The 72,089-nt window shown below is 42.9% G+C and overlaps 2 protein-coding genes across 2 annotated transcripts; both read left to right on the top strand.

The window, feature by feature from the left end:
- The first annotated feature begins 19,512 nt into the window (after window positions 1–19,512).
- On the top strand, window positions 19,513–33,437 carry LOC145393972 (embryonic protein UVS.2-like). The gene is made up of 6 exons (XM_080267949.1): window positions 19,513–19,529; window positions 21,275–21,414; window positions 21,916–22,034; window positions 25,870–25,985; window positions 32,982–33,045; window positions 33,321–33,437. Exons 1-6 carry the CDS (start codon window positions 19,513–19,515, stop codon window positions 33,435–33,437), a joined length of 573 nt encoding a protein of 190 aa, XP_080124075.1.
- A 2,681-nt stretch (window positions 33,438–36,118) lies between these two features.
- On the top strand, window positions 36,119–64,441 carry LOC145393971 (transmembrane protease serine 9-like). Its single transcript, XM_080267948.1, has 12 exons — window positions 36,119–36,179; window positions 38,577–38,748; window positions 44,717–44,985; window positions 46,936–47,075; window positions 48,429–48,549; window positions 49,074–49,268; window positions 50,468–50,636; window positions 51,931–52,024; window positions 58,013–58,193; window positions 58,720–58,862; window positions 60,523–60,646; window positions 64,371–64,441. Exons 1-12 carry the CDS (start codon window positions 36,119–36,121, stop codon window positions 64,439–64,441), a joined length of 1,740 nt encoding a protein of 579 aa, XP_080124074.1.
- Window positions 64,442–72,089: the final 7,648 nt, after the last annotated feature.

Raw genomic sequence — 72,089 nt, 5'->3', positions numbered from 1 at the left:
GGCAGGTGCGCAAGCGCAAATGTAGTTGTGCAAGCGCAACTAAGTTTATGCTTGCGCACCTGTCTTTTCATATGCACAAGCGCAAAATTGTGCATGGTCTCGTGCGGTGCGCAATGCGCAAACAATATCACTGGAGTGCAAGGGTGTGCAATTGCGCTTTGCACAAGTGTTTGCGCACCTGCCTAGCACTGGAACTAAGTATGAAGGAAGCTACATTAATTTAGAAGCAGCATAGTGAAAGAACATGTTAAAGATCTGTTGGAGTTAGAGACTACCAAATATGAAGGTAATTTAGAGGATAATATAACAATCGTGAATCTGTTTGAGTCAAAACTTGCTAATACCACTGCAGAAACTCAAGTTGTGGGACTGCGGAGTAAAGCAGCATTGCCACAAATTATGCTCCCAAAGTCTGATGGGAAGCAAAATGGGATAAATTTATATACTTAGTCCATGACAGAACAGACCTCTCCAATGTAAGTAAGCTCTCCTATATGTTAGGACAGATCAAGGGCATGCCTTACAAGTTGATAAGGGAACTGCCTGTTGAAGGAAATAATTATGAGGAGGCTTTGACTATTCTTAAACAGAATTATGAAGATAGGGAGCAGGTTATTACCCAGTTACTGAAGGTTCTAATTGAATTATCCATATCTAAACATGCTTTTGATTCCTTACAAAATTTTCGAATTGCAGTGAGTTGTACTTTAAAAGCTTTAGGTACACTCACGATCACTTATTTCTGCTCAGGGATCCCCCCTTCATACCCCTATGTACCCAGGGAAGACGGGAGGGGGGACGAAACGAGCTCCACCTGCCTCTACCCCAGCACCCAACCCTCCCCCATACCCCTACCCCAATCCAACCCCTGCACTCGTTATTCTTATGCCCCAATCATACTGCAGGTAGGACTTGTCGCAAACCTGAAAATCGCGAAACCAGTCCCCGACCACGGAGGTCTCTGAGCAGTTGTGCCACCAATCGGCTACTGGTGGTCGTCCGGTGTCCGTCCAGCGTCTGTCCAGTGGGCGGCCGATCGGCGACCATGGCCAGGTACACACAGGTCAAGATACTGACGGGTGGCTGGCCGGTCGTCAGCAGGCCACCGACAAACGCCGGCCAGTCCGCATCCTGTCGCAGTTTAGACCACGACCTCTAGGCCGCCACTAGGCCAACACCGGCTGCAGATTGGCTGGCGGCTGGTCTCGGTCCAGCCCATCACCTGTTGCTCGACCAATCGGCAGCCAGACTTCAACCACCACCCCGGACAGGAGGCTTGTGGACGGCGGCTGCTGCAGTCCATTCGTCGTCTTGACGGAGTGTGGACAGCCACCGCACAGAGCGGGTGGCGACCGGCCTCTGTCCGGATGGCAATCACCGCTTAAAAATCAGGTGTCGCAGTCCGTAAGCTGGCCAGATGCAGTCCAGTTGCCCACCAGGCAGCTTCCGTGCGACGACATCGGTGGTCGCTGGGAAGTTTTTCGTGCAGCACGAAAAACCTCGCGACGATTTTTTGGTCGCCATGGTGGCCTGTGGCTAGACCGAGACACATGAAGACCGGTCGTAAACCTCACCAAAACCACCCACGACTTGCAGGTCGCGGGTGGTTTGCGATAAGTCGTTCCTGCAGTGTGACTGGGGCCTTAACTGGCAGTTACATCTCAAGCTAACCTCATACCTTACACTCATAGTCACATTACTAATACACAAACATAAAACACTGGGATATGTAAACAATATATAATATACGCTGCAGCAAGAAATTGATGCTTTATAACGTAGACAGTAAAACAAAAACATTATCAACGGCCATCCCAGGCCTCATGCGTCTGTTGCTTGCGTGCGTGCTTGTCTGTGTCTGCGTGTTTGGGTGTGTCTATGTGTGTGTGTGTGTGTGTGTGTGTGTGTGTGTGTGTGTGTGTGTGTGTTTGCAAGGCAGTGCACCCAACACACGAGGCCTGAGGTGGCCATTGTTAACATTTTTGTTTTACTGTCAACGTCACGATACATTAATTTCTTACTGCAGCATGTTGATAGTTATATTATGAACTTTAAACATATCCTAGTGTTTTATGTTTGTATTAGTAGTGGGACCGAGACTGTTAAGCATGAACTTAGCTTGAGATGTAACTGCCAGTTAAGAATGACGGATGGGGGGGTTTGGGTAAAGGTATGGGGGAGGGTTGGGAGCTGGGGTGGAGGTGGATTAAGATTGTTTCGTCTCCCCCTCTCCTCTTCCCTGGGTATGCAGGGGTAGTAAGGGGGTACCCCTGAGCAGAAATTAGTGATCGTGAGTGTACTTATGAAGATGTACAAGCAGCAAATTGGGTGCTATCTAGAACTGTATCCTTAATGGTGCTACCTAGAACCAAGGATGCATCGTATGGTAGGTACCAAGAGGATCATTTCTCCTGTGAGACGATTGAGGAGGGTTGAGTGCAACTCTGCAAACATTTGCAAGGAACAGTAAAGTCTACTGAAAGTAAACACATGGCTGAAATAAGGAAAAGCCCCGCTAACCAACTGGCTGGGAAACCTAAGTCAGGGACGGTTAAGCCTGTAAGTAAGGAAGAGGTTGGCACTTTTATTGGCTCCTTAAAATCTGAGGAGAAAATACGAAAGACAAGGAATAGTCAAGCTGATGATAATAATGAGGTACAAACTTCCATGGTAAAGGACAGGAAACTTTGTGTGTTTTGTAGTGAACAACATTCCAATGTATCTTGTCAGAGTTATCCTGATTACACTTCTAGAATAGTGAGACTGAAGGAATTGGGGTGTTGTATGATTGCATGAATGCAGGACATACAGCCACGGACTGTAAGAGCAAATTAAATCTTTGTGTCAAGTGCGAAAGAGATAATCATCACAGTTCTTTGTGCCCAAGGATGATCAAGTATGAGGTTCCCAAAACCGCAAGTGTCAGTATGACGGTTGCGAAGGCAAATGCCCACGTAACAATGTCAGGTGCTGTTCCAATTGCAGATATGAAAGTAATGATAGAAAATAGAAGTATATCAGCATGTACTCTTTTTCATACGGGTGCTCAGAAAACCCTCATTTCTGCAGACACTGTGGAGAAATTAAAGTTACCTATTATCAGTAAGGTAAAGCTAGCCATTACAAGATTCTTAACTACTAAGGAGGCACAGTCATTTGATTTAGTTAGACCTGTAATACAACTTGACAGATATAAATGACGTATAACAGCAACTGTACTGGATAAGATGGAGACAAGACTAGTATATACATAAGAGGACTGAAGGAAACCTCTGATCATCTACAGAGCATAGGAATAAGGTTCTTTAGACAGCATGTGAAATCAGATACTGTGGATCCCATCAAAATTATAATTGGTTCAGATTACTGTGGAAGATTCCTACATCGGACTTTCAAGAAGAATAAAGTACAGATGTTCAAGAGTTCAGGAGGCTGCCTTATTATGGGTCAGTTGCCTTTTTCAAAGCAAGCCAAATTGCTAGACTCGGTCTTTGTTACCCCCACACAGTCATTGATGGTAGCTAGAATAGGTGCAGAATTAGAACCTACTCAGATAAATGACTTGCTGGAAAAAAAATTGAACCTGTACACAAAATGTGGGACCTAGAATCTGCAGGAATACACTCTGAAGAACCCAACTCCTGAAGATAAAATAACTTTGGATTTGTAAAACCAGTCTGTGGAATTTAGAGATGGACAATATTGGGTTGGATTACCATGGAAACTAAACCATTCGGAGTTTCCAATTAATTACAAGGCAGCTAAGGCTCAGTTATTTTCTCTTCTAAGAAAGTTGAGAGACAAACAAGAATATCTAACAATATATGATAATATTACAAAAGATCAGTTGAAGAATAAATTTATAGAAGAGGTAGAAATCCCTGTTAACCATAAAGATGGACATTGTTTACCACATCATCCTGTAGGCAAGGAGTCAGTAACAACTCCCATAAGGATAGTTTTTAATTGTAGTAGTAAAGCGTCCAAAGGATTAGCTAGCTTGAACGATTGCCTATACTGTGGACCTACACTAACGGAGAAGTTGGGGAATACGTTACTAAGATTTAGAGAGAAACCTTATACTTATACAATAGACATTAGTAAGGCTTTGCTCAGAATAGGATTGAGAGAGGAGGATAGGAAATTTACAAAATTCCTCCGGCCTCAAGACCCTTAAAATGAGGATAGTCCTTTGAAAACTTACTGTTTCCGATCGGTGCTCTTTGGCTCTTGTGCTACTCCTTTCCTCATGTGCAACACACTGAAGTTTCATTTTGAAAATGCAAAATGCCCAGAAAAAGGGCAGGCTTTCTACATGGAAAATTTACAAGCTGTTGCTGATACAGAGACGGAAGCATTGAAGACTTATGAAGTACAGTGGCCAATTCCGAACGTGGGAAGGCAAATTTGCTGTTACGGAGCTGGAATACAAATTCACCGCTCTTAAGGAACAGAATACAAGAGAACTATCCAAAGACTGATATATCCAAAACTCAAAATGAGTTAGATCTTAACTGGGATACAACAGCTGATGTAATAAGTTTGAAACCAATTAAGTTATCTGACGTCACTCTCACCAAGAGGTCCTTGTTAAATCAGGTCTCTATGTTATTTGACCAATTAGGTTTGGACAGCCCTATAGTTATTAGGGGCAAATGTTTAGTGCAAGAGGCTTGGCGAGAATAATTGGACTGGGACACTGAATTAGGTGAGGCATATGTTGAACAATGGGAGCAGATTAGAAAGGAATTTGAAAAATCATCAAGCATATATATTTCCAGGCAGATACACAGTAATGAGAAGTCACATTTGCATATACTTTGTGATGCTTCTCAAAAGGCATTTGGAGCAGGAGCTTATTGTGTAACAAGAGATTATAGTATGATTATTATGTCCAAAGCCAGAATTGCACCAGTTAAAGGAAGAATCCTACCTCAAATGGCATTGGTTCCCAGAGAAATAGGAACTGAATTGGTCAGGTTTTTAACGAGTACTCTTGATACTCAGTGAGGATATATGGACTGACAGTGAGATTTGTCTTTACTGGATAGGAAAGGAAGACAGTAAAATTCCTTTCGTTTGCAACAGAGTGAAGACTATAAAAGAACTGTCTTCCATATTTAAATTTATGCATGTATCCTCCATGCGAAACCCAGCTGATTTGCTCTCGAGAAGCTCAACAGTAAAGAGACTGATCAAAGATGACTTGTGGTTTAAAGATCCTAAATGGTTACTTCCTAAAGAATGGCCTCTGCAGAAACAGTGTAGTATTGCTGATGTTAGTGTTGCAAACCTGGATCCTGTAGTACCTGAGCCAGTTGTGATAGACATTAGTAGATTTTCATCAATAAGACAACTAGACAAAATTCAGAATAAAGCTGTTAGAATCATTAACAACCCTGCCATTACATATAAACTACCTCCCCTGCAAGTAAGAAGGAATGTTGCCTCCCTTGCATTATTTTACAGATATTTTTTTGGCAAATGCTCAGACGAAGTTGCGTCCATGGTGCCACCTCTCCATGCCTTCCCTCGTGCTACACGGGCATCTGGTAGCGCTCATGACTGGAATGTCACTCAACCATATTGCAGAACTTCTGCCTATCAGAATTCTTTCATTCCCCGAACTGCATCTCTCTGGAACTCGCTTCCCCAGAGTTGTTTTCCTCCAAATTTCAACCTACAACTGTTCAAGTCTAACTGTTACAGATATTTTATGAACAGAGGACACCAGTAATCTGGTGTATGGATTATTTTTTTTTTCCATTTGTTTTTCCTTCCTCCGTTCTGTTATTTAAAAAAAAAAAAAAAAAAAAAATCCTGAATGCTACTAATTTAGTTGTAATTTCTTTTTATAACAAAGTGGGGTTTGAAGAGTTTGATCCCATGGAATATTGGCTGAAAAGTCTTCAAAGAAAATATTACCTCTGCGAAAGAGATCGTCTCAAATTGAAAGTGATAAATCATTTAAATGAAACTATTAATTATGTTTATTTTTAGACCTTTTCTTGAATATATCAAAATCCTCAATACTGACAGATGTCCATGTATGCATTTCTTCAAACTGATTATCTAGGCAAGCAAAAACCACAATAAAAAAAAATAAATAAAAAAATTAAGACGTCAAATCAAGGTGGAGTCCCCCGGCTGCCGAACTAATATCTTGACCATAGACCTAGTGTACTCAAAATTGAATAGTACAGTATATTCTTTCACTAACCCTAAATCATTTCACCAAGTTTAATCCAACTTGAAATATATATATATATATATATATATATATATATATATATATATATATATATATATATAGATATATATATAGATAGATATATATATATATATATATAGATAGATAGATAGATAGATAGATAGATAGATAGATAGTTAAAAGCGTCGAATGTTACACTGTCCCTTGACCTTTGATTTTGACCGATTGTTCTCGAATCACTTCACCCTTTGCTCACTCTCTACCCTTCTACTAAGTTCGATCATAAGTGGAAAAGCTAATATATTCTGTATCTATTACCTTAGACCTTTTTCGAATTATATTCACAGTGCATCCTGGGGGTAGGGGGGGTTTTCAAGAATACTCCCCCAGTATCCCTGCTTGTCGTAAAAGGCGACTAAAAGGGTTGGCGGAGGGTCAGTGCCCCTCCCCGGAAAACAACTAAATAAAAAAACAAACAAGAAGCCTCGGACAAGGACTGACCAAACGATGACGACCAAGGACCGGACAAAGGACATGGTAATTGGAATTTGGAATGTAAGGGGAGCGAATGATGAGGTGAAAGAGAGAGAGATTGTCCAGGTGCTTGAGGGTGCGAAAGTGGATGTATGTGGAATAAGTGAAACAAAATGGAGAGGAGAAAGTGTGAGAGAATGGGAGTATGGATGGGGTATATGTGCAGGAGTAGGTGAGAATGAGAGGGCAAAGGAAGGAGTCCGTATAGTTGTGAGTAAAAGATGGAAGAAGAGCATAAGACAGTATGGATCAGTTGGGTCAAGGATTGTGTGGGTAAAGTTGAATGTTGGAATACAAATGTGGGCAATTGTTTGTGTGTATGCGCCAACGCAAGATCGTGCTAGCAGAGTGAGAGAAGAGTTCTGGACAAATGTGGAAGTGTGCATGGAAAAGTTTGGAAGGAATGAGAGAGTGTTTTTGATTGGTGATATGAATGGTAAAGTAGGGAATGAGAAGGTGGATGGAATAGTTGGTGAGTGGGGTGTGCCTGCTGAGATAGATGAGAATGGCAGTGCGTTAGTGGACATTTGTGCTGGGAGGGGGTTGGTGATAGCCAATACTCTCTTCAGGCAAAAAATGATTCACAGGTATACATGGCGAGTGATGAGAAGGGTAGGTGGTGAACTGAATGAAAGGAAGGAAGTGATTGATTATGTGTGTGTGGATGAAAGGATGCGAAGATGTCTAATGTATGCAAGAGCTCATAGAGGTTGGGGGAGTGGACTTTCTGACCACTACTTGGTGGTGGCCAGAATTAGGATCCATGTAAGATGAAGGAATAGAAGAAGGGAAAGATGAGAGGAAGGAGTAATTGGAAGGAGAGTGGAAAGGTTACAAGAGGATGAGAAAAAGGCAGAGTATAAGAGAGAAGTGGAGGAACGATTGGGCAAATATGAATTGGAGCAGATGGGAGACGGGGAAGGTGTGTGTAGCATATTTACAGAAGAAATATGTGCAGCATGTGATGTGGTGTGTGGGGTGAAGAGAAGACGGAGGGGGGTGCAAGGAACAGCGTGGTGGACTGAAGAGGTGAGACAGGCTGTGGCACAAAAGAAGAAAGCATACAATGAATGGATGAGAAATAGGGGCGTGGAAGAAGTTGAGAGGTGGAAGAGAGAGTTATATGTAGAAAGAAAGAGAGGTGAAAAGATTAGTAAGAGAGAGTAAGAAGAGAGTGGATGAGGAATTTGGAAGGAATTTGAGCGTAAAGTGGAGGGACTGTAAGAAAATGTTCTGGAGAGAGAGGTGAAAAGAGTAAGACAGGGTGGAAGTGAGGTTAGCAGGGGAGTAATAGATAAAAATGGTAGATTACTAGTGGAGAAGGGAGAAAAAGTGAGCAGATGGAGAGAACACTTTAAGGAATTGTTGAACATAGAGGATGGAAGTAATGCGGGTATAAGTGGCCGGGGAATGGCTGGGAGAAGGAGGGAGGTGGGAAGACAGGAAGAAATCAATAGGATAGAAGTTGTGGAAGCAATGAAGAAAGTTAAATTGGGGAAAGCCCCAGGAATTTATGGAGTGTGTGGTGAAATGCTGAAACATGGGGGAGAGATAAGAGTAGAATGGATGTGGAAGATGTGCAGTTTGGTCTGGGAGGAAGGTAGAGCCCCGGAGAATTGGAAGTCAGGTATAATTATTCCCTTGTACAAAGGAAAAAGGGAAAAAGAAGTGTGTGGTAATCATAGGGGCATTTGTCTTCTTAGTATAATAGGAAAAGTGTATGGTAGGATACTTATTGAGAGAGTTAGAGAAAGAACAGAGGAATTAGTTGGAGAAGAAGAGGGAGGCTTTAGGAAGGGAAGAGGTTGTGTAGATCAGATATTCATTCTTAGATCATTAGTGGAAAAGTTTCTAGAGAAGGGAGAGAAGTTGTATGCAGCTTTCATGGATTTGGAGAAAGCATATGACAGGGTGGATAGACAAGGATTGTGGAAAGTATTAAGAATATATGGAGTAGATGGGAAGTTGTTGAATGCTGTGAAGAGTATGTATGATGGTGCGAAGGCTGCAGTGCGTGTGGATGGTGAACTAAGTGAATTTTTCTCTTTGGATGTTGGATTGAAACAGGGATGTGTCATGTTTCCATGGTTGTTCAATCTGTACATGGATGGGGTAATAAAAGAGGTACAAGGTAAGGTAGTGGATGTTGGAGTGGCCCTGGTGAGAGAGGATAGTGTTTGGAAACTCCCTGTACTGTTGTTTGCAGATGATACTGTGCTGTTCAGTGAAGATGAAGGGGAGCTGCAAGGCTTGGTGGATGAGTTTGGGAGAGTGTGTATGAAACGGAATCTAAAGGTGAATGTAGGGAAGAGTAAAGTTATGGTCTTTGAGAGAGGTGAAGTCAGTGAATGTACAGCGAGGTTGGATAGTGAGAAATTGGAAAATGTGAGTATGTTTAAGTACTTGGGTAGTGTGATCAGTAAGGATGGAGGTTTGGAGGGTGAAGTGCTTGAAAGGGTACAACAGGGAAGAAAGGTTGTTGGTTCTTTGAAAGCAGTGATAAGAAACAGGGAAGTGAGCATGGAAGTGAAAAAGTTACTACATGGCAGTATTGTGATACCAACTCTAACGTATGGAAGTGAAGCTTGGACGTTGCTGGAAGGGCACAAGTCAAGGGTGAGAGCAGTGGAAATGAGTTATTTAAGAGGAGCCTGTGGAGTCACATGGAGAGACAGGCTGACGAATGAGGATATAAAGGAGCGTTGTGGTGTGGATGTGGATGTGATAGGAAGCGTTATGAGGAACATACTGAGGTGGTTTGGCCATGTGGAGAGGATGGAGGGTGAAAGACTGACGAAGAGAGTGTATGTGAGTGAAGTGGAGGGGGGAAGAGGGAGGGGGAGGCCGAAGATGAGATGGAGGGATGGGGTGGAGAGGTATATGAGAGAGGGGGGTGTGAGTTGGGAGCAGGGCAGTGAAATGGAGGGGGACAGGGCGACGTGGAGGTGATTTGTTTGTGGCCACCCCAAACGGGATTGAGGTGTCTGGCAATAGATAGCATCCGGCCCAGTGTAAAATGAAACCTCATTTAAAAAAAAAAAGTTATTGTTCTTTCAACTTTAGAGCCAGAGGGGTCTAGGGAAGAAGAAGAAGAAGAAGACGAAGACGATGATGACGACGAGGAAGAAGAAGAAGAAGAAGAGGAAGAAGAAGAAAAAAAGAAGAGGGAAAACTCAGAATTTTTGTTGATTGAGTTTTACCGTGTTAACGTTTTGTTTTAGCTACTTTATGAGATGTTTAGGTATAGAAAAACATGAGGATTAAGGCTATATGCTTAACCGTGGGTTGGTAATCATTTTTGAGATTTACCCAGTAGGTAGTGTGGGGTGTGGCAGCACCCCAGAGGGAAAAAATTCACCAAAAAACAGTTAATCAATATTTTCAAAATTCCTGTTATACATAACACACTGAAGGTTTACAATAACTTTAGAAGTCTTAATACAAACGAAAAGACTTCATACAATGCGCTACTGAAATAATGAAAAAAAAAAAAGAATATTTTTATTTGGAAGGCAATACTACCAGTACCCGTATACCTCTGCCTCTACCCCCCCCCCCCCCAAAAAAAAAAAAAAAAAAATCTTCTCCATGGACATCCCTGTTTTTCCAGTGGCAGTTCGATGACTAATGATGGCTTGAGTGGACTGGCACGCCTGATAATGACGACATCTCCAGACGAGACAAGTGCTCTTTACTTATCCCCTAATTCTACTCGCTATGAAAAATTCTTCGACTAACTTACTTCTATGATGGAACACTTCCTATCCGTTTCTCCTTTCTCTGAAATCTCCATTCTAGGAGATTTCAATGTTAACCACCACATTTAGCCCTCCACTCCTTTCTCTGATCCACTTGGTGAACAGCCCTACATCTTTTCTAACCTTAATGACCTAGAGCAGCTTGTACAGCACCCTAACCATATCCCTGACCGCCTTAGAGAGAGCTCCAACATACTTGACCTCTTCCTTACATCTAATCCTTCTGCTTACACTGTTAATCTTTCCTCTCCGTTGGGCTCCTCCGATCACAACCTTATTACCTTAACCTGTCCTATCTCTCCGGTACGGCACTGATTGGGAGGCTTTCAGGCAGTACTTCTTTGATTTTCCCTGGAATGATTATTGCTTCCATGGCTGGGAGCCATCAGAGCGAACCTCATGCATTACGGAGGTTATTCTCTCGGGCATGGATGCATACATTCCTTCCTCATATCCTTTGACTAATACAAGAAAGCCTTGGGTTAATCACACTTGTTGTAATGTTGTCCACAACAAGGAGAAGGCCTATAAAAGGTACCGGAGCCAACCCGCCCTGAATCACATCTTTCTTACGGTTCTGACTGGAATCGTGCAAGGTCTGTTCTTCGCTCTCCTAAAAATAATTTCATCCATACTAAATATTCTCAACTCTCCAGCTCGAATTCTTCCCGCTCTTTCTGGCACCTTGCCAAATACGTTTCTAACAACGTTACCTCATCATCCTTCCCTCCTCTTTTCTACTCTGATGGCTGTGTAGCTATTTCTTCTACTGATAAAGCAGATCTCTTTGCTCAGACTTTCTCCTCCAATTCCACCTTAGACGATTCCGGTGTTGTTCCTCCATCACTTCCCCCCTCTGACTTCCTCATGGCTGATATTAAAATTTCTTCAGCTGATGTATTTTCTGCCATCACTGGCCTCAGTACTGACAAGGCATAGGTCTGATGGAGTTCCTCCTGTTGTCCTCAAGAACTGTGCTTTTGTGCTTACACTCTGCCTAGGTAAACTCTTTCGCCTTTGTCTTTCAACTTGTACCTTTCCTTCTTACTGGAAGATTGCTCTCATTCAGCCAGTTCCAAAGAAGGGTGACCATTCCCAACCCTCAAACTATCGCCCAATTGCATTAACATCCTGTGTCTCAAAAGTTTTCGAGTCAATTTTTAGCAGTAAAATTTTAAAGCATCTTTCCTATCATAACCTTCTTTCTGATCGTCAGTATGAGTTCCGTCATTGACGCTGCACTGGCGATCTTCTCACCTACCATTTCATACTCTTGGTCATCCTCCTTTCAGGACTTGGCAAAAGCCTTGCCATTGCACTTGACATCTCAAAGGCTTTCGATCGAGTCTGGCATAAATCTTTAATTTCCAAACTGCCCTCTTATGGTTTCTATCCTTCTCTCTGTGCCTTCATCTATAGCTTCCTTTCTGGTCATTCTGCTGTTGTAGACGGCCACCATTCTTCTCCTAGAGCTATCAACAGTGGTGTTCCTCAGGGCTCTGTCTTATCACCAACTCTCTTCCTTTTATTCATCAGTGACCTTATTGTACATCTATCCCTATCCACTCATACGCTGATGACTCCACTTCTCACCTTTCCATTCAGTTCCACGACGTCCATCTCAGGAGTTACTTCAACAAACACGGGATGAGGCTATGACACACCTAAAGTTTGACTTGGCTCGTATCTCTGACTGGGGTAAAAGTAATCTTGTTGTTTTTAATGCATCAAAGACTCATTTCTTACACCTATCAACCCGACAAAATCTTCCACAGGAGTACCCGCTAATGTTTAATAATTTCCAGCTCAATCCTGCATCATCCTTGAACATGCTTGGGGTTTCATTTACTCGGGACTTATCTTGGAAAGATCATATCACAGCTCTTGTAAAATCTGCTTCCAAGAGATTATGTGTGCTAAGCCGATTGTGTACCTTCTTTACTCCTGCACAGTTCTTGACTTCATACACGTTTTATTCGCCCCTGTGTGGAGTACAACTCTCATGTGTGGGGGAGCTCTCCCCATACAGCTCTTCTCAACAGGGTGGAGTCAAAGCCTTTTCATCTCATTAACTCTCCTCCTCTTACTGGCTCCCTTCAACCTCTGTCTTTTCACTGCACTGTTGCATCTTTATCTTTTTTCTTTCCTTACTTCAATGGTCAGTGCTCCTCCGAAATGTCTGCTCTCATCCCTCCACCTATACGACGGGCGCGTAGCACCCGTCTAACAACAAACTCTCATCTCTTTTCTGTCCAACTCTCTAATGCAAGAGTTAACCGTTACTCACAGTCCTTCATTTATGCAACAGGCCAACTCTGGAACTGTCTTCCTCGGTATTTCCTATTTCCTATGATCTCCAGTCTTTCAAACGCAGTGTGTCCAGGCATCTCGAAATGAACGGATCTTGAATTTGGCTCTCTCTGTATTGTTTTTGTTTTCCTCTTGGAAGGAACGGTTTGTGGGCTCCTGGCCTTTGGTTCTTTCTTCCTTGCATAAAAAAAAAAAAAAGACTGACTAAAACCAGCCAGAGGCACCAAGAATGAACTCGTATAATACGTCACCGCACTGAAGGGTGAAGGACTGGAAAAACTGAATCGAACAAAAAGAAAAACAGAAAGTGCGAATTTGGTCACAGACCACGAGTACAAAAAATGTGTCGAGGAACAGATATGCTATTATCAAAAGAGCAGTTGTTTTTTTAATGGAAAGATATTAGAGTCGGTCTGTTTTTGCTAAACGGAACTAGGCCACTCCCACACCTTTAATACAGTTCGATGAACCCTAGTAATGCCGATAGATGGGTCAAATCGACCTTTCAGTCTAATTACATTGGGCCATCAACTGAAAGTGTTAAGAAATGTTCGTTATGTTATAACAAACGCACTATATTAGTATCATCAAAGAGTTTGCTCAGAACTGAGAAATGGTAAACACAGTCCTTCCCAGCAATGTATAAAATGAAGTAGAAAATGCCTCGAAAAGTATCTACGCTTAAGGCAAAAGGAGATGATGGCTTCACCACTGATGATGATGGTGATTCTGCATTAAACAAGATGCAAAAACCTCAGAGAAATATCGAAACCAAGGAAAAAGCCTTCATTATAGTGCAGTTCAGTCCTTCACAATAGGTTATGTTAAAGAATACGAAAATAACATCGTCGTCAATCATCATCACAATCCCAATTCATTGTTTTTTACCTCCACATTGGGTGAGGTATGGTAACGGACGCCAGGAAAAGGAAAGAACAGGATAGCGGGAAAAATAATCAACAAAAATGCCCGATAAAATGGGTTACACTCTGATTCGCTCACCATTCAACCCCCTGTCTCCACAAGGTAGGTACAACCGTCCACAAGTAGCTTCATATTTACAGCACCTACAAGGCTGAGACATTTCAACTTTTTCTAAGTTAAAGGAAGGAGTAGCAAATCCTTGACATACACTCGTCCGTCCAAAAATCATTAATTTAATTTGAACCCTTGTCATTTCCCTAGCCACGTCAGCTTCCATACCTCTCATTCTCACAAACTTCCTTTCTTCTTTACGTACTACGCCTTCTCCCACTTTCAAGCTCACCCACATATACCGATATCCTTTTCACCACCCTATTAATATCCATTCTCTTCATCTGACCAAACAGTTTAGGCACACACTCTTCAGCTCCCACGTCCACCGACTTCTTTCTTCCATATCTTCCACGAATCACATTGCAGTGATCTTAACTTACACGAAACTGATTTACTTTTTTTTTTAGTAAGGCTCTGTAAAAAAAAAAATAGTCATTTTTGTTTTAAATACACGAATTCTCAAAATAGCGCAAAAATTTCAAAGGTTTCCGACTGAATGTGGCGTTATATTTGACTAAAGACGGTCGTTTTTACGAGCAATTAACCAAAATGAACAAGAAACTGTGCCAAGGCACAGCAAACCCGTCCCCGGCAGTCATTTTAGTACTGATTTATAAACACAACAGGATATCTAGTCAAAGATGTTACATATCAAATTTGGAGTAAATCGGGTGAAAATTGACGATTATGCCCATTTGAAATTTTAGGCCCTACCCACCTAACATTGACTCCTCCTACCGCTAACTGAGGGGTGACTCCCCTGATGTAATGAGGCATGTTACTGGATGTAGATCTGAAAGATGTACCTTTAGGTTTTGGTTTCATGTCGATATGATGAAAAATTTGAAAGGAGTTATGGCGAAAAAAACGATTTTTTTTTTTTTTTACATTTTTTGCGCCTACAGCCCGGGCCTTGGCTCAGTTTGGACCAAAATTTAATCAGGTGATCAGGTCATGGCCCAACATCTCTGTAATTTTAGTCAAAATCGCACCAGTAGTTTTCGCATGAAGTTAACAGACAGACAGACCGACAGACAGACAGGAAGACAGGCAGAGAGGCAAACAAACAAACAGACAAATCGACTAAAAACAATGCCAGTCCCCTAGCTCCCTCCGGGGCGGGGATGGGTAATAACAGTGGGCGAGATTTTGCCTGGGACGAGGAATGTAAAAGAAGTTTGGCTTGCGGTTTGCTACTGTGATCAATAGGCTATTAAATAACCTTAATATCAGCTTTGCAACTGTGAATGAAATACTTTGTTAGGGCATGAGGAAATAATAATAAAGAGTATTGTTGAAATAAACTATGAATCTTGTGTTTAACTCGATTCTTTTTTTTTTTTTTTTAATCATAAAGCCGCCCTTCGAATAATCTGATGACTAGTCACGGACACCATCATGTATAAACAGACTTCACCATGGCCTGTTTATCACGCTGTGAACGTATTAGACTCATTACTCAGATGTTAGAAGCACTGCATCAGTTTGCCGAACCACAAGACACTATGTTAGAGCTTCTCTCACTGCAGAATCAATGCCGACCACCGTCTCCATGTCTCGTTAGGCAGCGCAGGACATCACGCCATTCGCAGGTGTGACGATCACTTAGCACTTCCAGTCGTTCTCACTCGCCATGACTAATATGTCAGCCAATAATGCCTTATTTCAAGATAATAAATACTCTAAACACTGTAAGGTACGAGATGACTATATGTACAAAGTGATAGATAAACATTATATAGAGTAAATAAGCCAGTTATTTATTGCTTTACACCCTAATTACCTTACTTACCTCTCATTGTTATGGGATAATTATGTATAAATTACACGAAAATCAAATTACACGACCGTATAAAGAACGCAACCCTCCAGTAAACTAAGAGATGGCTGTATTTCTTTTCCTATCCACGCTCAGCACTCGACACACGTTTCTCAAGAATCCAATCGCCACCACTCTAACTCCTGAATTTTTGTTTTCATGACACATGGGAGACTCGTACGCATACAGTAATGTCAGAGCAAATACACCTTCACGCAGTTCACTTGCACCTGCCACGCGATCTCTGTTTTATAAAAAAGTCTTTCATAGCATCATTCATTTTTCTTCTCTGTGCCACACTATTTTCCCCTTCCTTTCCCCGTTTACCCATTACTTAAACTGTCTCATCAATTGAAGTCTCTCCATGTAGGCTACCAAAAGATCGCACTGGGAGTCATCTTCACTCTGAACAACGGTTACTTTATTCTTATCTGTATTAACTTTAAAGGCACAGACATGGACAAAACCAGCCTTCAGTCTGCATTGTTCCTCTTCACAATTAGCCACGAACATAGCATCATTTTATGTACCACATTTGAAATACTTCCTTCTTCGCCATTCATTAATATTCACATCCCTGTCTTCATCACATTCCTTCATGTCAAAACCTCATCCATATTAATGAAATGTATTATCAATAAAGTCTTATGTATTTTGTGTGAAAAGGGTGTCCTGAGACCAATCAGATTATCAAATAAGTAAACGAGACATTTCCAGATATTATGAAACCCATATACGTGGTTTTTATTGAAAAACAGTCTTTTTGTTCGTATGAAATGCAGTTGTGGTGAGGACTTTTGAATACAACCAGCAGGAAAATATAAAGATACTAGAGGACTTTTCTTAGATGGCATGATTATCATAAAACTATATATGGAATGCCAGAAAGTACACATAAAGAGAGGTATGACACATAGAAACACTTTTTTCAAAAGTATTCACAGCATTCAAATGAGACATTTCTAAAAATTACTTTGGTATGGTAAAGGCATAATCATCGACGTTTAGTGACTGAACAGTCTTTGATATGCTGACATGTGTTTAGTATAACTGACTGATGAGGATAGCAATGTTAACGCAGAGGGAAGAGTGTCCTCATTGGCGTAGTTAGGCCTGGGCTATAGGTCCAAATGTTTTATGAATAGCCCCGGACCTCAAAAAAAAAAAAAATATATATATATATATATATATATATATATATATATATATATATATATATATATATATATATATACATAGAGAGAGAGAGAGAGAGAGAGAGAGAGAGAGAGGGAGAAATAAGAATAGCACCGGCCGGGGACAACACAAAATTTTAATTCTTGTTGTTAGTACTAGAACTGATAGATCTCGTACGAAAAACATTTGGTTTGATCCCGTCCGGTTCACGTTCGTTCCAATCACGTATTCACGGCCACTCGCCAGTCGGCCATCAGTCACGCAGTGGTGGCAGCCCACGCACTCATGAGAGAGCGAGAGAGAGAGAGAGAGAGAGAGAGAGAGAGAGCACAGGTCACAGGACTTGTTGAAATCTGGTGATAGCTAGCAAGACCTGAGGCTATGGATATTAGAAGCTTTTTCAAAAAGAAAGGGGACCAAGGCAATGAGGTACAGCCTGCAAGGGTAGGGGAGGCAGAGGAAGAGTTACTTCCTGCTGTTGCTGTAGCAGCAGTTGGACAGATTCGCCCAACTAAAATCAAGACACCACACCCTGATCCTTCCTCCCCAGTAAAAAAAAAAAAAAAAAAAAAAAAATGAACATGTTAAGTCTATGTATAAAATAAATTGATAACATATGTTTATGATCTAATCAGCACATCAAAAAATGAGTGATTTGGTTAGATGTTGCTTGACATATGCTGATGGCATCCTTTTTATGAGCACACAGCAGGAGAGAAGAGGAGAGAACTGGAGAAAGCAGAGGTGATGAGGAGTGCGACAGATAGATGAGACACCAAAAGAGCTTCTAGAGAGGTGAAAAAGAGAGTAACAAATGGACAAGACAGAGTTAACACAGCTTTGTCACAACTCAGATTGTTCTCATTTTATTTCATGTTGCGAAAGTTAGCCTAAGCACCTGACTGGAACCTTTTGCTAGAGCACAGCACTGTCTCACATCTTATATTCATTTTACTCTAAAATAACTTGAAAATTATCCGGTGAAAATCTAAAGATTTCTGGGATGGGCTAAGTCCCATATGTTTCAAGAGCCTAATTACGCCCTGTCCAGAGGTAGGCCGAGGACAACCTGGGATGAAGTGCTGGGTGGACACTTCTCGGCTTCGGTTCTGAGAATGTCGAGAAGTCAGATTGCGACACATGAACAGTTGCCATCAGGTGATGGGACCACTGAGCTCTATAATATGGAGAGGCTTTCTCAAGGGTAGCGCTGTGTAGTTTGTGTGCCAGCTACAAGGGCGGCACTGATGTAGTGCGAGTCTTGTTAGTGCACCTCGCCTGATGCCCGCGCCTTTTGAAATCAGCCGATGAATCCGGAAAATATAGTGCCATGGTCCACTGTACAGCTTATGGATGCAGAAATGAGCACTGGAATTCATCGAACAGAGATGGCATTACATTTCACAGGTAAGAAATGTATCTTGTTGCTAATTCTGCAAGATTACTGGTTATGTTAAATGGCCGAGAAAAGATTCTTCCTTCAGAAGAAACACTGGTATCAACATCTAAATGCTATAGGTATTTGAGCACTTTTATTAGCAAGAGAGACAGGGGGAAGCCTCCTCTATGGAAGTGAGAGTGTAGTTAAACTCTCTCATGAAACTGAGAAATGCTTACCAATTTTGTAAAAAGAAAATAAAAACTCTTAAAACAACAACTTATGCCACTAGTTATTTGCACAGTTGTGTTACACAACATCACGCACACTATTACTATTCAGAAAATATTTGATTGCCCAAACATGCATATGTTTGACACCTTCATTAAGGATAATCATATTCACAAACCAATAAAACTGGTATCACGTTTGTACAGTATTATTATGGTACATCACAAAACATTTATCACAGAGAAAGCTATTGGTACTAGAGCAAGAAAGCACCAGCCTAGGTTGACTGTATTTGAATATCAGTAAGAAATAATTATGGAAGTATGTTTATGTATATGAAGATGTGTAAGTTGTACTGTTAATAGTTAAAAGATAATGACAATGTTGTACGGTATATACTGTGCTAATTTACATTATGATAGGAAATTATATTATTTTCATATATGTGCTCTTTCCACTTCAGTTTTATCTTTACTATCATACTTAAACAGACTTTAGGGTAAGGCGGTCAAAAGGAGAAACAAAAAAAAAAAAAGTATGTTCTGCACTGCAGCGACCTGTTTTTTTTTTTTTTTTTTTCATGTTCATGGCTAAGTGTATCGAATAATTCATAGAGCTGGGCAGAAAAAATCATAATCTATATATTTTTTGTATTATGATAAATATGTATACACAGAGGCAACAGCTAAACAGAGACAGCAAGCTAAGAACTGTGTTCCAATTGCATTACAGGTGGAGGCGACGAGTGCGGGTGTTTCAGTACGGCAGCCAAAGTCACACGGTCGCTGCGAAGATAGCAACTCCATATTATAGAGCTCAGTGGATGGGACCCACACACGCCAACATGGTTAATTATTTATAAACGCAAACGTAAATGTAATGACTCGGCGGGAGAAACTACGTGAAATGATACTTGTGCTAAGAGAAGAATCTGAAGGAAAGCTTGAAAATGAATATGACGAAAAGGAAAGTCACGTATGACAACATGCCCAGGCCTGCAATAAAAAAAAAAAAAAAAAAAAAAAGAAAAAAAAAAAGAAAAAAACAGGATATGAAGATGTTGAGTGTGCCAAGGTGATATTTACTTAGAAAAGAAATTTAAACGCTCCCATTTCATGACAATGGAATAAAGCAAACAATAGGACTGGGGTAAAGTCTTTTGGTAACATAAAGTGACTGAGTTGTCTGTGTCGAAAATAGAGTTGTATATAATGTAAATACAATTATTTTCATGCTTCGTTTTACAAAGGGAATATAGGGACTCAGAAAGTACGCTTGAAACTTTCACACATCAAAGATATCTGGAGATTATGAGTACCCGTACAAACCGTAAAAGACTCAGCGGTAGTTGGAGTACATTTGGAGCTATACATCGAGATGAAGATAAATTACCAAGACTGTGACATTTCCACCCACACCCCATCCAATGAGTGAATGGTGCCGTCAATAGGTTATACAACAAGTGTGTCCTTAAAGAGCAGAGCTGTGGAGGTCACAGGTGAGGGTGGTGATGAAGTAAGTGGACTGAGTGGTGTATTTAAGGTGAAGGTGGTGGAGAAGAAGGCACAGTCAGGGACATCACCACCCACTGGCTGCCACCCTCCTCCTTCACCATGACCCGTTACTCTCACCTCCTCGTCTTTGTCGTCTCCACACTAGTAAGACTGCACCAACTATCAGCTAGTTTTTCTTATACATTCTCCATCATGACACATTACTTTCATCGCCTCATATCCGTCCTCTCGACACTAGTACAGTAAGATCGCAGCAACCATCATTTACTCTTTTATTATTCTTCCCACTAAAGGCTTACGGCCATATCACACTGAGGATGGAATTCGACATATTCAGAGCCATATTGTCCAAATGTTTAGAACAGGGTAATATATGGAAACTAAGCACTTCGTTTCATTAGCCGATGGAAACGGGACACTTCGTTTCGGTAGCCAATTTTCAAGTCATTGTGTTTTCTCTGCCGCTAAAATTATGTCTGGCGTTGGAAAAGTGTCCTGAACGAAGTAAGTGAAAAGAGGGTTTCTTTCGAGATGAAAGTAGTCCGCTGTAACCTTTCTTATCCTAAACTAACCTAAATGAAGGTATCATAATCTTACACCTTAACTTTGCCTATTCTTTTCTTACAAGCAGTAATCAATCATTAACCGACATAGCTTAAAATAATCTCACTCTTACACAACTAAGCTTGATCTAAAATAACCTAACTTTACTTAATCCAACTTAACTCAGTGTAATCTCATCCGACATAACCGACCTAATTTAGACTAAACAGACTTATTTTTGCCATTAATACATCTCTGATACAGCTTAATTAGAACTTCACCTTCACCATACGTTCCTTGACCTACCATAGCTCTACTTAATCCAGTTTTTGCAAAATTAACTTAACCTAATATGGCAACAATCTATCACGATACAGTTTTGGGTCATCTGAAATATTCCAATAGATATTTTCAACAAACCCAAGTTGAAATAAATTAATGTAGCGTCACCTTATCCAACCTAACCTACCCAATTTTCTCACTGCAGTGTGTGTGGGGTGAGAGCCAGGCGTTCCGCACACAATCCAGGTCAGTACGATTTTGTCTCACCATGTATCACACTGTACTCTCAACTTCTAAATCTGGCTATACCGGTATGGTACTCTGTCAGTTTTAGGAAACTGATATTTTGTTATTTGCAACAAATCATAATTCTGTTTTAGCATAATCTGAGATTCGACTCTCTTTAGTAATACAATATTATAATATACACTATCCACACCAGCTATATTCCAACGCTGTCTGAACTTCCATCCCCCACAGAGTGAAATCAGAGGCCCTGGCAGAGTTTGATGCCATGCTGCAGAAGTTACTGGGTGCGGGAGGCCACATCCAACCCCGAGGCAACGAGACCGGTCACATCATACCCAGGAGCGGCCATGGCCATGTACAGCCTAGGCAAGGTGGGTCTCATGGCAGGCACTTTTGTTCCCATCACTCTGACGACAGTTATATTTCTTGCAGTCTTCTGCTCTGTCTAGCCAAACCCTATTTCTCCCCCTGGACTGAACATTTGTACCGTAGGGTAACCTCTCCTAACATACGTAACCCACACCTCCCCCCGGAGCCAGTCTTCTTAACCAAACCAAACTTAACCTAACATAACCTACTGTAACGCTATTGAACTAACCTAACCTTACCCAAAGGCACCACACCCAGGCTTCCTACTTAGTTAACAACGTAAATTAACCTAATCCAAAGAGCTTTCCAAACCAACTTTAACCCACCCAGACTTAACTTACCCAAAACATTCCTTCACCAGATCTAACCTAACCTAATAATTTTAATCTTCTCAAACCTAACCTAATTCAGTGTAACCTAACCTAAACTAATCTAATCAGACTGAACTCAATTTTGTTCTCCCACATACATAAGTTAACTTAAGCAAACCCTTCCTTCCTCAGACTCGGCCTTCCTGTCCTGTGGCACTCACACTATCGCTCCGGGCTCCTCTGTCCAGATCGCATCAAGGAACTTTCCCAGCAAGTACCCAAATAACTACAGATGCAGCTGGTCGTTTAAGGTGAAGTTTTGACACCTGCAATTACCTACTTATACTTATTTACATGCTAGTTTGCACTTGCTATTGCTGTTGACATCCACTCAGTTTGCATGTGGAATTACTGGAGAGTCAAAAAGACAAATGAGAAAGTGAAGAAGCGATGTGATGTTGATGTCTATGTCCTGGAAAAAACTGGAAGTTCCTTGAGATGTTTTGAACATGTGAAGAGAATGGAGAAAACAATATTGTCTGGATGTGTGTAATGTAAATGAGGTGGAAGAGGAGAGTGGAAAGTGGTGACCGATTTTGAGGTGTGGGAATGGAATGGAGTGAGGACTGTGTGAGTTGGAAAGACGGCAGCAAGATGGCAGAGAACAGAATGGCATGGATGCGATTCCTTTGTGGCCACCCCTCCCGGGGTATAGGTGTTTGGCTGTAGACAGATACTGTACGTAGATTTAGTGACAATTGATTGATTTAATGACATCTGACCTTATTGAGCAATATACAGTCAGGGATGCCAGTTGGTCGTCTTCGGTGAGTGACACGTATCACGTTATGGTAAATTACCGACAGTTTAATTTGGCCGAGGTCTCAGTTCATTTGTAACTTGATTCATGGAACTCAGTGGCGGAAATAGACAATGCTACGGCTCTCCATCTTTACTGTATCATTTCTCTATGACTAGCATCATATCTTAATCTGTTGTTATAACACAGACTTCAATATGGATGGATGGCAATTTTCGGGGCAGTTAAAGAAAATAATAAATATTATTTAAAAAGGGCCTACCATCTCCTTTCCACGAACAAACCTTATTCTACGTGTTATTTGTAGCTACAGGGAAATAAGGGAGGAAACATGTGGAAAGGTTTAGACAGCCACTGAGGTAACCCCTCGATTGCAATGACGTCTTTTCTTATTCTGTGCCTCCTTTGGACAGATGAATTTATTCGGCTAAGGAAAGACCAGTGGTAGTGAAGAGGATATGTAAAGCTACAGCTTCAAACCGTCTCTCCGGAGCAAATTGAAGTCATGTGGCCATGGCGAGAATAAAATGAAAAATAACGGCATCCAACTGAATGTGTTAAGAGACCTGTGCGTCAGCATCTCACTGGTATAATAAGATTTAGTCAAAATCCCGCATGTAGAAAAAATATATACAGTATATCAACTCCAGTAACTTCACCAGCCATAACACAAACCAACTCCATTATTTTCCCCTCTGAGAAAACCCTACGAACCCCTTTCGTCACTAATATAACCCAGTTCCACCACAAACCTCACTCCATCATCACACTGCATCACTAACCCCACTCCATCACTAACCACAATCCACCAAAAAACCCACTCCGTCACTAACCTCACTCCGTCACTAACCCCACTCCACCACTAACCTCTCTCTGCCACAAATCCCACTGCACCACTGACCCCACTCTGCCTTAGGCTCCAGTCACACTGCAGGTACGACTTATTGCAAACCACCCGCGACCTGCAAGTCGTGGGTGGTATTAGTGAGGTTTGCGACCAGTCTTCATATGTCTCAGTCTAACCGCAGGCCACCATGGCGACCAAAAAATCATCGCGAGGTTTTTCGTGCTGCACGAAAAACCTCCCCACGCCCACTGATGTCGTGGCACGGAAGCTGCCCAGTGGGTGGAAGCTCCCCGTTGGGTGGCTGGACTGCGTCTGGTCGGCCTACTGACTGTGGCTGGTTGACGACACCTGATTTTTAAGCGGTGTTTGCTGTCCAGATGGAGGCCGGTCGCCGTCCACTCTGTTCAGTGGCCGTCCGCACTCTGTCAAGGCGACAACTTGACTCCGGTGACCGTTGTCCACAAGGCTCCTGTCCGGGGTGGTGGTTGAAGTCCGGCCACCGTCCAGCCGGTGATTGGTCGAGCAACAGGTGGTGGGCTGGACCGAGACCAGCTGATGGCCAATCCACGACTGGTGTTGGTCTAGTGGTTGTGGTCTTACTGTGACAGGACGCGGACCAGCCGCCGTTTGTCGGCGGCCTGCTGACAACCAGCTGGCCACCCGTCTGTGTCTTGACCTGTGCATACCTTGCCATGGTCACCGTTCGGCCGCCCACTGGACGGACGCTGGAAGGACACTGGACGACCACCGGTAGCCGATTGGTGGCACAACTGCTCGGAGACCTCTGTGGTCAGGGACTGGTTTCGCGATATTCAGGTTTGTGACAAGTCATTCCTGCAGTGTGACTGGGGCTTTAAATCTCCCAATCAATCACTAACCTCACTCCACCACTAACCTCACTCCACCACTAACCCCACTCCACCACTAAACCCACTCCACCACTAACCCCAATCCACCAAAAACCCCACTCCGACACTAACCCCACTCCACCACTAACCTCACTCTTCTACTACACTCACTCCACCAATAACCCCAATCCCCCACTAACCCCGCTCTGCCACAAATCCCACTGCACCACTGACCCCACTCCACTACTAAACCTACTCTACCACTAACCCCAATCCACCACTAACCCCACTCCACTACTAAATCCGCTCCACCACTAACCCCAAATCACCACAAACCCCACTCCATCACCAACCCCACTCCACCACTAACCTCACTCTTCTACTACACTCACTCCACCAATAACTCCAATCCCCCACTAATCCCACTCTGCCACAAATCCCACTGCACCACTGACTCCACTTCACTGCAAAACCCGCTCCACCACTAACGCCAATCCACCACAAACCCCACTCCGTCATTAACCTCATTCCATCACTAACCTCACTTTTCTACTACTGTACACTCGCTCCACCACTAACTCCACTCCATCACTAACCCCACTCCACTACTAACCCCACTCCACTACTAACCCCATTCCACTGCTAAACCCACTCCACCACTAACCCCAATCCACCACAAACCCCACACCGCCACTAACAGCACTCCACTACTAAACCGCTTCACCACTAATCCCAATCCACCACAAACCCCACTCCATCACTAGCCTCAATCCACTAAAAACCCCACTCCACCACCAACTTCTCTCTAACACTGTCAACTCCACACTAACCCCATTACGTCATTAACCCCCACACAACAACCAACCCCACTTCACCACCAACCCCCGCTCCACATTAACCCCACTCCACCACCAATCCCACTCCACCACCAACCCACTCCACCACCAACCCCACTCCACCACCAACCCCACTCCACCACCAACCCCACTCCACCACCAACCCCATTCCACTACCAACCTCACTCCACCACCAACCCCACTTCACCACCAACCCCATTTCACCACCAACCCCACTTCACCACCAACCCCACTTCACCACCAACCCCACTTCACCACCAACCCCACTCCACCACCACTCCCACTCCACCACCAACCCCTCTCCGCAACCAACCCCACTCCACCACCATCCCTATTCCACCACCAACCCCACTCCAAGACTGCACTCCACCACCAGTCCCACTCCACAACCAGCCCTACACCACCACTAACTCCATTCCACCACCAACTCCACCCCAAAAGCAACTCACCCCACCACTACCTCCGCTCCACTACTAACCACACTCCTCTACCACCCTCACTCCACCACTAACCCCTCTCCACCACTAACCCCACTCCACTACTAACCCCACTCCACCACTAACCCTACTCCACCACTGACTTCACTCCACTAACTCCACCCCACCACTAGCTCCGCTCCACCACTAACCACACTCCACCACTAACCACACTCCACCACCAACCCTATTCCAACACCAACCCCACCCCACCACTACCCCCACACTCCAACACTTACCTCACTCCAACACCAATCCCTCTCCTCCACCAACCCCACTCCACCACTAACCCACTCAGGCCCAGTCAGCTGGGTCCAGTCTGTCCATCTCGTGTGGGCCGTTCATCGTGAAGAAGTCCAGGGGCTGCAAAAAGGACTACCTTCAGCTCAGTGACGGCAACTCCCTTAACAAGAAGTAAGTGACCCTCTGTCCAAAGTAGTGACCAACATTTTTGTTTTGAACACCTGTCCACTCTCAGTCCCACAACTTATGCACACACACACACACACACACACACACACACACACACACACACACACACATTTGTTGGTAGGGCTAAAACACAGGGTTGTAAGTCATAATAACCAATATTTAATCCTATATTCAGCCGCGGAATTAGTCCTTGGGAGGGGAGGCCAAGGAGTGCTGTGATGGAAGACATGCAAAGAACTGAAGTTCAGCAGAGACGGTGTCACTTTGTGCTTAACCCTATTCGGTGCACCCCGTATCATTTTTGATACGCCCTAACTAATTTTTGCCAATAAACTCTAGTTTGTAAGCAATGCATGGTCTCACGATTATTTTCTTGTTAAATTACTGGAAACACAACAAAATAGTGATTCTGAGCGAAAAAACTGGGTTGAAACGAACGTTTTCTCTAAAATTAACGATTTTTCCCCGTGGAGAGCGCTAAACAAAAAGAAAACGCTGGAAGATGAGTGAAATATCTGGGACCTTAGCCTACGCAAGCCTAACGGGCATCAACACAGCTTCCAGACGTACGATACGTTTCCTATTTTCATTAAAACTACTTTATTTTCTATGTATTATTCATTGTTCATACTTTATGACTCCTCATACCTAGTGAAATAGTTATTTCATTCACTAATTTTATTATCTATGTATTATTCATTGTTTTTTCTCTATGACTCCTCATACCCAATGAAATGGTTGTTCGTACACATACACACAGATACACACATGTGCATTGTATTGTGCACACAGATACACACACGTGCATTGTAATGTGCGCACACACACACACACACACACACACACACACACACATACAAACCTCGCGGCTCTCGTGTAGGCGTGCTGGATGACGGTTAGTTGGGCATTAATTAGGGGACGGGGTGGATGTGCCGACGGACGTAGTCATTGCTTTTATTTTCGACATGTTGACCCAGTCGAAGATTACTTGGAAGAGGTAGTTGGCAATGATGATGATGATGACCTTGCCTTGGATAGAGTAGCTGAGGGCGACGATGTAGATGATGATCAAAATGTTGACAAAATGAAGAAGAGTGGGTACCACTCAGAAACAGAAAGCCACTTGTGAAAAATAGATTAATCAGTTCTTTGGACCAGTGCTTGAACAAACATAATTATGACGAATTTATCCTGCCACACGAGCTCAGGGAATATACCTGCATTTTAGAGAAACCCCAGAGAAAATTAGATATCGGTAAGTCAATAATATGGACCAATCATACAGAAGGTAGGCCTGTTGAGAAGGTATTGCCTAGTGAAGGATGTTTTGTTAGAAGAGGCAAGGTCAGCTAATACAGAAATAATGGCATGGGAGTTGTTTATAACATCTAATATGATTGATGGTATTGTAACCCATGCTAATAAGGCATAATTACCGAAATTTCTAATACTGACTGCTGAAATACCAACACACGTCAAGATGACTGATGCCATAGAATTGAAAAGCTTTTTTGGCCTGCTCTATCCAAGAGGTTTGTTGGGACAAAATAAATATTGCTATAATCGTCTCTTCATGGAAGGGTTTGGTCACCCAATATTTGGAGCCGTCATGTCAGTAAAACGATTTGGTTTCTTACATGCCGACATAACTTTTAACAACATTGATACCAGACACCAGAGATGGGTACACGATCAACATTGATACCAGACACCAGAGATGGGTACACGATCAACATTGATACCAGACACCAGAAATGGGTACACGATCGGTTTGCAGCAATCAGGGAGCTTTTTGAACAGTTCAGTAATTGTTGTTGCTCAGTGTTAGAGCCAGGTGACTTCTTGACCACTGATGAAACGTTGTATGGGTGCAGAACACAAATAGGGTTCAGACTACAATAAGAGCAAACCCGTACTCTATGGCCTCCAATATAAATCTATTAATGCTGTTAGATATCCATTTACCTTTAGGACAGCTGTATATTCAGGTAAACCTGGAGAGCCAGGACCACACTACATACGCGGTACAGTCCCAACAGTGAAAGCTCTGGTAAGTCAGTTACAAGACTCAGTCGACCTTAGAGGTAGGATTATTAGCCTGGATAGATTGTACACCAGTATAGAGTTGCTGGAGTGGCTTCAAACACAAGGTATCTCAGCCTTAGGTACTATAGATTCTACTAGGAAAGGCATACCACCAGAGATAGTCACAGAAAGGGAAGATAGGTCATACCAAGTTTACTGGAAGAAACACGGGAGGAAATGACACTGAATCCTATGTAACACCCACCAAAAGCAAAGGTAAGAAAGATGTGTTACTTCTGAGCACAGTTTCACCTATATTAGGCATTACCAAGGATGATGATTTGAAAATATATATATTATATATATATATATATATATATATATATATATATATATATATTTAAATTGTATGATTTCACTAAAGGAGGCACTGACATTATGGATCAGAGAATAAGTTTTCATACAGTACACACTAAATCTAGAAGATGGACAGTGAATGCCCTTGGCTACATTGTCAACACTGCCAGAGTAAATTCACAGACAATTTATTCGTTATATAATAATCAGGACCCAAGATAAATTGCTTCAATCTCCTATGGCTGGCAGTTAGTGAAGGCATTGTGTAATCTGCAAATTGAAAGAAGAAAAGTTCAGGCTTGTGGTCTGACCAGGAATACAATAGCTAAGATGAATCTGATGCTCGGACAGAGAGATGTAGAGGAGGCCGTCCCAGAAGTAACACATGAGAATAGGTCAGGCAAGCAGCACAGGTGTCATTCATGCCTGGAGTCTCTTTATGGTCCAGGATACACTCAGAATCGCCCCAAAGCAAAATCGTCCACGAAACAATGTCAAGTATGTCACAAGCACACCTGTGATCAGAATTGAAATAAAGTATGTATGAAATGCTATAGTAACATCCCCAATCAGTGAAAGTCTTGTTTTGGAAATTAAGAATGAATATGCATGTCTGCGAATATGTATAGATTATGACTGAGTTTACGTTATATACGGATTATATTTTTGTTTAAAAATTTCCTTATATGATAGATGTAAATAGAGATACGGAAGGTGAGGATCTTGCAGCATAAGAATCCTCCGGCTTACTTATATTAGTTGTAAGTGTAGAGTAAAAAGGATGTTCGAGTGCGTAGGATCAAATACCGCCGGAAAATACATAGGAGCATAGGCATGGATAGCCCCAAGTTAACGGTTACTACTCTTTCGACCTGTGACGGGCTGTGGGTCACTGAGGGCCCTGTTAGTTAATTGGCACCCGGGATCTTTTTAACTTACCAGGGGTCGATGCAACAGGGGGTGGATCAGCTGAAATGAAGCATGGTCTCGCAGTGTAGAGAAGGAGCTGGGGCCTGATTGACTGCTGTCTCCCTTGAAAGCGCCAGGCAAGGCTCTGGACCTAACCCCCTCATATCCACACTGTGCCTGTGCATTACCCAGGGAACAGCTTGTTCTCCGGTTACAAGAGATATAGGGTTTAACCAGGAAGCTACAGGCTGCTCTAAGCGATTCAGTAATCCAAAGACTGGCACGTTTCCTGGTTAACAGTCTACTCGTAAGAATTTAATGGTGATCCCGCATGTACGGAGCTTTGGCTGGCAGCTGCATTTTCTCGTGGTGACTACTAACAGAGGATCAAGGGACTGACTTCTGGAGAGACTGACTGGCTGACCGACAAAGGTCTCAGTGATAGGCTAGTGATTGACCAGTGGGAAATTACTAATAAACTGACATCAGAAGGACAGTCTACTGACTAATTTGTCGGTATTTTGGGATTGACTGCCCCACTGAATAACCATTGATTTATACTGTATACTGATGATGTTTTGGGTATAACTATTCATAATTGAATATTTGTTATTGCATTGCTCTGAATACTCCTTGGGGCGTAGCGTGAGCAGATAGAGCTACCGTGCCCTTTGAATAATTGGTTATAACTAAATATTTCTCTGTGCCCTTCAATTTTAATTTGCAGTACTCAGATTTAGAAATACCTATATAATATATTGGTGACAACAGATTCAGCCTTCTCAAGGACCTCCTTCAGCTGTAAGGAGTGAGAAGCAGGTAGACCTTTATTAGACAACAGAGGGGCAGGCAGAATATGAGGTAGGTAAGGCACAAGGCTGTTGATGTGGAATTTTGCATTTATTATGAAATATGTATGCATTTTAAAGAATTTATCTCACGTACATCTACCGCCTTCTGCCTTATCTACCTCCTGTACTCCCCGGCCCTTTCTCACTCGCCATCCATTTGTATGATAAAGGTCTACCTGTTTCTCACTCCTTAGTTATACGTGAAGTGGGTCCATGAGAAGGTAGAGTCTGTTTTGTTCTCACGAATAGATTATATTTCACACACCAACACAATCCTCACAAACCACCACAGACCTCACACACGAGCACAGTCCTCACACACCACTACAGTCCTCACACACCACCACAGTCTTCACTCACCAACCCAGTCCTCACACACCAACGCAATCGTCACACACCAACACAGTCCTAACACACCACCAGTCCTCACACCACCACTGTCCTCACTCATCAACACAATCCTCACACACCATCACAGTCCTCACACACCAACACAGTCCTCACGCACCAACTCAGTCCTCACCCCACACGTGTAAAATTAATAAGAATAATCTTTTACTTCTATAAATTCATTATAATATAGTTGTAATGACATTTGAAAAATAAATAACTACTTTCTAAAGGGAGGAGGTTGGGGAAAGTGGTTGGTGGGATACATGGCGAGTTGGGTCCTCGTCCCGTATCCTGGTTACACACTTTTTGAGTGTGGCTGAAACTCGCGTAGCTAAATATTATATTCAGTCATTAGAAAGAAATATATGGTAGTATTCTCATCATCATCATTATGAACTTTCCATTTTTAGTCCACAGCAGGACTGGACTCTTCACTTAGGGAGGTTTTAGTCAGGAAGCCCTAACCCACGGCCCTGCACAGTTGTTGACTTTATACACGGGTTTTATTCGCTCCTGTGTAGAGCACAGCTGTCATGTGTGGGGAGGCTTCCCACACAGTTCTTCTCAACAGGATGGAGTCGGAGACTTTTCGTCTCATTAACTTTCCTCTTACTGGCTCCCTTCAACCTCTGTCTCTTCGCGGCACTGTTGCATCAGTCTCTTTTCTATCGCCACTTCAATGGTCACTGCTCCTCTGAACTGTCTGCTTGCATCCCTCCACCACCACAGCAGGCATGCAGCACCCGTCTTAGCAACAAACTCAGCCCTTTTCTGTCCAACTCTTTAATGCAAGAGTTAACAGTTGCTCCAGTCATTCATGTATGCAACAGGTAAACTCTGGAATTGTCTCCATCTCTGTTTTTTTCTTACTGCCTACGGTCTCCAGTCTTTCATACACAGTGTGTCCAGGCATCTCGAAATGAACTGATATTGAATTTGGCTCTGCTGTCGTTTTTTTCTTGGAGGGAGCAATTTGCAGGTCCTGCCCTTTGGTGCCTTCTTTCTTGCATAAAAAAAAATACTCGCATGTATAACCAGGTATTATTTACATGCTTACATTATTAGATTTCCTTGACTAATAGCTACCTCTCCATCAACTAGTCTACCTAGTAGTAAATCCACTGAAAGTGGGTTTAGGAGTTATGAAGGTGAGGAAGAAAGAGAGAGTATTAGCGGTGGCGAGTGAGAGAGAGATGGTGGTGAGAAAAAAGCGGTGGTAGTGAGACGGAGAGTATGGTAGAAGGGAATATAGTGGTGAGTGTGAGGGTGATGGAGGGAGGGAAGGTGGTGGTGAGGAAGATGGGAGGTGGTGAGTGTGAGGGAGGAAGGGTGGTGGTGATGATGAGGAAGATGTGTAAGCTATCAACTTCCATGTTATGGACGGTGTGTGTGTGTGAGACAACAGTAAACGGTTTATTGATACTGCAGCCCTCAGACTGAAAATATAGCCTACGGCTTTGATATATGGCAAACATGATAAGCGTTGGTGAATGGTAAAATATTTTATCATTTGATATTTACATTAATTTTAAATTTGATAATAGTTAAACGTGTGTATGTGTGTGTGTGTGTGTGTGTGTGTGTGTGTGTTTCAGTGCGCGCGGGTGCGGTACGATATGTTTGGCGGCGCTTGCCTTGCAACGGCGCCGACGTGTCCGAATGCGTTCCTTTCACTTCGTCAAACCAATAATATTACTCAAGATTCTTTTCTCGATACTAGGGTCGTAAGTGTGGGAAATCGCCAAGGGTTGCACCGAATAGGGTTAAGCCTCACTCCTGCTTCAATTGGGTTTGGCAATGTGACGGTCTTTGTTAGGAAGCAGCCTGAGTAAGTCTCGTGACGAACTTGGGTCTGAACACGAGTAAGAAGTGTATCTTTACTCACGGAAAACAGTGAATGCATGATACAAAAAGCGTAAACTTAATTAAGTACACACACACACACACACACACACACACACACACACACACACACACACACACACATCGTCATCATCATCATTATATCCTGTGTTGCCCCATGAGGAGCGTAGGAGCCTGGGGCAAGGCAAGTTGGTCCTGACATTTATGATGAAAGTGACCAGCCTCATTCATCCCTGAATGGCATTACGTGAGCAATAAACCCCAACCACCCCTTGGATATAAACCTGCACAGGCTCAATCCAATTGGGGCTACTAATTACCCATTAAACAACAAGGCGCCATAATTTGCTTATATGGTTACCACTCAGCGTTGTAAATGGTTTCCTGATATACAAGAAATCGTTTGGCTTGTCACTCAGTCTAGAGTCACCCGTAGACAGAAGGAAAAGGAATGAAGAATAGAAAGACAGAAGAGGAAGTAAGGAAAGAGGGAAGGAACACACACACACACACACACACACACACACACACACACACACATGAACGTTGGCATGCTGGCTTAATGGACCTCACCTCTTAGGAGGTTCTACACAGGTGTTCCAAACGCGTTTCATGACCTTACCAACAACGTTTGTGTGTCACAGGTACAGAGGAAAGGGTTCGTGAGCCCTGAGACAAAGAATGGCAACCTCCCCCAGTTCTCTCTCTCTCTTTCTCTCTCTCTCTCTCTCTCTCTCTCTCTCTCTCTTTCGATATATCTACTTATCTATCTATCAGGTAGAGTACATTGTGAAGGTGACGGGTAGTGCTAGGAGTGACATTGCCAAGCAAAACACTCATAATCCCCCCCTCTCTCTCTCTCTCTCTCTCTCTCTCTCTCAGGCACTGTGGGAAGGTGACTGTGAGTGCTGAGAGCGAGAGTGGCAGCCTAAACGCCATCTTCAAGACCAACAGGTGGAGAAACGCCAAGGGATTTAAGTGTGTGGTAAAGGCTTCGGGTGAGTTTAAGTGTGATTTGAATATAACTGTGTTTTAAGTGTAATTTAAGTGTGTGGTTAACGCCTCTGGCCAGTATAAGTGTGCTTTAGAATATGTGTGTTTTTAGTGTAATTTAAGTGTGTCGTTAACGCCTCTGGCCAGTATAAGTGTGTTCTAGAATATGTGTGTTTTAAATGTAATTTAAGTGTGTGGTTAACGCCTCTGGAGTGTGTGGCTGTTATCTGAAGTTAAATGTCATTTAAGTTTGATTTTAGTGTGATTTCTGTGCGACTGTGTGGCCTGGGTTGAGATGACATCCAGGTTAAAATTATGTGTGTGGTTTAAGCCTTTAGTAAATCTATGCGTGGTTTAGAAACAAACGTGATTAAAGTAATATTTCAATGGGTGATTGAAGCTTGTAGTTAAAGTTGATTTAAAACAAGGTATTATTTAGAAATGATTGAAGTGTGTTGTGAAAGTGTCGGGCTGCGTTCCCTTCAGCCGATGATATAATGTGTAATTTACTCTGTCTGTCTCCAGACGTTTTTATTAAACTTACACAGACTCCTCTAACTGGAGGAGTTAGATACAGCCTTCATTAATCCCTTCACTACTTGAAGGCCTTTCATAGCTAGATGAAATCGTTACCTACAAAGCTAGATGAAGTCGTCTCGTACAAAGCTAGATGAAATCGTCTCCTACAAAGCTAGATGAAGTCGTCTCCTACAAAGCTAGATAAAATCGTCTCCTACAAAGCTAGATAAAATCGTCTCCTACAAAGCTAAATGAAATCGTCTTCTTCAAAGCTAGATGATATCGTTTTCCACAAAACTCGATGAAGTCGTCTCCTACAATATAATAATACTACATGGGACTGAAGGGGCCAAGTGTGTTTTAAACATTAATGTGGTGTAATTTAGGTATGTGGTCAAAACCTGGGGTGAGTCGCACCCTCTGGACTGGCAGTCACAAACAATGTTGTCATCAGTAATTCCTGTCGTAAATGAGATTTGTTTCTGCAGGAAGGACAGAAGATTGTACAACATCCTGATTCTCCATGTCCTTTTTGCATTAACGCATACTGGCTAGAATAAGAGAATTTTTATAAGAAAATTATTTTGTGGTAAGGAAAAGGAGAGTGTAGAAAACTGTATCTCTTCCTCTTCCTGCAAATTGAAATCTGGGAATTAAAGCTACTAAAAGTTTTTTAATAGTTCTTTCGCCTTCATTTGACCCAGTTTTTGTTCCAGTGCAGCTTAATTCGTGTAGCTCGGAGACAACAACAACAACAACAACAACAAACAGTATTGAGGCTCTACATCCATTCTTATACATTTCATCGTGACTATCATCACATTCAAGTATTAGTCTATTTTCATAACACCTCAAAATTCAAGATGGAGTGATGGCAATCTTAGACCAAGTTGAAGTGAGAAAAGTACAGCGATTATCACCCCTGAACTCGCAAACAGATTAACAGTAAGTTCCCACTGGTAACTGGTATTAGTGTTTGCAGGAAAAACTTGAGGCATTCTCTTCCCTTCTTCCTGATCAAACAAATCGTATTTACCACAGGAAACTGATGCTTTGTTTTTGGAAGCAGAATAAGATGTGTGGGAAAATTAATTATTTTCGATTTCCTTACCCTTCTTGTTGAACACCTCACAATTATTGTTGTTGATGATGGTGGTGTTGTCCCTCCCCGGTCTGTCCGATCGAGTCAACCCATAGATCACAAGCAAGCAGCCATCCTCCTGTGGCAAGCAGCGCCTAGCCATGGTCGCAATAGAGACCTTCCACATGACGAGGTTCTGAGAAAATGGAGGAGGCATAACTTTCATAGGATGACCTGTGTATAGGAGATGTGTATGAGTAGTCGGCTTAGAACGATCTTTGACTGGTCGGTAACAGTGGCTGAGTTCTTCGCCTGGGAGTACTTTGCAAGGCCAGCTACCGAGCCTTGGCCACAGTCACTCCCATGGTAATGCCTCCCGAGACGAAGGTAGCCATCCACCTACTACCTTTTTGCGGGCTAACGGGTGCTACACCTTGCCCATCGGTGACCAGGGACTGTGCAGAGAAGGGCGTCCATCTTCCCTGAACCAGACACGTCTTCAGGCCGCATACCCAACATCTCATAATAACGGCAGGGGAATGATCGTAAATTTCCTCGTTAATTACAGCCTCACCTGACATAGCTTACTATATCATAATAATTGCCGTTTTCTTGCTTAATCCATTATACAGGCTGCTCCATATATTACGCATCCCTCGTCCCTGACTGGAAAAACTCTCGTGTTTTGCTGAGACAGTTTAGTCGGCGATAATAGTGTGTACCCAGCATGATTTTATACTTCCCATCACCCATTTCATGGTTTATAGTGTTTGTGTATTTTCGGCTACTGACTGCATGGTTGATCAGGGATTTCACAAAACAGCGTGAATGTCTGTGTCTTCACCTGATACCATCAGATTGAGCCGTCCCCGCAGCACACAAGATACGGGACACATTATATGAGTCACTATGTACTCTATAGTTCCCGGGCCGTACACTGTCCTCATGTGAACCATCAGTTCACAATGTCCCTCAGGTTCACTTCAACTCACTGGTACATCTACACCTCCACTGATTTTTAATAAGAAGCTTACCTGCATTACCCCAAAAAATATATAACAGAATTCAGTGGTGATAATAAATTCTACTATAAATGAGAGAGAGAGAGAGAGAGAGTCAGTGATATGTTGTATTTTTCAGGCGGTTCTTCTGGCACCACCGTTGAACCCAACACATCTCAGTGCGGTAAGTGACATGTACACGGCTTCTCTATTACTCTCGTTTAAGTGGGGATAGTTGGTAGCACATATTCCATAGTGATTCTTTCTGCACATTACACCTCCGTATCCTTTTGTATGTTATCCTCAGACAAACTGTGTCGGTACTAATATATGTAAGCATAATGAAAGAGTATATCAATGTGTAATGTGCGTAATAAGTCCCTAAAACAATGTGTTACCAAGACTCCTATGCCACCAAGAATAAGCCCAAGAGAGGCTTGGCTGATTTCGTAACACCTCTTCCTTTCCGATTTATTTAGTCAGATGTATTTTAATAGTCTCTCCTATGCCTATTATTTTTCTATTTCTTTAATACCTATTAAGGTAGTGTGAGTGACATGCAAGAGGCTATATACGTGGAATATACTCAATACATTGAAAAGGAAGAAGTGTTAAGAAATGTTTAATGCTTCTTAGAGTAATTATGACCCTAAGTCTTTTCAGTTCAGTCCCATATTATTATAACGCACTCTTGCTATCTCCAGACGCTGATATCCAGTTAAGGAGAGACTTTACGACGCGGCAAGGCGTCTTTGCCCACTTATCTATTAAAACACTGAATCCAATGGCGTATTACTTAGTTTAGTTTTGCTGCCTCTTGATTACGAGCGAGAGAGCGAAGCGCGCAAGTGATGTTTACTCTCAGTTAAGTTTGGAAATGAACGGCCGGCCCGACCCGACCGTCACGCGAAGCAGACGCTAATAACTTGACTCCTATGTGAATTAAAAGTTGAAATTCTTTCAGCATGAGATAGTCGTTTAATAAACATTGTCATCAACTAAAAACTCACCCATAAAGGAGCAGGAACACCTTGGAGTCTCAAGTTTTCCAAGGGGGTGGTCGGCTGTAAACGGTGTTGCCTCATATACAAAAATAAATTTTAAAAATAATTTTCCATCATAACACTGTGTTGTTTGGTATCACCTCTAGCAATGTAATACCAGAGATTCCGCGATCATTTTAAATCAGAGGGAATTTGTGATAACATAGCGCTCGCACTCTCGTCACGCTCTCACAAAGTACACTTTTCTGGTTTTATTTAGCATGGAAATATTTTTCTTACTGCTGGGGTTAAATGAGGCTATATCCAAACTTGCAGTTCGAATAGTCTCTTGTAAACTGAATAACAGCATCTGACACAATAAAATGAAAACTATATCATCGTAATCAATGTTTTTTTTCTAGAATGATGACCATTTATATTTCTTGTTTCCTACTTCCAGTCGACTTCATTCAGACTAGGAGTATCCTATAATAATGATAAGTTTATATGAGGTTTTATGTAACCCTTCCAGTTCGAAAAGTGTCTCTAAAGCCGAACAAAATCGTCTTGAGAAAAGCAGTAAATGAAATTACGCCAGCGTATTCAGATGGTTGACATCTTCAGTCTGATGACGTAGTAATAAATCTCATTCCTGCTGCCTTCAGACAGTTTTATTCACATTACGAGGGACTGATTTCACTGTAAGAGTAAGACATGGCCTTCATTAACCCTCTGCAAAGCTGAATAACAAAGTTGTGATGGAGGAAGACTAAAACAACAAAAGATGTCACCACATTCCAGTGTTAAATCTTTAATCACAATGTAGGGAAAGCGAGCCACCATGTTGACGCGCCTGCATCCCACATTACTGGTGCGGTTAGCAACGGTATAGCCTGCATCCCACATTACTGGTGCGGTTAGCAACGGTATAGCCTGCATTCCACATTACTGGTGCGGTTAGCAACGGTATAGCCTGCATCCCACATTACTGGTGCGGTTAGCAATGGTATAGCCTGCATCCCACATTACTGGTGCGGTTAGCAACGGTATAGCCTGCATCCCTCATTACTGGTGGTGTTAGCAACGGTATAGCCAGGCCAGACATGTTCTGTCTCGTCGCGTGCTCTGCAACTTATCGTAAAAAAATTAGTGGTTTGTTTGTCTCAATGTGATTATGGTGTTATGCATAAAAATGAAATAATTTGAGGTTGTATTCTAAGTGGCATAGCAGAGTTCGTTACATCTTTCCAATAGTGACTTATACATTACACCTCAATATCCTCTTGTCTATAATGGATGTGTACTACATTATATCGACATCAAAATGACATACAGAGAATACAAGAGAAAGTTAAGGCGTAATATGGTTTGCGCTGAGAAAGAAGTGCTGTGAAGTTTTCTGTGCCGCTTAAAATACAGAATTTAATATCAAGTGTTGAGCCAGTCTCATTCTCCATTCAGATGTTAAGATTATTAAACACTACTTTGCCTCTTGTCAACTGCCTCTAGCTTTATATTCTTCACTGGGTCCTCAGTACCTTAATGAGGCTCGTGCAGTCGCCAGGCATTAATCTTAACCGTTCATTGTGTGTTTGCAGCGTCGTGTGGAACCGTGAACCGAGTAGAGCGGATCGTGGGTGGACAGAACACCCAGGTGAATGAGTACCCGTGGCAGGCGGCGCTGGTGGTGGCGGGTACCAACACTGTCTTCTGTGGCGCCTCCGTATACAACGATCTCTACGTTATCACCGCCGCGCACTGTGGAGTTGCGTATGTACTTCTGCACTACATTTTATTACATCACAGCATAGCTCACAACAGCACACTGTACTAAACTCCACCGCATTGCAATACACTGTACTACACTGCCCATTGTATGTACTTGTACACTACACTTTACTACATAACAGCACAGCTCATAACAGCACACTGTATTAAACTCCATTGCACTACATTACACTGTACTACACTGCCCATTGTAGGCAGCGTTGGTAGTACCTGGTATAGTGGTCTCCCAATACTGTCTTCTGTGGCGCCTCAGTACATAACTCTTTGGAGTTACGTAAACACTTCTACACTACTCATCACTACAGCACACACTACCACAACACACCACACAACGCTACACTGTACTAAACTACACTACACCACACTACACTACACTACACTACACTGCACTACACTACACTACACTACACTACACTACACTACACTACTCTACAGTTGTAGGCAGCGTAGGTGGCACTTGTCACTGTTGTCCATCAACATTGTCTTTTTCGTTGCCTCCGTTTACAGAGTTGTCACCGTCGAGCACTGCGGGGATGAGTAAGTACTTCTACACTATATAGTACTTCACTACACGACAAGACACTACACTACACTACATTACACTACACTACGCTACACTATCCGTTGCAGGCAGCTTTGGTGGTACCTGGCACTGCTGTCTACCAGCAGTACTTTTGGCAGTGCCTTCTTATATTACCATCTGACTTGTCATTGTCGCGCGCTGTGGAGCTGAATAAGTACTTCTATACTACACTACACTACACCACACTATACTACATCACACTACACCACAACATATTACACCACACCACACTACACAACACCATGCCATACCACTGTACACCACACCACACTGTACTACATTACACGACTTTAGTGAACTACACAATATACTGAGCCACACCACACCACACAACACTAATCTACGCTACGTTATGCTACACTGGCCTGCACTACACTAGCCATAGCAAGCAGAAGTGCTGGTGGTTGACTGCTGGTGGCTGGTAACAGCTAAGTTTTCTGTGGTCCCGCCACACAACAACCTCTAAGTTGTTCCCGCCGCGCACTGAAGAGGTTGTGCATTTTAAATCAAGAGGGCTTAACTCTTTCAATCCGATGGCTTAGCCGTATGGTTTATTATTTGTTTACCTTTTCTGGAAGGGGATACTCTGTTTGGGAGAGCCCCTCAGTACTGAAGGGGTTAGCGAAGACTACGAAGTATAACCCTTTAAGTTCGAAATGTCTCTCATTGGATGGATACAAACACACAGTGGATAACAATAATAATAGAAAAAAAGATGTCCTCAGACCTAAGCTGTTAAGAATCTCTACACTTCCTCCGCACCAGCTAATACTGGGGCCCCAGTTTTTTGAGCTTCAGAGACTATGAGACGCCTCCTCCCTACCTAATATTGCTGAATATGATGTGTTGTCGTCCTCGTCGACATATCAATGTTCCAACATGCTTGCATGCGCTGGCCTTGGTCACCTAATGGTGGCTCTCCACGTTGCTCGGTCTCTGACAGCCTTCCAGTTCAGTCCCTTATCCCTGGGGTCACACTCTGTGACCTCATCCAAGGACTTTTACGGTATCTCTCTCACAACTCTACCCCCTACGCTAACGTTTCTCATTTACCACAACCAATTATCGTCCTCCAGTCTCCACATGTCCACACCATCTCAGTCTACCACTCATCACACCACCAATACACTCCAGTCCCATCCTTCCTCTAAACTCTTCGATCGTAAACATACCCTCCTCAGACCTCATATTCAGGGACATGGCTGTGGCACACCTAATGTCTGACTTAGTTCATACAGTATCTCTGACTGGGGTAAAAGTAATCTTGTTTTTAATGCATCAAAAACTCAGTTCTCACATCATTCAGCCCAACAAAGTCTTCTACAGGAGTATCCTCTAATTTTTAGCAATTTTCAGCTCAATTCCGCATCGTCTTTAAACATACTTGAGGTTTCATTCTCTTCGGATTAATCTTGAAAAGATCATATTACCTCTCTTATATTATCTGCTTCCATACTATTAGATGTGCTAAGCCGACTCCGTGCCTTCTTTACCCCTGCACAGTTGTTGAATCTATACACGGCTTTTATTCGCCCCTGTGTGGAGCACAACTTTCATGTATGAGAAGGCTCCCCACATACAGCTCTTCTCAAGAAGGTGGAGTCAGAGCCTTTTCTTCTCATTAACTCTCCTCCATTTAGTGGTTCTCTTCAATCTCTGTCTCTTCGCCACACTGTTGCATCTTTATCTCTTATCTATCGCTACTTCAATGGTCACGCTCCTCTGAACTGCGTGCTTGCATCCTCCACCACTACGGCGGGCATGTAGCACCATTTTGGCAACAAACTCTCATCCCTTTTCTGTCCAACTCACTAACTCACGAGTTAACCGTTTCTCCCAGTCTATCATGTATGCAACAGGTCAACTCTGGAACTGTCTCCCTTTGTCTGCATTTCCTACTGCCTATGATCTCCAGGCTTTCAAACGCAGTTTGTCCAGGAATTTCGAAATGAACGGATCTTGTATTTAGTATTTGTGTGTGTGTGTGTGTGTGTGTGTGTGTGTGTGTGTGTGTGTGTGTGTGTGTGTGTGTGTGTGTGTGCGGGAACAATTTTCGGGCTTCTGGCTTTTGAGTTCTTGTTTCTTGCATACACAAAAAAAGGAGAGACAACAGCTCCCATAACTTCCTCCAACCACTCCTCACTCTTGCCATGGAGCCAGCTCCAGCCCCACTTCCAGGACATAACATGTCTCCCAAGTAAGGGAACTCTTCCACACATTCAAGAGACTCACCGGCAAGATCAGTCCTTTAACACCTGTCGATCTCCAAATCTATCCCGGACACACTGCATACACGAAATCAGCAGTATCTCACAGTCTACCTCTAACACCACTACATCTCTTATTCACCCACTTATCACAAATACTACATAAGATGGAGTTATTTCCCACTTCCTTGTGGCAAACTGCACTGCCACACTCTCTCTGCTTTGACATTACTCCCAGCAGCACCAGATATCAATTTTGTTTTATACACATTTACTCTCAAACCCTGTGTATTCACTCTGTCTCACCACCTCCTAAATCTTTCCTCTGCCTCCCTTTCATTTTCTGCAGTTAGCTCCAAGTCCAAGTCATCAGCATACACTATCTCCCATGGAAGTCCATTTCTGAAGTCACGTGAGAGAGCTTCAAGCACCATGGCAAACAATATGGGATTCAAGACTGACTTCTGATGTACACTAACATTCATAGAAAAATCACTCAAATCTCCTTTCACTCACTCCTGTCTGCGAGCACCCACATACATAGCCGTAACTGCTCTAACTGGCCACTTCTCCATCCTAAGCTTTCTCATTACTCACTTCTCCACCTCCCTGGGAACTCTATCAAAGGCCTTCTCCAAATCAAAATAAAAGTACAATTCCCTTTTCTTTCCTATATATTTTTCCTGAGGCTGTTGAACAATGAATACTGCATTAGTGGTCCCTTTGCCTGACAAACCCAAATATTCACTCTTTACCTAATCATACCTTCTAGAACTCTCCATTACCTTCATCACCTGGACCACAAGTTTTATGCCTCAATAATTTCCTTTTTCCTGTGCATCACCCTTCCCTTTATACACATATATGGTCACACTTCAGCCAGTCATCTGGAATATCTGGAAGAACATACGTATATAATAATAAGCGTATTTATCACTTCAGTAACCAAACCCGCTCCTACAGCTCTTGATGCCTTCAGTATTTCATCAGTCATTGCAAACAGATCTACTGCCTTCCCCACCTGCAATCTGCCTATTGGTCTGCTCACAGCAGCAGCATCAGTCGAAGGCCAAAGGCATTGGATCTGATGACCCCAAACCTTCCTCATTCAGCATTTGGCTATAATGCTTTCTCCAGGGGTCTTTAATATCCTCGCTGTCCACTACCTTTCCTTCATCACTCTTCACACACTGCTCACCCATGATATCCTTGTTTTCCCTCGTCATTTGATTTGCCATCTTAAATATATTGTGGCATATATCACATGAATTAACGCAAATAATAAAAGGTACTGGAGAACTCCTCAAATCTGTAAAATGTCACAGTATTGTGTAATCTCCTTATCGTACAAGGGTGTGCATGAGGGAAGGTGTAACTTCAAATCTTGGTACAGGATCGAGCATTTTAACGATCAGCATCCTGGTTGTTGGTCGCAGTCACGTTCAGTACCCTACAGAACACTTCGACAGTTCTCCCTTAAGCAGAATCTAAGGCTCAAATTCAAGTGTCGGTTTTTAACCCTATCCCTTGTTTAAACCCTGGATTACAGCATAAACCCAGACCACAGGAATTCAAATAGAGGGTTTGAGCCGCTGTGGCGCTTAATCCGAGATTTAGTCTATTGCAGTTTAAACTATATCAAGGACTGACGGGGTATCAAGGGTGGTAAGTGTCAACATATAAACGAGATGATACTTTCCAAACATTGCTACAGACTGAAGAGTTTGTCAAGAGGAGATTATTTGGTGACATGCGTGATAATGTCATAAAAATTAAGCACCAAACTTCCTTGTCCTCTCTACGGTGAGAAGGCTGTGCAAACCAGACAGTAGTCTATTATTACCGTCACTTTACTTCTCTTTCACAGAACTTTGTCAGCTGTGCAGATATTCAGGCCTGAAGCTTTCTTCAGTGTCTAGCGGGTTTTGAAATGCAGTATAACGCGAAATTTTAAACTCTTCACCTTTAGTTTACCGCGTTCTGAACTTCAGTTAGCGCTTATCCTAATTATTTCTGTTTGGCATTACTGTGTGATTACTCGCCTTTGGCGGCCCGAACGCTTCCTCACACGCTGGGCATGGGAAGGGAGGGGATTGCCATACTTTTGCATCAAAGCTGTCAGCTGAGCAAACACTACATTATATATAGCCATACATTGCTAGAATAAAATGTCTGTTGTGCAGACAGTAGCCTACTGTTATATTCCTCCAAACGCTTTCATCAAAAGTATATTTTTCTAGTACTGTACCCAAAGTAATTTAGAAATTTAGATTTGTTTCAGAGAGGCACATCATTTAAACAGCCTATTTATAAATCCCCCTTGCCTATAATCCAGTTAGACCGAAGCAGTTTGACGATTTCCTTCAACTTCTGAAATTCACATATGACATATAGAGTGATAGCTGTCGTGATAATACAGAAGTATTGAACAGTAAGTATCTTGTTTATGCATTTTATTCATGAAGTCATGGATTTTTTTTCTTTATTCACTAGTATTATAAACATTTAATTATATATTCGACTATACTATTGCAGTGTTACTCTATAATTTTTACCTGTCCCCGTCCCGGGGGATTGTGTCCTTTATTGTGTTGTTAGTCGTCAGCGTTTTCCTTATCTGTTTTGTCTTGCCTGTCCTTCTTCTTTTAGCTGATGTTTTAACTGAATCTCCGGACCCTTTCTATTGACCGTCTAATGTTGTTTATAATTTGTGTTGGTCTTTTGCATGACATTTGGTTTTATACTTTCTCTCCAAGGTTTTATTCGTTTTTGAAGCTATATATTATCTACATAATGTCTTATCATTGTTTTATTGTTTTTTTCCCTTTACCTGTCGATATCCTATTCTCCTTTCCCGTTTCTGTTTTATTTATAGTCATATATCTTTGTCTGGAATTAGTACCATATGATCTTTGATACCTGGCACTAGGAATACATTATTCAGGTTAATATATCTAACTCCTACATGTCGACAATTATCTCCCAAACACAACAAGTGTCTGTTATTAACAATAATGATCTATAAAGGACTTCGCTGTGGTAATGACCTGCCGTAATCTGGGAGAATTTTTGGATGCTTTCCTTGTCAGTAACTGGAAGGGATTTACGTACCCTAACCTAAACTAACTTAACCTAAGGTAACTGAACTTGTGTGGTGCAGGATCGAGCAGTACAACATCAAGGCCGAGGTGCTGGTTGGTGCCCACAACGTCAAGTCGCCCTCCAGCGCACAGCAGCGAGTGGCTGTAGCGCAGATCATCAACCACGAGAGCTACGACGATAACACGCTGGACAACGACATTGCTGTGTTAAAGCTGGCAAGGAGGATCACCCTCAGCGACTTTGTTAAGCCGGCCTGCCTGCCCACCGCCGGCAAAACATACAGCGGCATGACCGCCGTTGTGACCGGCTGGGGCGCCCTGAAGGAAGGTGAGACGCCCTCTGTCCACTGTTGATATTTATTAAGTCAGTAGCCACCACAGTATGGTGTGTGTGTGTGTTGTGTGTGTGTGTGTGTGTGTGTGTGTGTGTGTGTGTGTGTGTGTGTGTGTGTGTATGTGTGTGTATGTGTGTGTGTGTAATTCACCGGGTCGGTCGTGATCGTCAGCTTTTACCCTGAAGGAAGGGAGCTGAGAGCTCATATAGTCCGATCTAAGGGCAAGGCTGTGACCTTCACACACGCACCCACCCGTCCCCTTGCTCAAGGGGGAGAGTATCCACCCACTTCGTCAGTGAAACGTTTCACAACCTGAGCGAGGCGCGAACTCCCGTCTACCAGATGGCAAGCGAGAACGTTACCACTGCGCCAGCGAGCGGTGTGTGTGTGTGTGTGTGTTTGTGTGTGTGTGTGTGTGTGTGTGTGTGTGTGTGTGTGTGTGTGTGTGTGTGTGTGTGTGTGTGTGTGTGTGTGTGTGTGTGTGTGTGTCATGCAATTTGTTACTGTGTGAACAAAATAAATCCAAAAAACAAAATCACCCACGATGGACCCAATTTGGAGGAAGGGTTTAGGTTGTTCCCAGGATTTGACATATTATTTATAGAATAGTAGGTCACATGGCAAAGTCATATGGATAGTTTCAACCCCATTTAGACCGAACTTGGTGAAAGAAAACCAGGCTAAATTGGTTCGATTTGGAAAGCAATCAGTCGAAAGTCGAGGTCATATATGAAGTTCAAATGTCTGACCCAATAACTCAATCAGCTTATAGTCATTTTGGGCCCAGCTTGAAAACTTTGAAGGTCAGGCAAAAGAACAATTAGTCAAGGGTTACGGTGCAAGGAAATAGTTCCAACAGTTTTTCAACCGATTCGAACCAATCTTAGTGAAAAGACTGAGGGTCTGGCTTTGATGAAGTAAATCTCTTATAATAAAAGTTGGTCTACAGTTAAGGCCACAATGCAAAGTCAAATGTTCAGCCCTTAAACCAGTTGCAGGGCATGAATATTGCGCTCTGCCAGTACTCCTTCTGGTTTGCTGTCCTTTCGTGATTTTTTTTTTTTTTAATACAGACAGTCCTTGCTATATATTAGGGATATGTTGCAAACTATCGTTACTATTTTAAACTGGTACTGTAAAAGGAACTGGTACTGGAAAGCTTGCAGATCAGCTTTATTGTCAGCAACACAGCTTTAGCAGATATTTCTTCCATAATTTTCTCTACACACTATAACGGGAAAATATAATCAAGAGGTAGCATATAACGACGATATAGTATATAAGATGCCAGCTCCAGATATTAATGCAGCACCAACAAGTAAGGAAACTCGCTGTCTGAAGCAACACTTATCTGGCCACACGAGGTTGCCATCTTATCATTGTCATCATCTCATCCCTAATTCGCTCTTAAAATAATCATCACAAATAATGAATAAAATTCACTAGATGAGGCAATAGTTATAATTCAACAGGAGGTCATCATCATCATTATCATCGTTTTTCAACCTTAATTCACACCTGTATTAATCAGCACAAACTATTAAAGAAACTTCTACCTTAAACAACGCTTACACCACTGAAGATCAGCAGCCATCAGTCACTAAATGAACCTGTAATCACCTCATTCACTCACCCACTAAACTCAATCACTCACTGTTTAGTCACTAAATCAAAATACTTTATCAACCCAGTCACTAAATCACTAAATCAGCTCACCCAATTGCTCACTCACTTATTTGTTGACTGAACTCACTCACTTATTACGCAATAAATCAAGTCACTCTCACTCGCCAAATGAACACCCATTTGTCCACAGAAGGTGACCAGCTGACTCACTAAACTCATCCATTCGTCACTCACAAAATCAGCTTATTCGCTCACTCACACACTCACTACATCAACGCACTCACTCACTCACCAAATGCACACACATGTGTCCACAGGAGGTCGCCAGCCATCCGTCCTTCAGGAGGTTGAGGTGCCAGTCATCAGCAACCAGAAGTGCCGGGAGTCTTATGGTTCAGACGTGACCGGCAACATGCTGTGTGCCGGCTACGACAGGGGTGGCAAGGATTCATGTCAGGTGACCTGTTTTTTTTTTTGTTTTTTTTTTTTTTAGCATTAATAAGTTCACTTTAATGCAACTGTTTTCACCTGACGAAGACCCGTAACCCCAGTCAGCTCAGCTGATGACCTCATGTAGTCAGACTAGAGAATCAACTTGTCTAGTAACCAAGGAAACACATTCCTACCTCATGAGTAACGTCTGTCAACTTCCATGTACCCAATACTTATTATTTAAGTTGTGGGGGCGGCCCAGTCCCGTCACGTGAAAACAAACAGACAATATTTTCCTGAAACACCTATGATGACTAATGATAAGTGCCGACAGTCTATGGTTCAGTCCTGACCGGCAACGTGATGTCAGCGGCTACGACAGAGAAGGTAATGATGCAGGTCAGGCAAGGAGTGTTTCCTTAACCTTTGGGCTGCCAAATGCTGACCCTTCTTGGCATCATATTCTGAATAGCATCGGATGATTCTACAATGCAAGTGAAATCTAAGGCATCATTAATTTTGAAAACTTTCATCATTTACCTTTGAGTGGAAAATAAAGATCTTTGAATTCAATTTCATCTTTCGACATACGATTTTCTTCAGCTCACAACACTGACAGTAAGAAAAGGTAGACCATACTAACGGCAGAATTAGGTGGATGAAATTGTTAGTGGTATCACTGCCTTTCTTTATAAAGAAGAGAAAATATTGATTCTTTCCTCATCCGTCATTTATTTCAAAAAGATAACACAGTAAGTAATAATATAACTAGTCAGTGACGTGTTGCTTGCAATAAATAAACTTTAAGGTCAACAAAAGGAAGGTTATGAATAATATTCTCAGGAAATGTAAAGGATTCTCTGTCTATCTATCTATTATATATATATATATATATATATATATATATATATATATAAAATCAGAGAGAGAGAAAGAGAGAGTAAATTTCATAGTGCATATATATATATATATATATATATATAGATAGATAGATAGATAGATATATATATATATATATATATATATATATATATATATATATATATATATATATATATATATATATATAAAATCAGAGAGAGAGAGATTAAAGTTCACAGTGCAAATACCTGAAAAATGTTTTGGCACTGCTCTGCCCTTTTTATGAAAGTCTTGGCAAGCAAAATGTCTGACAGTGCTCGTCTCTCTGAATGTTCCTAGGCTAGTGAAACAAATCCAACGCATCTCCCTGGGTTGGGATGGGGTCTGGGGATCGTCTGATAGTGAGAGAAAGACTCTGGGTTCTCGTGCACTTGGTGTTCTGCGCTAATGGGTTCTACTAACGCTAATGGGTTCTACTAAGGTTTCTAATTAAGGCTGGTCATGTGTCATTCCCCAGGGTGACTCTGGTGGCCCTCTGGCAGTGCAGGACGGGGCTCGCTGGGTGCTGGTGGGTGTGGTGTCCTGGGGCAACGGATGTGCCAGACCAGGCAATCCCGGAGTGTACGCCAGAGTCACTGGTGAGTAGTACACACACACACACACACCGCTCGCTGGTACAGTGGTAACGTTCTCGCTTGCCAACTGGTAGACGGGAGTTCGCGCCTCGCTCAGGTTGCGAAAAGTTTCACTGACTAAGTGGGTGGTTACTGTCCCCCTCGAGCAAGGGGACGGGTGTGTGCGTGTGTGAAGGTCACAGCCTTGCCCTTAGATCGGACTATATGAGCTCTCAGCTCCCTTCCGGGAGGGTAAAAGCTGACGATCACGACCATCAAGTGATCCTGACCACCCGGTGAACACACACACACACACACACCTGAGTGTGCATGTGTATGCATAAGCCACATATTACGCACTTTCTAAGTTAATTTTAACTAATTCAACACAGTCCAAGTGTTTCATATCATATTAATTTATCATAACCTATCATTATTTAGACTAACTTATAAAAGTACATGGATGATACAGTATAGGCCATGTAAAAGGAAAAATACATTACAGCATTTAAGGCAGCCTAACAACCTGGGTTTACCTCCCCTGATAGAGTACCTGGGTTGGCTGGACAGCAAGACAAGACAAGGCGACAACAACCTGTGTTCAGGCCAGACTACCTCAAACCCTAACCCTGCCATCACCCCCAACCCTGCAATCACCACCCCCAACCCTGTCATCACCACCCTCAACCCTGCCAACACCACTCCACCACCCAGCAACAAGTGCAGTGAGTATATCAATGACTGTCAGTTTTAACTCTCTCATGATCGCGACAACTCACCACAGTTGCATATTACTGGATTTTTTTCTCACTCTAAATAGTGATGAGGATGGAAAGATAGAAAAAGTATGAACCTGAATATTGTCGACATGCCAAGGGAATCATGGCTGGTCTGTACACAGCTACAGTCCACTGATATACTTCTGTGTGAAGTGCCAAAATGATTACTGAGTATACAAGAGCACTGAATCTAATTTATGGGTGTTTCACTTGACCTATGACTCCATCAATCAAAAGATGTGATTATAAAATGAAACAGGTACTTGATGGTATTTGTCCAACGAACCTTTCTACCACATATGAAGCGAATTATGAAGAATCAATTGAACTGAAAAGAGTTTGAAAGAAAGAAAGGAAGGAAGAAAGAAAGAAGGAAAGAAAGAGAGAAAGAAAGAGAGAAAGAAAGAAAGACAAAAGAAGAAGAAGGAATGCCAATACAGCATGTCTTCATACTAATGTCTAAAAACCTAATATGCTCAAAAATAGGACCAAAGTTAAAAATATCGAATCTATCGCTACCTCACGTCATTACTGTCAGTTCTTGAACAAAATCCACAAGGATATGGTCCTTCAGTTCCAGGTATGGTAAAAGAGCCAGTAACATCGTTCCATGTGTTGTGTGAAGGTAACGGGTAATTAAATAGTATCTTGTGGGCAACACAGATTCAAACAGAGGATAAGAAGGAGGAGGAGACGAAGAGGGAGCTGAGACACGGGGAAGGACGTGTATATCTGATTCAGTGATGTGGGTTTCCTGCAAAGCATGTCATGGTGTGAAAGGTTAAAATAAGGCTTTCTGATTCCAGTTCGTCACTAGAATTCACGAGAAATTCCTTTGTATAAATTTGCTGTGACATGCTGGATGCTGATCTAAGTAGCGTAAATCTGCGTCTTTACGAGAAACGGTTCACACACACACACACACAAACTGGTTCATGAGTGTAAACAGTTCGTGTGTGCCGCGTGTGGGACGGTGAATCTGCGCTCTCTCTCTCTCTCTCTCTGGCCAATTCGTGTGTGTGTGTGTGTGTGTGTGTGTGTGTGTGTGTGTGTGTGTGTGTGTGTGTGTGTGTGTGTGTGTGTGTGTGTGTGTTTGTAGCTGGGCTAATCTAAGCTAACTTTAGCATTACCTAACTAACCAAGTCCTGTGTGTGTGTGCACAGCGTGTGGGCTGGTCAACCGTGCTGACAGGATCGTGGGCGGAGTGGAGACATCAGTGCACGAGTACCCCTGGCAGGTGGCGCTGACTGACAAGAACAGCAGGAGACCTTTTTGTGACGGCTCTGTCATCGCCGATCGCTGGATCCTCACTGCAGCTCACTGTGTTGGCAGGTGGGTGAGGCAGGCAGGCACAGTGCGTACGCTGGGTTAGGTCAGATGGGTGAGGCAGGCAGGCACAGTACGTACATTAGGTTAGGTCATATGGGTGAGGCAGGCAGGTAGGCACAGTAAGTACGTTGGGTTAGGTCAGATGGGTGAGGCAGGCAGGCAGGCACAGTAGGTACGTTGGGTTAGATCAGATGGGTGAGGCAGGCAGGCAGGCACAGTAAGTACGTTGGGTTAGGTCAGATGGGTGAGGCAGGCAGGCAGGCACAGTAGGTACGTTGTGTAAGGTCAGGTGGGTGAGGCAGGCAGGCAGCGACAGAGTTACAGACTCACCATAAAGTATCCAAGCGCTGCAAGCACCATGGATTATTAAGTATATGATCGAAAAATCTGAAAACAGCTCTCCTCGTGTGTACATCTGTCAGCAATTGTTACTACATCATATACCGGTGAACCGTATATCAGTGCAATGACTTCAGTGTGGGTCATTCCACAATCAGGCATGCCAACCATTCCATGATGACACGGTAAGTTCTATTCATTTTTACATCCATCGTGCCCAGGTGTTTGGATGCTTTTTGGTGAGGCTGTACGTTAGGTTATATCATGCGGGTGGGGTAGGCAAGAGTTAAGTGGGTGAGGCAGTAGGTTTGACATGATACCTTTCTGTAGCGGCGGTGTCCTCGCTGACTGCTGAATCCTTACTGGAGCTCAGTGTGTTGACAAGTGGGTGAGAAAGATAAGGTAGGCAGAAGGGTGAGTCATGGAGGGTAGGCAGAAGGATGAGAAAGAAGGATAAGCAGATGGGTTAGGCGAGGAACACAGGGAGAAGGATGAGGCTGTACCATCGCTGATCACTGGATCCTGACCGCATCTCACTGTGTTGACAGGTAAGGCAGCAGAGGCTAGGTTAGATTAGGTCTGGTGAGCGAGGCAGGCAGGCACAGCAGATTGGTTACTGTAGATTAGGCAGGGGAGGCAGGAAAGCAGGACTTACACAGACCCAACACTTCCCAGTTGAGCAAAGCTAAGAGGAGTTCCTGCTATAATTCTTGCTAAGGAGCTAGAACATGAAAATGAGCATTAGAAGGAAATTAGGTCAGTTAAGCTTTGTGTTGGCGTCATCTGTTCATACATGTGTGTATGTTAAATCTCAAGGAACGGAATTTTGTGTCTGTGCTCAGAATCTTAAATATAACATAAATACTCATTGTGTGTGTGTGTGTGTGTGTGTGTGTGTGTGTGTGTTACTGAGGTGAGTACTAACGCCTTGTGGTATATGTTCTTTGCGTGTTATCAGATGGTCAGTGAGCGATGATGTGGTGGTGGTTGGTGAACACAAGTGGACGATCAGTACTGAGACCACCGCCACCAAACGTCGTGCCATCGCTCAGGTAAAGTCTGCCTACCTGTCCCTACTCAGTAACGACCTCTCCGCCCACGACACACCATCACATTTCCTTATATACAATACTGTTACACCACCACCCTTCCTTATGAACAGTACTGTTACACCACCACCCTTTCTTATATACAGTACTGTTACAACACCATCTTTCCTTATATACAGTAGTTACACCACCACCCTTCCTTATATACAGTACTGTTACACCACCACCCTTCCTTATATACAGTACTGTTACACCACCACCCTTCCTTATATACAATACTGTTACACCACCACCCTTCCCTATAAACAGTACCGGTACTATTACACCACCACCCTTCCTTATATACAGTACTGTTACACCACCACCCTTCCTTATATACAGTACTGTTACACCACCACCCTTCCCTATAAACAGTACTGTTACACCACCACCCTTCCTTATATACAGTACTGTTACACCACCACCCTTCCTTATATACAGTACTGTTACAACAACACCCTTCCTTATATACAGTACTGTTACACCACCACCCTTCCTTATATACAGTACTGTTACAACACCAGCCTTCCTTATATACAATACTGTTACACCACCACCCTTCCTTATATACAGTACTGTTACACCACCACCCTTCCTTATATATTGTTACACCACCACCCTTCCTTATATACAGTACTATTACACCACCATCCTTCCTTATATATTGTTACACCACCACCCTTCCTTATATACAGTACTGTTACACCACCACCATTCCTTATATATTGTTTCACCACCACCCTTCCTTATATATTGTTACACCACCACCCTTCCTTATATACAGTACTGTTACACCACCAGCCTTCCTTATATACAGTACTGTTACACCACCAGCCTTCCTTATATACAGTACTGTTACACCACCAGCCTTCCTTACGAGTATATGCACACCCATACACACTCTGAACTTGCCATAGCTCAGAAAAAAAAAAAAAAATCACTACTCGTTAAGGACCTTTCCTCCCACGACACACCAGTCCCACCCACGGATGAGCGACATCTATGATACCAGTTTATCTTACAGACTGTCGCACGTTCGATCTTATTCGAAATGGCTGTGAATGCTTCGTAACACGCATTTCTAAGCTCTTCATCCTGTATCCTCCACGTCAGTGATCTTTTGTTTATTATTATTATTAATAGTAGTAATAGTGGTGGTGGTGGTGGTGGTGGTGGTGGTGGTGGTGGTGGTGGTAGTAGTAGTAGTAGTAGTAGTAGTAGTAGTAGTAGTAATAGTAGTAGTAGTAGTAATAGTAGTAATAGTAGTAGTAGTTGTTGTTGTGGTGGTCGTGGTGGTGGTCGTGGTGGTCGTGGTGGTGATGGTCGTGGTGGTAGTAGTAGTAGTAGTAGTAGTAGATCCCCAGATGTGGGGAGTAGACTGTAGCACCAGTCGAGCAGGGCAGTACTCCCTATGTGGATGGAAAGCTGATGACAGGGAGAGCTGGAGCTCCCGTTTCATCAGCCCTCGGGACTAGGTCCTGACCATCCCTTCGCTGAACTTTTTCAGTGTCTCAGTTACACAGAGAGTAGGCCAGCATGCTCTCCAATACAAATTTCTCTAACTATCTACACCAAACTACATGCACATTACACATTACACATCCTTTTCCAAAATTCAAAAAAAAAAATCATGGCGTCTCATCACCCAGCCTCGGAGTCCCCGGGGGGGGGGGACCATAAATGCCCCCACCTTCCGCCCCCCTCCCGGTGACGACTCGAGGTGCCTGGAACCTCTGTCTGACTTCTTCTTCATTTCTGCAACATTCGCTGCCTTTCCTCTAACTTTCGCCCTGTTGAGCACCTCCTCTCCTCCTCTAAACCTCACCTTCTTTTTCTAACTGAGATTCAGCTGTCTGAGGCAACTGACAGCAAACCTTTCTCTGTATCCTCCTACTTTCTCTATACTCATTTCAAAGCCAAAGATGGCTGTTGTGTATATATACGCAAAGACTTATCTTGCTCTCGTGTTCCTGAACTCGATTCTTCTGAATTCTCTACACTCTGGCTTCGGCTTTCTTGTCATTCTCTAGCTAAATATATCTGTGCTGTTTACTTATCCCCTAATTCTATTGACTATCAAAAATTCTTCGACTATCATACTTCTACAATGGAACACATTCTATCCATTTCTCCTTTCTCGGAAATCTCGATTCTAGGAGATTTCAATGTTCACCACCAGCTTTGGCTCTCCTCTCCTTTCAGTGATCCACCTGGTGAACAAGCCTACATTTTTTTCTATCCTTAATGACCTAGAGCAGCTTGTACAGCAACCTACCCGTACCACAGACCGCCTTGGAGAGAGCTCCAACATACTTGACCTCTTCCTTACAACTAATCCTTCTGCTTACACTGTTAATCTTTTCTCTCCATTGGGCTCCTCTGATCACAACCTTATCACCTTAACCTGTCCTATCACTCCGGTACGGCCTGTGAACCCTCCAGGGAAACGTCGTCTGTGGCATTTTGGAGCCGCGGATTGGGAGGCCCTCAGGCAGTACTTCTTGATTTTCTCTGGAATGATTATTGCTTCCATGCCCGGGAGCCATCCGAGTGTGCCTTGCACATTACGGAGGTTATTCTCTCGGGCATGGAAGCATACGTTCCTTTCTCATATCCTATGACTAACGCAAGAAAGCCTTGGTTTAATCACGCTTGTTCTAATGGGGTCTGCAACAAGGAGAGGGCCTACAAAAGGTACTGGAGCCAAGCCACCCCTGAATCACATCATCTTTACGTTTCTGCCCAGAATTGCGCTAAGTCTGTTCTTCGCTCTGCTAAAAATAATTTCATCTGTACTAAATGCTCTCAACTCTCTAACTCGAAATCTTCCCACTCCTTCTGGCATCTTGCCAAAAACCTTTCTAACAACTTTACTTCATCATCTTTCCCTCCTCTTTTCTACTCTGATAGTTCTGTAGCTATTACTTCTACTGATAAAGCAGATCTCTTCGCACAGATTTTCTCCTCCAATTCCATCTTAGACGATTCCGGTGCTGTTCCTCCATCACTTCCTCCCTCTGACTTCCTCATGGCTGACATTAAAATTTCTTCAGCTGATGTATTTTCTGCCATCACTGGCCTCAGTACTAACAAGGCATATGGGCCTGGTGGAGTACCTCCTGTTGTTCTCAAGAACTGTGTTTCTGTGCTTACACCCTGCCTAGGAAAACTGTTTCGCCTTTGTCTGTCCACTTGTACCTTTCCTTTTTGCTGGAAGTTTGCTCTTATTCAGCCAATCCCAAAGAAGGGTGACCACTCCCAATCCTCCAACTATCGTTCAATTCGTCCAATTGCTTTAACGTCATGTATTTCAAAAGTTTTCGAGTCAATTCTCAATAGAAAATTTTTAAGGCATCTTTCCTATCACAACCTTCTTTCTGATTGTCAGTACGGGTTCCGTCAGGGACGCGCCACTTGCGATCTTCTCACCTACCTTTCAGACTCCTGGTCATCCTCCTTTCGAGACTTTGGCGAAAGCTTTGCCATTGCACTCGACATCTAAAAGGCTTTCGATCGAGTCTGGTATAAATCTTTAATTTCCAAACTGCCCTCTTACGGTTTCTATCCTTCTATCTGTGCCTTCATCGCTAGCTTCCTTTCTAGTCGTTCTATAGCTGCTGTTGTAGACGGCCATCGTTCTTCTCCTAGATCTATCAACAGTGGTGTTCCTCAGGGCTCTGTCCTATCACCAACTCTCTTCCTTTTATTCATCAATGACCTTCTGAGCTGTACATCTAACCCTATCCACTCATACGCTGATGACTCCACCCTACACCTTTCCATTCGGTTCCCACAACGCCCATCTCAGCAGTTACTTCAACAAGCAAGGGATGAGGCTATGGCACACCTAATATCTGACTTGGCTCGTATCTCTGACTGAGGTAAAAATAATCTGGTTGTTTTTAATGCATCAAAGACTCAGTTCTTACACCTATCAACCCGACAAAATCTTCGACAGGTATACCCACTAATGTTTAATAATATTCAGTTTAATCCTGCATCATCCCTGAACATGCTTGGGGTTTCATTTACTCGGGAATTATCTTGGAAAGATCATATTACATCTCTTGTAAAATCTCCTTCCAAGAGATTGGGTGTACTAAGCTGACTCCGTTCTTTCTTTACCCCTGCACAATTGTTGACTCTATACAGGGGTTTTATCCGCCCCTGTGTGGAGTACAACTCTCATGTGTGGGGAGGCTCCCCACATACAGCTCTTCTCAATAGGGTGGAGTCAGATGCTTTTCGTCTCATTAACTCTCCTCCTCTTACTGACTTCTTTCAACCTCTATCTCTTTCCCGCACAGTTGCATCTTTATCTCTTTTCTTTCGCTACTTCAATGGTCACTGCTCCTCTGAACTGTCTGCATGCATTCCTCCACCCCTACGACGGGCACGTAGCACCCGTCTAGCAGCAAACTCTCATCCCTTTTCTGTCCAACTCTCTAATGCAAGAGTTAACCGTTACTCCTAGTCCTTCATTTATGCAACAAGTCAACTCTGGAACTGTCTCCCTCTGTCTGTATTTCCTGCTGCCTATGATCTCCAGTCCTTCAAACGCAGTGTGTCCAGGCATCTCGAAATGATCGAATCTTAAATTTGGCTCTCTATTGTATTTTGTTTTTCTCTTGGAGGGAACTGTTGTTGCGGGCTCGTGGCCTTTGGTTCCTTCTTCCTCGCATAAAAAAAAAGCTGTAGTAGTAGTAGTACTAGTAGTAGTAGTGGTAGTGGTAGTAGTAGTAGTTGTAATAATAGTAGTAGTAGCAGCAGTAGTAGTGATGTTGATATTAGAACGATATAAAATGCATGTAGGAGAAAGTGTAAGTGAGTTAATCTAAATCGCTAAGGGATAGGTGATACGGATCCCCAGATGTCACACATAGTACACCACTTGTTACTCTACCTTGTTCTCGGTATTTCCCTCCTGCCACTCCCAGGTCAACTCCTCATGATAATAATGGTGGCTGGCAACATTTTTTGTGGCAGCTACACATGTATGTTTAGCTTCTGTTGTGCCGTAACGCCGTCTGTGGTGTTATGTGCTGAGCTGATGAATCCACGCGGGACGCCGGGTTGTATTGGTAGTGGTTTGTAAGATTTTGTAATACCTCTTCCTGTGAGAGTTATTCTGCAGATCTCAGTATCCTCTTGTATGTTTTGGTGCAAATTATGTTGACATTAAATTGACATATAATGCAACAGTAATAATGCTGTATAATATATGACTGAGGCTGAGGCGGTACAAAGTCTGCTACGCCGATCACAATACGGAACAAGGCGTACAACACACCTTGGCAAAGCGTGCTCTGATGGAGTCAACGTTAACTATGTAGCTACGTGGATCGTGTTACTGGTGGCAAGTCAGTGGTCCCAGGGTGGTACTTCAGTCACGGCAAAGTAAACATTTTCCCTGGAAATACCAAGATCATCCAGGCATAACAGTTTTAGGTCATAGACATCGTTTTGTCTAACCATACAACATACACGCTTTTCTTTAAGACGACTCAGCACAACCCATAGCAATGTTTTTTTTGCATATGGTTGTATAGGGTTGGGTCTGTTACAACATTCGTAGAGGTGCAACACATTCAACGTCATTAATGCTTTCCATGCAGCTAACACTACAGAACCCTGAAAACACTTCGTATTCTGACACTGACATTTAACCTGTAGTGGCATCGCATGACGCTTAGATATGATTGGGTTATATTGTGTCCCATGTGCTTGTGTTCCTTGCATAACAGCTGGAGGTGTTGGTGGTGCAGATGTAAAAATGTTGGTGTCTAAGTTATACCAGCGGGAAGTGTTGTTGTTACAGACTGTGGTTTAACTGAGGTCCAACGAAAACTCGAAGAAGAACATTACCATGATCTGCTTTGCCGAACCTCTAGTCTTAGTGTAGCATGTATAACAACAGAAAGTGGTATTATTGCAGATAAATTGTTTTTGCAGGTTGTTGTTCACCCCGAATACAATAAGAATACAATGAACAACGACATCGCCCTACTCCGCCTGGCCGAGCCTCTGGTGTTCCAGAGTGACAACAAGGTGGCGCCCGTCTGTCTCCCGCCGCCATCACAGCTCTTCGCCAACGTGCAGGCCACCGTCACAGGCTGGGGCACGCTCAAGTCAGGTCAGGGCACAGAGTGTCAGCATGACCTGACTTTTAACACATCAGCAGGGAGTCAGATGCCTAGTCTAACCTCACTGGCTCTATTGTCAAATGAATCTACTCTGGCCTGCTCCTTAGACGCACCTAACCTAGCTTAACCTAACCTAACCCAACCTACTCTAACCTGATATAATGTCAAATGAATCTACCATAGCCTGCTCCTACCTTAGACGTAGCTAATCTAACTTAAAACAGTCCAGCCGAACCTAGTTAAACCTGCTATAATGTCAAATGAATCCCCCGTTGCCTTCTCCCATCTTAGACGCAACTTACCTAATATAACCTAACTTAACCTGCTATACTCGTATTGTCAAGTGAATCTACCCTAGCCTGCTCTAATCTTAGACATAGCTAGCCTAATGTACACTAACCCAACCTAAGCTAGTGTAACCCTAACTTAACCTAACCTAGCCTAATCTAACCTGCTGTAATCCCATATAAACTTGGCTAAACTTCCTCAAGCTTAAGGTAAATTTTGCCTGTTCAGGAGGGAACCAACCCCCGTCGCTGAATGAGGTGACGGTGCCAACCATGACCAACGCCAGGTGCAGCCAAAAGTACGGACCCGGCGAGATTACTAACAACATGATCTGTGCCGGACTAGAACAGGGTGGAAAGGACTCGTGTCAGGTGGGATGCGCTCTCTCTCTCTCTCTCTCTCTCTCTCTCTCTCTCTCTCTCTCTCTCTCTCTCTCTCTCTCTCTCAGTATTCGCTCGTCGTTAATATACTCAATAATAAATACAAAGATATACTCCTCTTACTGTTCAGTCCTGTGAAATAGTTGTACTAATTTTTGTAATGTCCGAGTTCTTGGGCTGGCGTTTAACTGTGTAAAACAATGTGGGATTCTTGTGATTGCCGGTTTGTTTGCATGTCACGGAACTGCCAGACTCAGACAGTTTGAACAGTAAGTTGTGGTTGTATGAAATTCAATAAGACTTCATTATGAGGTAGGAATGTGTCATTGGTTACTGGTCAGATGTATCCTCCAGTCTTACTACACTTGGCCATGAACTAAACTGAAACAGGTTATGATTCTTTGTCAGGTTAAAATTAGCCGAGTATAGTAAATGTGTCCTTGTAGTGTAGAGGGATGTTGTAATATTAACGGATAACACCAAAGACAACTATTGCATTTACCACTGTGCATCAGAGATTGTGACCTTTGTTGCTACGTGGTGTTGGAATGGGACGCCTTCGTGTGGTGGCACCGATATAACCAGGCGGCTCAGCTGCCAAGTTAAACAAACATCCGTTAACTACTTCCCTATTTCCCGAAAGTAGGATGACTTGCTGCAGAAGTGAACTTAAGCCAGCAGTCCACCGGGCTCTTGCTTCAGAAAAGCCAGACAATAACGACAACAGCACAAACAACAATTGTAACTGTGTAAAGCACCTCAAGCAAAGCAGCCTTGTTATTATAGTAAATGATGAGTTTCCTGATTTTGAAGGTTCTGTATACAAATGGTAATAAACAAATATGTAAATAAAAGCTGTCAGACAGGATGGGCCTGATGACGATCGTAATGTTTCAAGCCATCTCCACTGTAATACACGATCGACTTGTATTCTTCATCCACGCGTGATATTAGTTTGTACATAATGAATACGATACATCTCTCTCTCTCTCTCTCTCTCTCTCTCTCTCTCTTACCAGGTGTATTCTTCTCCAGTCTCATGTACCAAAACTTATGGATCTTGATCCACCTTTGGATATGAAGCCACTTTACCTCCATTTATTAATGCATGAAAATTCAAATCGATTCAATTCAATCTAAAAATAAATAGTGCGTGAAGAGAAAGGCTGAAAGTGAATTCCTTTTATCAAGCCTTGTTCCGCACCACTGTCTGTCGGTTCCGTAGATCAACATGACAACCCCCCTGCGCATCACAGATTGGTTGCCGTTTATCAGTAAATAGGTCACACTTACATGTGTAAACTTTTATACACACAACAGGTCCATTGAAAACATCAAGAATACCGATTTTAAAGTCAATGGTGGGTCCTAATTTACCTGACGGAGCTGGACCACAAACACAGCTTTAAAACTGAGTTGTGGTTCCAAAACATTCGATGATCCTTTCCTTTCCAAGACATAATGAGTCTCCATGGTTACAAGGCAAATCAGCCCTCAAGTCTGCAAGTCTATTTCATGGTAGAACAAACGCTCTGTAGTCCCCCACTCTCTTTCCTCCCCCACAGTGACTGGTGTGTGTGTGTGTGTGTGTGTGTGTGTGTGTGTGTGTGTGTGTGTGTGTGTGTGTGTGTAAAGCTTTTTTCTTCCCCAGGGTGACTCTGGTGGACCCCTGGTGACTCCTGGTGGTGACTCCCACATGGTGCAGATCGGTGTGGTGTCATGGGGGTATGGGTGTGCCGATGGCCGCTACCCGGGGGTGTACACCAGAGTTAACAGTAAGTATTTACCTACATAAAGACCTATGTATACCCCAAATGCCTATGTATTCTTCAGTATCTAGCTACCTCTGCCTATGACTTCAGTCTTTCAAAAGTAGTGTCTTATGGCGTCTCGCAATGAACGCATTTGCATTGTGGGTGGGATGAACAACCCTTTTGCAAGTATGCGTCTTCAACGCTCTTCTTTCCTTGCACTGAAAAGATAGGCCTTAATCTAAGCCATCTTTTTTACAGTGGTTCCCAAACTATGATAACAACACAAGGACTGGAACTCTGTCACTCTGATTGTTGTTTATCGGAAACCCTATCCTTGTTCAACTTTGGACTTGTCACGGCCGATAATTTGTGGTAGGTGGGGGCGCTCACCATCCACTCACTCGATGTAGTGCTGCTCTCGGGTGTCTGCCCTTGCCTCTCCTCCATCCTTCTTTGTTTCCATCCTCTTCTTTCTTCCTTCATTCTTTTCTGTTCCTTCTTCCTGCGGGTGACTTTACACTCCCTCTTCTGTCTTTCTTTCTTTCATTCTTTCCTCTTCCTTCTGCCTATGGGTGACTCTACACTGAGTGACAAGCCAAATGGTTTCCTGTACACCAGGAAACCATTTACTATGCTGGGTGGTAACCATAACACCAAATTATGGCACCTGGTGGTTTAGTGGGTAGTTAGGTGCTGCAATCGGACTGAGCCAGTGAAGGTTTATATCCAAGGGGTGGTTGGGGTTTATTGCTCACGTAATGCCACTCAGGGATGAGTGAGGCTGGTCACTCTCATTTTAAATGTCAGGACCAACTTGCCTAGCCCCGGCCCCTACGCTCCTCATGGGGCAACATAGGATTGGATGATGAATGAATGAATGAATGAATCTATCTATCTATCTATCTATCTATCTATCTATCTATACATACATATATATATATATATATATATATATATATATATATATATTGACTAGGCTGCTTCCCCCAAAGAAAGAGGGGTAGCCGAGACAGGACGACACACTCCAAATTTAGCCCCCCCACACACACACACACATACACATTTACTTGTACGGTAGCCCTAATGGGAGAAGGGGCAGATCCTCATTGAACCACATCACAGAGAGGTTATCTGTACAGTGTAATCAGCGACATCCGCAGCAGGGCCCGACAGCAGAGCTGACTTACCCCTGCCACATCATAATGGACCCATCCCCTTACCCATACCTGACTTATTCAGCTGATCAGACCAAAAGTGGGAGAATATCCCCTAGGGGCTGCATCACCATTCATTCATTCACAATTTCTCACCAGTCATCCATATCACGCGTAGCTACTCTTCCTTGCTCTACAGACACCCTCTTGCATCTAACACTCTCTTCAAACTGTCCATCCATCCAATTCATGGTCTTCCTCTTAGCTTTACACCATCCACATCCGATCCAGTTATCTTTTTCATCAATTGTTCTCCATCCATTCTCTCCATATGCCCAAACCATCGCAACACTGCTCAACTTGATCACCCATCTCCCGCATAACTCTAGTTCTCCTGCACGCTTCATCATTTCTCACTCGATCCATATGCGTCACTCCACACATACGCCTCAGACACCTCATCTCCATTACATTCAAACTTTTCCTCTCTACTACACCCGTATTCCATGTTTCAGTCTCACATAACGCTGTCGGTACCACTACATCCTCATACAACCTTCTCTTTACATCCACTCTAACTGAACGACATCTAAACACTTTTTTCATTTCTCCCAGCACCTTTCCTACTTCATTAATTCTAAACTTCACCTCTATATCTATTCTTCCATCCACAGCAACATGTGATCCTATATATATATATATATATATATATATATATATATATATATATATATATATATATATATATAGCCTAATTTGTCTTTCTAAATTAAATATATTTGGTACTGTAAATTACTTATTCATTTTCAGCACAGTTCAGACTAACGTGCTACCAGCTAAACAGGGGGTCATTACAAAGCATCATGAGTCTACCGTTTGTAGTGTGGTGGGTGGGCTTGTTTTTGATGACAGAGGCTATCAAGTCTGGAAGGATGCTCGTTAGCTACTGGCGCATAGCAGGTGCTGCATCAAACTTATTTTTGTATTGCATTTGGTGGCGATGTAGCGTGAGAAGCTGGCTTCACACATATGCGTCGTTGCAAAGGGCTCTTTCCGTAATGTCAGGGTACTCGTGAAAGAGTTTTGCTTAACAGGAAAACAGATAGCCCCTGTTAAATATTGGTTTGAGTCTGTGATCAGATGAAATGTCAGTTACCTGCTCCTTTTCTTTTATTGACAGATTTTCATCTGTTACAAAACCTGAATCCATAAATAGGTTACGCAGCCATGTTAGATGGTTTAACTATTTTCCCAAAGAGTATTCTAAATTGCTTTAAATGTTCATGTGTGCAGTCTCCTGAACTCTCCTCCAACTCCAAGGCATTTTCGTTATGGAATATATGAAGATCTGAGATGCATTCAGTTCGTTTTTGCTTTGAGCATTCAGTCCAAAAGCTAATGAGGAGGAGAAAAGATTCAATTTTGTTTTGAATTTTTCATGGTATGTTTATTTTCCGAAACTGATCCGGCATACTTTTAAAATAATCACTGTTTTTTCTCAACTACTTCAGGGTGCATTGTTTCCAAGTGCTGTCCCACCTTTGCAGGACGCAGGCTACTGTTTGCCGGTACCTGATGACATTCCCCACACTGCGAATCAGGGGTGTTTGCTGGTACCTGATGACATTCCCCACACTGCGAATCAGGAGTGGTTTCGTCACCAACAGACATAAAGACAAAGTCTATAAAGCTGTCATTTACCTTACGTTTCTTGGCCTTTCACTCACAGATTTACAAGATCCTAACGTCTGTGTCACTGGTGCAGACGTGTGTGGTTGATCCACCACTTCCTTCATGTTCGTCATTGTAACTACACGTACCAGTGTGCTCACCGCCATCTTGCGACTTTGGTTTTAACTTGCCGTATTTTAACCCTCTTTCCATCTCAACGCAATACAAGTACTGAATAAACACGATTAAGGAAGACAGATTCTACCTGCTCTCAAGGCCAGACCTGTGGCCACATTACCGACCCCTTCGTTGGCTAACTTACCCTATAAACCCACTACTGACGAAAACTTAATGGAATTTAATTCAAACAAGAGCTTTGTTTTGTATCCCTTACAATTATATGGCATATTTTAGTGTAACAATATGACATCCAACAGTACACAAATAACTTCACCTTCACTATTAAAACGTCCCGTAATTTCCGGTCCATCACTCCTGAACATTGTACGTACTTGTCAGAATTAAAAAATTAATAAGCCAGAGGCGTAGCAGACACGTGATCTGACCCATAGAACCCTTGGTAGCTTTCCTGGAACCCTAGGGTTCTGTGGAACACACAATGGAAACCACTGTTCTACAGGATGGGTCATACATAAAACAGTCATATTGTCCTGCGTTCCTGGGGACATCCCAGTCACCGTTATCAGTGTCTACCCTGTGGCATTTCCTACTTTTTGTTTCTTGCGTGTATCTGCTTTCTATGTCTAGTGACTGCATGGTTAATTAGTTATTTCACAAAACAAACAAAATATCTACACTTCCACGCTTGAGCCTGAGCCCTTCACACAGCAAACTTAAAACGAAATGCATTATATATGTACAACTCCAGTCTTTGACGGTGTATATCTTTGTACCAACAGACTACCTGGACTGGATGGCTGGTTACCTCGCCGACTCCACTACCTGCTCGCCTGCTGCTGTTGGTCGCTGAGGTCTTGCATCAGACACCCACAGCCCACACACGAACCATACCCTAACAGTACCTTCCATAATGGCACCAGTATTTCCATTATTTTACCATTATTGCTTCTCTTAACCCAACGCTAGGTTATTGCCTCTTAAATTTTGTTTTTGACAGTCCCAGACGATTTTATCCAGCTTAGGAAACAGCTTTTATGTTGAAGAAGTAAATAAAAACTATAAGTGAGCACCGAAGACCCAGAAGGCTCTCCTAACCTGAAGGAAATATTATGGTTGTATTTGGGATGGAATGTGAATGACGTCCTGGGTGTACATGAGATCTACGAAATATTCTAGATACCCCACACACCCCTACCCTCACCATCCCTTCCATAATGCCACCTGTTCTACTATTAATACCCAAAGTTTTGGCGTCGTAATCCAAGACCATTTGGAGAGTTTTCGTAGCACCTCTTCCTTAGCGAGTTTGCTGCATAGTACACCTCATTACCTTCTTGTGTGTCGTTGGTGTATATTACGTATGGAAATTTCAAAGCGATGCATATAACAAAAAACTTTTGTGCTGTATTATGCAAGAAAAAATTCTCGGAATGAGGTGCTAGGAAACCTCGTAAGGTCATTAGAATGCTGCTGTAGAATGTCTCATAGAGCGGTGCCTTACCATTGCCATAATGCTTTTAATATTACCACATAATTCTATGCTAATAACATAACCATGAGCATACTATACAACCTGCATCGCCCTTCCTTCTATAAAGACATCAGTACTACTACCATTTAATTCCATGATATGCAGTATTAACATGATTAAGATTTCAAAATTACCCGATTCCAGAAATGCAAGAATAATTAGCGTATCCATAAGTCATTGAGGGACATCTTTATCTCTCTTTATTCTGTCCATTTCCTGATGATTTTATTCACCTTTGGTTAGACCTTTATAACGGCAGGAGTCAATATGTTTAAAAAAATCTTTAGTTCGAGTTTTTCTCTTTCCTAACCTGAATGAAACCGTCCAGTAGCAGGAAAAATAAACTTAACAGGACGTCACCGGATTCAAGGGATTATGATCTTTTCATGATGAAACTACGGCGACCAACGACGATCGGCAGACCTAGTGTGTGAGGATTATGTTTCACTTATAATAAATATTTGAGCATAGAAGAGCTGTATGATTTCCCGAAAGCCAGGTTGTTCTCGCCTGATGAAATGGGGTCATTCCTACAACTTCAGTACTAAGTCATGTTTGCATGAAATTCCATGAACCTTAGTAGTAGTAGTAGCTGTTCCCTAGGCAGTCTGACCGAACAGCCCCGAGTCCCTGAGGAAGCCCATGGCCGAGACCGGGCTTTCCCACAGAGCTCTCAAAGAGTGTATGTTGTGTTGTTGGCGTAGGTAATTGTGTGTACGAGTAATGCAGTCTTCCATAATGTGCTTAATAGTATGGGGTGCTGTGTTGCATCCTGGACAGGCATCAGCGACGGAGTCATCCAGCCGAGATACAAAGTCTAGAGACAGTCGAGCGACTATGTATCTCGACTGTTGCGAGACAATCCAGATACAGACTGGCGACAGTCCAGAGACACACTGGAGACAAGGCAACTTTGTCTCTGGATTGTCTAGAGACTGTTGCGAGACGGTCGCTAGACATTTCTGCTACTTTCTCGCTGGACTGTTGCTAGACAATTGAGAGACAGTCCAGCGACTTTGCAGCGCGTCCGTGATTGAACTATCCACCACGTGAATTTTGAAATATCAGTTTACAACCAACATTTGTCATATTAAACTCAAGAAGTGATATTCCAGTCACAGGCAAAATGTACATGTGAAGATATACATTTATGGACGAATATATATTTATATATATATAAATATATATATATATATATATATATATATATATATATATATATATATATATATATATATATATATATATACATATATATATATACATATATATATACACATATATATATATATATATATATATATATATATATATATATATATATATATATATATATATATATATATATATATATATATATATATATATATATAATCAGCACATCAACAATGGACCCATGGCACCGTATCTTCCATAACAGACAAATAAGGATGGAGATGACACCCGCCAGCATTTTCTTTCAATATATTTCTCCGAATTTTCGGACACTTCACGTGGCCATCATCAGGGTACATATGTGGGATCCTACCAAAGAGCAATACTCGTTGTACTACAACATATATGGATCTAAAGTTAATCATTTTCTATATACTGTATATGTATTATTAAAATGAAGAACATGAAAAGAAAATATATATATATAAACTAACATAAACCAAACTTATCAAATCTATAGTCTTCGTATAGTATAAATAAAGACAAGAAAAGGAAACTAGCAAAAATGCACATATAAAATCAATACACAAAAGCAATGCACAAAAAATATAAAGCTCACCAATCGGAAGTAAAGCCCCCAAGACACTAAGCTGAATAGAGCTCGTAAGGAACTGGTATAACTATGTCAAATGACAGGTCAGACATCGGCAACGTAACAAAGAGTAGTGAACACTGAAGCAGAAACAGAAACCTCATCAAACCACTAAGTATTGTTTACAATATTTAGTTCCGGAACAAGCTTTTTAATTAACAGTTTTTCTCCCAATAATGCATCCCCGTGAGTCCCAAACCTACCAATAATTTGAAAATCATTCAGCGTGAAAGGGTGATCATTGTTCAGTGAATGATCCCTAACAGCAGAGAAGGACATCTTATGCAAAAACTTTCCAAACCTGTAACTTTTCCCAATGTGCTCGAATACTCGTATTCGGAATGCCCTACTAGATCACCCCACATACCTAGCCTGACAACTAGGACAAGTGAACTTGTAAACAATATTCGAGCACAGAGGGTCCGGCACACGATCCTTGAAGTTGAGAAAAGATCCTATTCTGAAATCGTTGGTAAAGATAATCCTAAAATTTACGGCAGGGAAACTATTTCTTTAAATGGTCATAAGTAACTTACGATACTCATAACTAATTTTACCATAAAATGGCATCTTAACATATTTCACCAACTTAGGTACATCACATTTCTTTCTATAGTCCTGTGACAGCCTGTTGCTAAGAAATTTCTTAAGAATACAGTCAAACAATTCTTGCTCATAGTTGTTACTTACAAAATAGCTTCTTAATTTACATATCTCCTCACGAAAAGTCATATAGCTGGAGCAGATATCATAGGCCCTATTTAGCAAGGTTTTGACTGAATTAATCTTGTAGATCCGAGGGCAAAAACTAAACCAACTTAATCCAAGACCTGTGTATGTAGGTTTTCTATAGACCCCAGTAACTAACCCACTACCAGACTTTGTAATAAGAATGTCCAAAAATGACAGTGAACCATTATTTTCCTTTTCACACGTAAACCTTATCACTGTCTGCCCGCTGCCTGCCCACCACCGTTCTCTGCATTTGCAACTCACCAGCTCTACACCTGCCTTGCGCCGACATTTGCCTCACCACCCACCACCGGCCTCCGCCGTCGCCCGCATCTGGTCTGCATTACGGAGCCTCCTAAGACCGCCACTCCCTGCCGGTGATTCATCGCGGCGTCTCTTCTCCTCTCCGCCCAGCTGTCTCTCCACCGCCGCCCCGCCCCGTCGCCCCGCCCTGCCCCGCCCCGCCCCGCCCCAGCCCAGCTACGCCCAGCCACCCTGCACGTCATCCATCTCGACACTCCCGTTTCTACTGTGTAACTATAGTATATCTTTCCTTTCTCTAGAGATTATCATCGATTTTCTCTACAGATTGGTTATTGTAAATATTCCATCTCATTTCCATTACCCCGTTTTCATCTTCACCTACGTTATTTATTATCCATCTCATCCTTCGCATTTTATTTAAACCATTCATCCCCGCACCTTCATTCATATTTTCACACCTAGTGTATTCCATTCTCTCATTGTTATTTATACATTTCCACCTACGTATCCATCTTCATCCTTTCATCTTCCATTGCCGCATTAACTGTCATACTTTCCACGTCAACCGCTTACCACCAGCCCTCTCGACCCGGAAACATCACCTGCTCATACCCCGTCTGCCGACTCTAACACAATCACTCATTTACGAAGTGGCAAAGAGTACCACCGCCCTGTACCTGTGACTCCCGTTTCACTTCCCGCAGAATCACTTACTACCCGTCCTACCCTCGTAAATCCAGATACTTCCTCCTCTACTCCTGCCTCTACTCTCCCTTCTTCCTCTACTCCTTCCACTGTCGTTACTTCTCCTGCCTCCCTTCATACCCCGTCTTCCTCGCCCTTAACTGCCGCTACCTTCTCTCTCTCCCACACCTCTCCTGCCGCCACTTCTACACTTCCAGCCATGGCCAACCCTCCACAGTCTATCTCGACGATGCCAATCGTCCCAAATTTACCGGCCAGGACCCAACTTGGTCTGTCTATGATTTCCTCAGAGAAGTCGAAACCGAAATAAATAATAGACAAATTACCGAGGAATCGCTCAAAGTAGCTTACCTCCTCGGTCGCTTGCATCACGGTAAATCAGACATCGGATCCGCGATCCGTGCAGGACATTTCGATAGCATTCGTACCTTTGCTGATTTTCGTACGGAACTCATCAGCCTTTGTTGCCAGCATTCAAATACCGCGTCTCTCATGGGATTCATTAATCTCCTAAACCAACTAGATGAGGACTTGCGCGTCCCAGCGCAATATGCCAAGCTCCGCGAAGCTGCCGCCGCCATGAAAGCAACTAGTAGCGAGATGCTTCAATTACTGGTAGGCACGAAATGGTTAGAAGACAAGAATGGCGTTCCAATGCTTTCACTCACCAACTTTGCTGACTTAATTGGTTACCTCAGATTCCTTCACTGGCTTACTCCTAAACAGCGAGAGCTAGCCTTGGAAATCGGTTTCAATCCAGGAGATAAAATTATTCAGGTCACTAAAGCCATTCATGAAAGAACAGGTTCGAACTACACGCGTCAGGGCACCACCCAACCCTTGGCCTCCTCAGTCTGTCACACCTCCACTACCCCAAACCAATCTCGCTCCCGTCCCACCACACGCGGCAGACCTGCCACAAATCGCTCTCCTACCGCAGGCCGTGATCAATCTAGCGCCCGACGGAACAGACAATCTTCGATTCTTTGCCGGTAATGTGGTCGTCCTGGACATCGAGCATCCAGTTGCGACCATACATACAGACGTCCTCACTCCCAAACCAGACAGCGTACGCCTTCCCGCTCACGTCGTCCACACTGCAAATACCACAAATCAAGCACGACTCACACCACTGAGGAATGTCGTTACCTCAACCGCCCACAGTCGGGGGAAGCGCCGCGCCCGTGTCGGACCAATATCACGTAGAACCAGACACCCAACTCCCCATCCGCCATGTAGGTCCCATAACATCCTCGGGTTTAGTCATTCTCGGAAGCAGTCATGACATACCAACGTCATTCTTTTTGGACACAGGATCTATAGTTAATCTCATCTCCGAAAATTCCTTACAAATTATTCATCGCCATCACAGCCACGTCAGTTTCCTAGAACAACCAGACATTCGCCTATGTGGTGTTAACGGCTCAGAGTTTAAGGTTAAGGGAAGAGTCACCCTTGAAGTCAAACTCCACAGCGATTTGCCCCCTATCCTCATTGAATTTCATGTCACAAATGACTTGCAGTATCCCGCAGATGCCCTTATTGGTTTCTCCACCATGGCACAACATTCCATTGCATTATTACCTGCTTGTGGTAGTATAGACATTTCTGGATTCCCGGTTTACACTATGGAATGTCCCCGTCCTGTTCTTACGATCAAATCAGTCCTTCAATTACCTCTGTCCCTATCACTACCAAAAAGTCCAACCCAGCCCAAACCACCACTATCATCATCTGAGAATACAGAGATCAATCCTTTACTGACTGTGAGCAAGGACATAAATTCCTCAATGTCTCCTGATACATCATCTCAGCCCTTGAACATGGCTCTTACATCCTCTCCTGACAACACTATCGCTGACTCAGACATGTCTCAGTTACCTACCTCACACAGTCTGAATGATCTTCTCCAACACGCAGAGACGAAACGTGCAGTAACGAATACGTGCACAATTTTGTTACCGCATGAGTTCACCAAAGTCTCTGTTTGTGTTGCCGGTGCGACAGAAGGAGTGAATATACTAACCCTACCTGAGACGTGTTGTGTGAATGGCTTGACTTATGAGTCAGCGTGGTGTACAGTCTTAGAGGACAGTTTATGCTACCTGTACTTGCTCAATGTCACAAATGCTCCACTAAAACTTAAAAGTGGTGTAAAGATTGGAGACTTCCTAGTATACCCAGCGGCCGTAAAGGTGTGCCAGGATTCCTCAATTCCTATTATTCAGACTGATGATACGCCAATCGGTGTTTGTACTATTAACTCTACGGGATCTGCGCCGACGCATTCACCCGATATGCTCTCACATCTCACTTGCACAGATTTCCCAGAACATACGCCTCAACTCCTCGACCTTCTAACCTCGTGCAGAAACGTGGTTGCCTTACCCGGTGAACCGATGGGTAGAACAGACCTTGTCAAACATACGATTGAACTACTCCCAGGAACTCAGCCGATTTACATACCAGCGTATCGATTGCCTCACAGCCAGAGAAAGCAAACAGATCAAATGGTACAGAACATGTTAGACCAGGACATTATTGAACCCTCCGTCAGTCCATGGAATAGCCCACTTTTCTTAGTACCAAAGAAGGACGGCAACTTTAGACCAGTAGTCGACTATCGTAAGGTCAATTCTGTCACCGTTCCAGACCGTTTCCCGTTACCTGTCCTCACTGATTTGCTAGAATCCCTTGGTGACAATAACGTAGTCTTTTCATCTTTAGACCTCCTCAGCGGGTACTGGCAGGTCGAAATGGAAGAGTCCTCTCGCCCAATTACAGCCTTTAGCACCCCTTCCGGACATTTTCAGTTTAAGAGACTCCCTTTTGGTCTGAGAAATGCTCCCTCCGTGTTCATGCGACTTGTCCATTCAGTCTTCAGCGGTATGATGGGACACTCTCTTTTTGCTTACCTAGATGATATCATTGTTGTGAGTAAATCCATCCCTGATCATTTTACCAAACTCCAGCAAGTCTTTGAACGCCTCCAGCTCGCAGGCCTGAAAATCAATCTCAGTAAATGTGACTTCCTGCGAAAGAAAATCAAATTCCTAGGCCATGTCGTAGATGCACAAGGCATTCATACTAATGAGGATAAAACTAAGGCGATCATTAACTTCACAGAACTTACCACTACCGACGCTGTACGAAGTTTCCTGGGCCTCAGTGGCTATTATCGTCGCTTTATCCGGGATTACGCGAAGATCGCCGCTCCTCTGACCCACTTACTGAAGCAGAATGTGCCCTTTGTTTGGACTAACGACCAGTCACAGGCTTTCCAAAAGCTAAAGACAGCTCTTGTAAATGCCCCTATTCTAGCATTCCCTGATTATACCACACCCTTCCTTCTCTGCACAGACGCCTCAGGCACTGGACTTGGTGCCGTTTTGATGCAACTCGATGAAGCATCAAGGAAGCACGTAATAGCGTATGCTAGTCGCACCCTTACAACCGCTG

The sequence above is a fragment of the Coenobita brevimanus genome, chromosome 26 (assembly GCF_032717465.1).
Source record: "Coenobita brevimanus isolate Jiangsu-jjx chromosome 26, ASM3271746v2, whole genome shotgun sequence".
Lineage (NCBI taxonomy): Eukaryota > Metazoa > Arthropoda > Malacostraca > Decapoda > Coenobitidae > Coenobita > Coenobita brevimanus.
Note: the sequence above shows the minus strand (reverse complement) of the source record. Positions and strands in the feature narration are given on the sequence as shown.

Excerpts from the sequence above, each read along its gene's own strand:
- LOC145393972 (XM_080267949.1), top strand. Across the intron at positions 21,415-21,915 it reads CCATGTACAGCCTAGGCAAG|ACTCGGCCTTCCTGTCCTGT; the intron begins GTGGGTCTCATG and ends TTCCTTCCTCAG. Across the intron at positions 22,035-25,869 it reads GATGCAGCTGGTCGTTTAAG|GCCCAGTCAGCTGGGTCCAG; the intron begins GTGAAGTTTTGA and ends TAACCCACTCAG.
- LOC145393971 (XM_080267948.1), top strand. The coding sequence starts at position 36,119 with ATGTTGTATTTTTCAGGCGGTTCTTCTGGCACCACCGTTGAACCCAAC. Across the intron at positions 44,986-46,935 it reads CTGGGGCGCCCTGAAGGAAG|GAGGTCGCCAGCCATCCGTC; the intron begins GTGAGACGCCCT and ends ATGTGTCCACAG. Across the intron at positions 50,637-51,930 it reads GCAGCTCACTGTGTTGGCAG|ATGGTCAGTGAGCGATGATG; the intron begins GTGGGTGAGGCA and ends GCGTGTTATCAG.